We start from the raw sequence: 72089 nt of genomic DNA, 5'->3' as shown, positions 1-72089 counted from the left end.
ACGGCGGCGAGGGGAAGGAGACCGACGAGAGTTGAAGGCGGCGCGACGAGAATACGAGTCCGAGGGATCAGGGATAGAACGATGCGAAGGCTCTTGGGGAAGGTAGCCGAGGTTCGGCACATCACGACGAAAATAAAGTCCACGGCGGCGACAGAAACGCGCAACATGTCCCGGAATACCGCATGCGAAACAGATAGGGCGGTTGTCCGGAGTACGCCAAGGGTTAAGAGAAGGTCCGGAAGGCGATAAGGGCACGTGGACCGGGCGTACCGGAAGTGGCGACGAAGTAGAAACTAGCGGCGGGTCGGGAGGTAGTAGGCATCGGTCGCGGAGGAGGTCGGCTGAGAGCGGCAGCGTAAGTCAAGGGCGCAGTCACAGGCGGCGGTGTAGAGGGAGGTGGGAGCGCCTCAGAAACTTGTGCTTGGATGACACGACGGAGCGATGGTTCTAGCGTGGAAGCAGGCTCAGCAACACACGCTACAAGAGAAAGCTGGCGAGCCACTTCTTCCCGAATGTATTGTTGAATCTGCGGCAGCAAGCCAGAGTGATCAGCGCCAAGGCATCCAGGCTCCAAGGCCGAGAGGTCCGCGGACTGCACACTGGTGTGACGGGTGGAAAGGCGCTGCTTGCGCAGCTCGTCGAAGCTTTGACAGAGCTTTGACAATATATATATATATATATATATATATATATACAGGGTGTTCATTTATAAGTCTTGCGGAATTTTTAGAAATCGCCTGGGGCAGGTAGCATAATTCTTATCATTGAGCTGGGTTAATCGATGAGGAGGACATTAGTAGCACGAGCAATCGAAACATAGATTCAACTAATTCACAAGAAATCACTAATTAACCTATTTTATTACTTTACGACACATATCGCGATTTACGAATTTGAGCCGGCGATCTTGTCAGGCGTATCCACTTGGAATGAATGTCCAGAATGACACCAGTTTGGAGATATGCGCCATCAAACTCGCCGTAAAAATGCACTGTTGTTACACTTACTTTATTACCAAAATGATGTTTTATACATTGAAGCACAAAAGTAACTAAAACGCCCATGTATTTCGTCCCGCACTTTGGGCAATAATATCTCGAAACTGGTGTTATCCAGGAAATTCATTTTAGGTGGATGCGTCTTGCAAACTCACCCGCTACAATTCATATATTGCAATATGTGTCGTAAAATAATTAACTAAGAAGGTCATTAGCCAATTTTTGTTAATCATTAGAATATTAGTTTCAATTTCTTGTGTTACTAATGTCTGTTTATTCGAATAACCAAGCTAAGCGATAAGAATTATGCTACCTGCTACAAGCGATTTTTAAAAATTTTCGTAAAGCCTATAATTTTGAACACCCAGTATATAGAGTCCCAACTTTCTATCACCGAAACTTAAATATATGCAAATGCCACTTAGCTGGACAGAACCAAGGTAATGTTGTTTGCCGTCGCTTACAGATACTCAATTTTTTGCATTAGATAAATAATTAGATAATAGTTTTAACTATTAATTATTATTTATCTAATACTTATTAATTAAATAATTAATTAATTAATTAGATTTTCAGACAGTATATTCAGATGAAAAGTGTCAATCAGAAAATTATAGAGCAACAGGAAAAACTCCCGATACAGCTTTCTGTTGCCCAATACGTGGTACATAAAAGTGTTTTTCCGAGCGTGAAAGAAGCCCGCGGATACACGCAGAGTGCCTCGAGCTGCTAGTTGTGTGGCAATTTTGCGCGTATTCGCGAGCTTCTTTCACGCTCAGAAACACACTTTTATGTACCACGTATTGGGCAACCGAAAGCTGTATCGGGAGTTTTTAGTGGCAGGAGCGTCGAGTGTCATTTGTTCTTTGGACAGTACATCCGGCTCACATCCTGAGATGATTAGGAGGTGAAAATAGATCGAAAAAATAGTACAGTACAAAATTCACGAATTTCATTATAGATGTGATATCAGAGCATAAGTTTAGCTGTAAGTTTAGTTACTGAAGTGTCTGGAATAATTAGAATTAATTAGCTGAGACGACCGGGGACGCAATCCAAGTAAATCAGAAAAATAGAAAAAAATGGTTCAGTTCAGAGTTCATGACTTTCATTATAGATATGATGTCAAAGCATAATTTTTGGTGCAAGCTGACTTGCTGAATTGTCTGGGATAATTATAACTAATTAGCTGAGACGAGATTAAAAATAAATCAGGAAAAAAATAAAAAAAGTAGTACAGTGCAAAATCCAACGGTTTCTTTATAGACATGGGCTGTGTTCCAATACTCGCCTAAGACGGCAAAGTAGACGGCTAAGTAGACAGCGGCCATCTTGAGTCTCGTTCCAATTCTCACGAAGGCGTCAAAGTAGACAGCTTCGCGAAGACAGCATCGAAGTCAGAAACGATGCAGGCTACTTTCCTGTCCAAACAAGATGGCGGCTGAGCAGGATGCTTGGAAAGCCGACAGGAAGGTCGTCTGCGCACAAGAAAACGTAGACGTGCTCTTCTGCGCCCTTAATGTAAGTCACGTCGTGTTTTTCATAGGTTCGCAGGCGCAAGGACTTAAACTACAGAAATAATGTGTTTTTCTGAACGTTTTCTTGTCGCCGCGAGGTGGCGTCTCGTCGCAGACGCGTCTTCCATACGTCAGCCAGACGGTTCGAAACGCGCTCCATTACATGGCCTCGAAGCTGTCTTGGATGTCTCCTTAGCTGTCTACGTAGACAGTCTCTGATGCTGGCCAGAATTGGAACACACCCATGATATCAAAGCAAAAGCTTAGTTCAAGTTGAGTTACTGAAGTGTCTGGAGTAATTATAAATGATGAGAAATTACTTATTACTGCTTACCAAATCAAAGAACACCAACGCCGGATGCGAGTGCCAAAAAGAAACACCTAAGTCAAAGTTTAAGGTTGCCTACTCTTTTAAGCATGAAATGCTTTTAGCTCCCGTTGTCGGCGATCTTCAAGTGACCTTGAGCCAAAAGCCAAAGCTGTTATCCGGGCATTCAAAACGAGAACATGCCGGCAAGTTGAAAATGAAATTTTGTCACCCGTAGGCACGAGTACAACTGTGGCATGGATGTAGAGTGCAATATAACGCACCGTACATGCACTACATTGTACTTGATATAAACAAAACATATGAGCAAACAAAATAGTAAATGGTGTCTGCTTGACACTGGCTTTGCCACACATCAAAAAGCACTATGAGAAGGTGCGAGAACAAAACGAGATCATCCGAGCAACCAGTCAAACTTGAAAAAATGCGGTCTCTGGCACCAACCCTTTACTACACATGTTAGTTACTCTCCAAACAAATTACAAAAAAATAATGCTTGCGAGAACTTCCCAATGTTTCTTGACAATATCACTCAAGCTGTAACTTCTCTTACGCTAAAGTTTTATTTGTCATTTCCAATAGCGACGTTCCAAAGGCAGATAGATACAGGGGCAAATAAAGTGGGCCGATCCTAGAGGCAGTGCAGAAAGGGTCCAAGATCAATGGCACATATCCCCTGTGGGCACGGGGACCTGTGACGCTTCCTTGAACTGCCCTTGTCATACGTGGGACCCAAAGAGACAAAATCAACAGCCCTCCCTCTGTCTAGGAAATGGAGTACCCCTTATAAAAATGACTATTGATATGTTATTGGCATATTGTTGAGGAATTGTTGACACAATATCCTTTCAATAATGCCTCAATAGTTATTGAACGTACACAACAATACCTCAACAATAAAGTTGTTGAGCGCTTCACAACAGTAGAGTCATTGAGTAATTGTTGTTGACATATTGTTGAAAAATGTTGAGTATTATTGAGAATTGTTGAGCACCCAGTGCCTCAGAGTGCACCATGAGGTAACTATTACGAATTATTACAATATAGATCAAACTCCAAAGTATGACGATCAGGATGACGCGTTTTGTCTTTATCAAATGAGTTGATGGGTGCGTTCACGTAATATTCTTGTTTGCATTTATGTAATCATAGTCATTCTGATATGAAACAATATGAAAGGCTTGACAGTGAATTACTATCCAATGTTTTACGTTGTCGGAATTGTTCTTCACAATATTTTAAAAAAAACGTTTCATCTATCTGGGGGTGCTTATAACAATGTTACCAACATATTGCATCGCGCGAACTTCTAGCAAAAGTGCGGGTAGTCACTTATCACTAAGACACCCCCGGTAAGGCTGTTGCAGAAAATGTTGCACTCGGGCATGCCGCAATATATTATTTTTCCCTTCGCCTAAAGCCTGTAACTACACTTTCATATTGGGAAAGGAGATGCCACACGGGTGGGGAGAGCTGCACCAGACACAGAGGCTGCAACTTTTTTATGGCTGCCGCAGAGGGAGGTTGTTTTTAAGCCACGAAGCGCTCGAGGCTCGCGCGAGCCGCTTACGGAGACCACGTGGCTGCCGCTTGTGCGCTCTCCCCCAAAATCCTTGGCGACCACCGGGAAAAGCAAGAATGAGGCAGTGCAGGATGACATCGCTTGAGCTTCTTTTGAAGTCAGAGAAGCTCAGAGCAAGATTAGTGTTGAAGAAAGGCTAATGAACATGAGTGAAAATAAATGGCTGGATAAAGTTATTATTTCTACCTCAAAAGCATGGATACGGAATGGAGCAAGATGTCAAGAAAGTCGGCAGCCAAGTACACGGCAATTGAACGTGCAAATATACAACCAGTAGTCATAAAAAAGTGAGAGAAACAAACAGACTAAATTGGATTGAAATGATGGAAACCAAAAAGAACATTGAGAATTACAATAGTGGCAAAACAGACATCAAAAAGAAAAATATGTCCTTTCACGGAATCAACTGTATACGCTCCTTTCACGGAATCAACTACGCTCATAGCCTGACTCGGTGGCTGCCTTCACGAGGCAAGCTCTCGGTCTTTCTGTTGACTTCCCCTGATCGGGAGTTGCGGGTTCCGAGTCGGTCAACCAGCCAAATTAGTTCCTTCAAATCACTTTTTTGAGCCACAGTTACTGCGACGTGTTAGCGCGTAATCACGAATCACTTGTCGTATTTCGTGGGCTAGAACAAAACTACGATAAAATTCACTACGCGGGACATACTACGTTGAAAATGACAGAATTAAATTTTTTCGGCGCAATACCTTTCAACCAAAAATGCACACCTTTAATTTAAAAATGTCGCTGTTTCGCCCGAAAGGTTGAAGAAAGGCTAATGAACATGAGTGAAAATAAATGGCTGGATAAAGTTATTATTTCTACCTCAAAAGCATGGATACGGAATGGAGCAAGATGTCAAGAAAGTCGGCAGCCAAGTACACGGCAATTGAACGTGCAAATATACAACCAGTAGTCATAAAAAAGTGAGAGAAACAAACAGACTAAATTGGATTGAAATGATGGAAACCAAAAAGAACATTGAGAATTACAATAGTGGCAAAACAGACATCAAAAAGAAAAATATGTCCTTTCACGGAATCAACTGTATACGCTCCTTTCACGGAATCAACTACGCTCATAGCCTGACTCGGTGGCTGCCTTCACGAGGCAAGCTCTCGGTCTTTCTGTTGACTTCACCTGATCGGGAGTTGCGGGTTCCGAGTCGGTCAACCAGCCAAATTAGTTCCTTCAAATCACTTTTTTGAGCCACAGTTACTGCGACGTGTAACATCGATTGCGATAGCAAGCTAGTAGACAGCTATAGCTATACGAAGTCAGGATAGTAGTTTTATTGGCCGTATAAAGTTGTAAATATTCGCTTACTAACTCAATAATCAAGCACGGTGTCACGCGCGCACAGGTAAACATGAACAGATCTCGCTCCATCGCCGCGGAGACTCGTCAAAACGCTGGAGTGAGAAAGCGCGCCAGCGGTAGCGCTTTCTTGACTTTCGCTCTGGCTCTTGCTTCAACGCGAACTAAACGTCCAAAGCACAACACATACGAAGATACCGGCACTTGGCGCATGCACTTTGTACCCATCGCAGATCGCTTTGAAGATGAGGCACCCGCGGGCGCATACTTCGGCCACATCGCAGATCGCTTTCAAGATAGGCGCCCTCGCGGCAGCTCTGTGAGCAGCAGCCGCATGAGCTGAACGCACCCCCCACCCCCCACCATCTCCGTCGCCCCCTCCCCGTGAATCGCGCGTGACCGAAGACTGCGCGCGCTTCCGGCCACCTTCCTCTCTCGCATGCACGAGATTAAACTGCGGTTGCCGGCTCACCCTCACATGCTTTCAATCGCACGCACAGCGTACGGCGCGCGGCGACGGTTTTATCGCCGTTGGACTTTGTACGGAACCTCACGGCGACGACGACGGCGAAGAGACGGCGGAAATGTGCTTGGAGTGTCCTTATAATTGCTGTCGCAATAAAATAAAACTTCAATATTCTTCGCTAATTTGCCAAGGAATTAGTTCACATAATTTATTCTGATCATCCAAGAGAACTGATGACTCCACACCATTGTTCCCATCAGCGTGTATTGCGTAATGTAAGATAGAACGCCTTACATATTCATATGGCATCTTCGAATGGTTATTTTAGAGTGCTCTCAATAGCTCTATAAGGGCCGATCTTTCTCGGATGGCACAAAAGGCGAGCTCCAGCTAGATCCGGATTGTCATTTCAGATCGTGCTACTCTAGATCAGAGCCTTGAAATGAGCTCCCATCGAAGCAGCCAAGAAAGCTGGTCGGTTTCTAGACACGTGACCGTAACTGTTCCGGTGGTTGCGCTGGTATTCAACGCTTTAACACAGACAATGGTGGTGGCAGCGTTGGCCGCGTTATGAAACGTTGCCCTCAGCCACTTCGTTTGGTCTCACTGCTCAGAAAAGCAGCCGGTTCCTTGGTTGGCGAAACGTATCTCATTTATGGACCCAGAGTGCCTCCAGAATCGGTCCGCTAAGATTCGGATGATCACAACAACCATCCAACGACGCCAATATATCTCTCCATTTATCTCGTCGTGAATCGGAGTAATAGCTCCCAGCAGAATTTGCTCGTACGGTAGGTCCAACCTTCAACTCCTCGCAAGGTGAGTATTGACAGAGTTTCTTATGCCTACGCCCAGACCGCTCTACGAATAATGGGACCCACTTTATATGGGAAATATTTAACCATGTTTGAAGACCGGTGGTATACTCTAGTAACACAAGTTCATCATTGGACGTTGTTTATGTGAATTTTTATTTCAGGCAGTTATGCATGAAGGCGTAAATACTGGGTATGTTTGGCGTCTCAAGCAAAAGTATTTGTATTCTCTTTCACAGTTGTAGAAGTGATCCATCATTGCCTTAGTTTTCCAAACGTGAAGCTCGCATTGGAGAGTACCTTAAAATAAAAGAAATAGTTTCTATATAACATACCAGCAAATGTATAGTGGAGCATACTTTTACCTATTATTCCGGAATCCCATACCTCGACCTTTTACTCCAATGAGACATTCCTGGTATATGACGCTTAATCCTCATCAACTGCATTTTTAATGAGATCCCAAACTCAGATAATTTTTCCTAGCACTAACAAAAAGTGTCATTTGAGCCAGTGACGTACAACCAGAAAATAAACGCGAAATTACGAACTGTGTTATGAAATCATTATCTACGGCTAATCTATAAACAAGATTCACATTTATTTTCGCTCTTTTGATATTCGCTGATTATGTTAGTTTTTTTTTCTTCATGCAAAGCTTCTAACGCTAGCCTGCACCGGCGATGTAACGCTAAAGAAATCAGCAGCCCTTCCCCTGCCGAGGAAATGGGGGTATGCGAAGCTTGTCTTTTGTTTCTTCGGTGTTCCTCCGAACGAATTGCACTGACGAGTACCACATTGTGCTCGAACTATAACCGGTCACACGCACCGCAGCTGGCTCCGAAGTGCCGGCTGAGAAACTCGCGTTGAAACCTGGCCATCACACCGGGGAAGATGGCTCCAGCGTTGCCGAGGCGTGCACCAGCGTTGTCGGGTTCCTGGATGGCTAGACGACGCTGACGTTCGGCCTCAACATTGCGCTCGCGCAACTCGGGGTCAGCGGCTCTTAGCTACGCAAGTGAGAGCTTGCGCGGACAGGGAACGCGCGGATAATTCAGGCCTCCGAGAGCAAGCGTGACGTGACGTCGCGGCGATGCCCTCTCACCTTACGCAACACCTGGCGTGATATCGGGGCAGCAGGTGAACCCTTTCGTCAGCTCTGATCCGTTGAGGCGCGCCCGCGACGTAGCGTAGCTGCCAATGGGAATATCGGTGCTGTTTCGCCGCTACAAACACAGGCTTTTCGGCTCAATGCGCCATTTAGTGCTTTCGTAACAATATATTGTGACCCAAGGATTAAAGTAACAGTGAAATGTATTTACAACTGATATACAAAAGACAGGCAGCGCAGGCAAGTCCCTAACGTCGTTGTCTTCCGACACCAGCTCGTGCCCTTCTTCCACCTTGTTCCCACCGTTGTAAAATATTATGAAATCCGTGTCGTTCTCACTGACGCACCAGAATTGAGGTATTGGCACAAATTTAAAAATAACCAGCTTTTACGTTTATTTGCTTTTAAGATGAGAAAACTGTCAGTGCGAAGTTACAAGCATATGTCGTTTTCACAAAATATTCAACAAACAATACTCATTTAGTGTTTCTATTTAAAATCATTTTATTGTATGTTGTCTAGTCAGAGATATTCCGGGTATTACAAAGGGTAACAGCAAGGACATTCAATTTAGCCATGGTAACAAAAATAGACGCGTCCCATCGGGTTGGATAACCTCCAGCACTTTAGTCTAAAGTTTCGTCATGTGATTACTTAGGCGGTGAGGCAGACATTCTCTTGGTAATGTTGAATTACATCGCCATACATGCCACCATAGCAGCTACATGAAATGTATGAGCAGATTGCTGGGTGGAACAGAAAAAATGTGTTATCTTTTGTTTAAACTTAAAAGCTATATGGCCCTATTCAAAAGAAAGTTGCGGTATAGAAACTGTGTGTATCTTTTCACAGGCGCTCTTGTAAGTGCCACGTTTCCGGCAGAACGGTTTTCAGAGGCATTCTCAATATTAGGCCGAAAACTGTAAGTGCCCAATTCTCTTTCCCTAGATCAAATTTCTTGCTAAAGAAATTGCCCAGGGTAAGTATACTTATCTCGTATATGTAATATTGTTACCGCGAGAATATATATATACAATGTATGTATTTACAAGGTAAGGCGCACAACGCTACAGCAATCGTTCAGGAGTGCGCGTGCACACCAGAAAGCCACGCCGTCGTCGTCGTCATCGTCCAAGCACCGACCACAGGATCGCCGCTCGTGACATTACCCGCCGGCGGCAGAAGCACCGTCCCGGTGCAATTAGGGCCCGGGCCGAGAGTGGTACGGTTTAAGGCGCGAGACATGGACTATGTCACTCGCGATTCTTCCAGAGGCCGACTTAGGATTTATCGGAGCGATTTCATAGGTCCCATTAGTGACTTTGCGTACGACGCGGTAAGAGCCAGCGTAACGGGAGAGTAGTTTTTCACATAGGTCAACGAGACGTGACGGGAACCACAGCAAGACGAGCGATCCTGGAGGGAAGTTCACCTCCCGGTGTCGGCGGTCATAGAGACATTTTTGATTGACCTGTGAAGCCGACAAGCGATCGCGGGCAAACTGACTGGCGATGTCAGCACGGGCAAGAGCATCACGAGCATAGGCAGATGGTGTGTCTGCGTGAGGATGAAGTATGGTGTCCATAGGCAATGGTGGGTCGTAGCCAAACAGTAGATAAAAAGGTGAATAGACAGCTGTGTCGTGACGAGAAGAGTTGTAGACGAAGGTCACAAAAGGCAAGTTAATGTCCCAGTCTCGGTGGTCCTCAGACACGTACATAGCAAGCATATCTGTGAGAATACGGTTGAGGTGTTCAGTGAGGCCGTTTGTCTGTGGATGGTACGCAGTGGTGAACTTGTGATTGGTCGAGCAAGAACGAAGAATGTCGTCGACTACTTTAGACAGGAAGCAGCAGCCGCGGTCCGTGATTAACTGACGAGGAGCACCGTGGCGCAGGATGACGTCGTGAAGAAGGAAATCGGCTACATCAGTAGCACAGCTGGTGGGAAGTGCTCGTGTAACAGCGTACCGCGTTGCGTAGTCAGTAGCGACTGCAACCCATCTATTGCCAGTGGTTGACATGGGAAAAGGCCCTAGAAGATCGAGTCCCACCCGGAATAAGGGTTCATCAGGGATATCAAGGGGCTGAAGGCTGCCAGCAGGCAGTAGGGCAGGAGTCTCACGTCGCTGGCAGAGGTCACAAGCTGCAACGTACTGTTGCACAGAACGGTAGAGACCAGGCCAAAAGAAGCGCTTACGGATGCGATCATATGTGCGTGACACGCCTAGGTGTCCGGCCGTCGGTGCATCGTGAAGCTGGCGCGAAAGAGTAGAGCGAAGATGCGCGGGAACAACAAGCAAGAGCTCAGTGCCGTCAGGCCGGGCGTTGTAGCGGTGTAAGGTGTCGTTGTGGAGCACAAACATCCGTAGGGAAGGGTCAGGGTGTGGTGAGTTGAGACCGTCTATAATAGGCCGCAAAGATGAGTCGCGGCGCTGTTCGTCAGCTATGTGGACGAAGTCTGTAATGGCCGGAACAAAGGTGTCAGGTTCATGTTCCAGTGTATCAGGGGTATCGACCGGGTAACGTGACAAGCAGTCAGCGTCTTGGTGAAGCTGTCCAGATTTGTAGAAAACAGAAAATGAGTACTCTTGCAAGCGTAGTGTCCAACGGCCAAGGCGACTAGTGGGGTCCTTGAGCGAGGAAAGCAAACAAAGCGCATGGTGGTCTGTAATAACTGAAAACTGCCAGCAATACAGGTACGGGCGGAATTTTGCGATGGCCCAGACGAGAGCTAAGCACTCCCGTTCTGTGATCAAGTAATTTTGCTCCGACGGCGACAGAAGTCGGCTTGCATAGGCGACCACGCGGTGGAGGCCGTGCTGCTGTTGTACAAGGACGGCGCCTATACCGTGGCCACTGGCGTCTGTACGAACATCCTTGCTGGCTGACGGGTCGAAATGTGCTAGAACAGGTGGGTTCGTTAGGATGGCAACGAGCGATATGAAAAGGCGTCCGCTTGGTCACGACCCCAAGTGAAAACGACGTCCTTCTTGAGTAGGCCAGTTGACTAACCGCGCGGACTTAGTCACGGTTTGGCTGCACGCCTGCAGCGTCAACAAGGTGGCCGAGTACGCAGATTTGACGATGCCCAAAGCGACATTTCGACGTGTTAAGCTGAAGACGAGCACGGCGAAAAACATCAAGGACGGTGGACAGGCGAGTGAGATGGTTTTCAAATTTAGTAAATAACATCGTCCAGACAGCAAAGGCATATGGACCACTTGATGCCTTGAAGAGATTCCATCATGCGCTCGAAAGTAGCAGGGGTATTATATAGGCCAAGAGGCATCACTTTAAATTGGTAGATGCCATCAGCAGTCACGAAGGCGGTCTTCTCGTGGTCTTGGTCGTCTACAGCGATTTGCCAGTATCCTGAGCGCAGGTCGATGGAAGAGAAATATCTGGCGCCGTGCTAGCAGTCTAGTGCGTGATCAATACGCGGGAGAGGATACACATCTTGGTAATCTGGTTGAGGTGGCGGTAGTCTACACAGAATCTCCATCTATTGTCCTTCTTTTTCACAAGTACGACGGGAGAGGCCCAAGGACTGCATGAGGGTTCAATTATGCCTTTGCCCAGCATTTTCTTCACTTCCTGTTGGATGACAGCACGCTCCGGAGCTGACACACGGTAAGGCCGTCGATGAATAGGAGTCGCATCGACGGTATGAATGCGATGGGTGACGACGGAAGTCTAGCCCAAAGGACGGTCGCCAAAGTCAGATATCCTGGTAGGAAACCAGCATGCGGCGAAGGGTAGCGGACTGTGCCGGAGCGAGGTCTCCTGATATCATGCGGGCGAAGTGGTCGCAGGACGAACCTGACTGCGATGACGGCGGTGAAAAATCCTGGTGGAGGTTCTTTGGTCAGGGCAGAAACCGTGTGGCCGGTCAATGGGGTCAGACGAGCGAGTGATATGCCGCGAGGAAGAACTTACGTCGAGTAGCCAAAATTGAGGATGGGAAAGGAGGTGCCGTTGTTTGTAACTGTCACCACCGTATAGGGTAGCGCGACTTTGCGTGCCATGGCGACCTCAGGAATAGGGCAGGCAACGTAGTCGCCGTCAGGTAGGGGCGGAAAGGCTGAAAGCTGGACGTATATTGCGGCTTGCGGAGGCAGTCGAAGAAACTCGACGGAGCCTAGGCGGGGTGGGCCGGCATCGACGTTGTCGGAGCACGAAGGAAGTTCTAGCCGGAGAAGGCCCGCGGAGCAGTCGATAAGGGCAGCGTGTGTGGACAGAAAGTCGATTCCCAAGATGAGGTCATTGGGGCACTGTTCTAGAACAGCAAAAAGAGCAGATGTGTGGCGACCAGAAATGGTGATGCGTGCAGTGCACATTCTAAGTACAGCAGGTGTACTCCCGTCGGCTACTCGGACGGTAGGTGAAGTCGCGGGCGTCAAGACTTTCTGGAGGCGGCGCCGGAGGCTCGCGCTCATTAGAGAAATTTGTGCGCCGGTATCAACAAGAGCGGTAACTGCCACACCATCAACCAGAACTTCAAGAAGGTGGCATCGGGTATGAGGGACACTCAGAGGATTTTCAGGCCGAGTCGTCAATGCAGCGTCACCTCCGGGGGCTGCACTGGCTAGTTCTCCGAGAGGCGGTCAAAGGGAGACCGAGAGCGGCGAGGTTGGGGCGAGCGGGACTGACAGCGCTGGGGCGATGGTGAGCGGCTGATCCGGTTTTCCCTAGGAGGACGTGCAGCACTTGAGGCCTCAGCACGGAACGACGGGGCATATGGTGCATGGTCCGGGCGATTGTAAGTGTTTGGTCGATAGGACGTAAGCCAGCGGCTGCGGCAATGGCGGGCGATGTGTCCAATCCTAGAGCACGTGAAGCAGATGGGCCAGTCATCAGGTGTGCGCCAATCAGCTGGATTTCGATAACGTGGCCTGAAGGTCGTGTTCGGTCTTGCAGCAGCGACGACAGGGGCGACCGTATTGATAGCAGCATGACCCTTATCAAAGGTGGCTAAAATGCCCATATTCGCGACCTCTTGGCGAACCACGGCCTGAATTAGCGAAATTGGAGCCAGGTTGTTGCTTTGCATACCGTCATGAGGGGTAACGGGTGCCATGGCCTCGAGTTCTCGACGGACAATCCTGGTGACGTTTTCTGGAGCTTGCACTTGCCGAAACGTGGCTAAATCTTCGCATGAGGACGTGGCAGCCGTATTGGGAAGTCGGTCGAAGTGGTCAGTGATACGTTGACTTTTGGCCAGCTCAAAACGACGGCATTCACCGATGACCGACTCCACTGTAGAGCAGTTCTTACACAGTAGCAGATTGAATGCGTCATCGGCTATGCATTTCAGTACGTGGTCCACATTGTCCGCTTCGGGCATGTCCTTGTCGACCTTGTGGCACAGAGACAACACGTCCGCGGGATCTAATCCCGGCCACGGCGGCCGCATTTCGATGGGGGCGAAATGCGAAAACACCCGTGTACTTAGATTTAGGTGCACGTTAAAGAACCCCAGGTGGTCTAAATTTCCGGAGTCCTCCACTACGGCGTGCCTCATAATCAGAACTGGTTTTGGCACGTAAAACCCAATAATTTAATTTTAGAGACAACACGTCCTGAATATACGACATGTACGGCTCTGTGGACGTCTGAGCACGAATTGCGAGCTCCTGCTTGGCCGCTAGTTGTCGTCCGATAGGTCTCCCAAATAAATCGCGTAATTTCTCCTTGCAGACGTCCCAACTTGTCAGATCTGCCTCATGGGTCTCGAACCAGAGTAGCGAAGTGCCCCGCAAATAGAAGATGAGATTCGCAAGCATTATCGTCGAGTCCCACTTGTTAGTGCGGCTGACGCGCTCGTACATTGCCAGCCATTCATCGACGTCCACGCCGCGTGTGCCGTTGAAAATGCCGGGGTCACGAGGGTGCAAGAGAATGACCGGTGACGGGCCTTGCTCACACTGAGTCGCTTGGTCGGTCATTGTGGTGGCAGCAACGCGCCGTCCGCTGCGAAGATCCAGTTGCCGGTGTTGTAGCGAGCGTACCCCACACCTCCACCAAAGATGTTACGGGGAGAATATATATACAATGGATATATTTACAAGGTAAGGCGCACAACGCTACAGCAATCGTTCAAGAGAGCGCGTGCACACCAGAAAGCCACGCCGTCGTCGTCGTCGTCCAAGCACCGACCACAGGATCGCCGCTCGTGACAATATCAACTAAACATACTTAAACGACTCAATTGACGGCTCTGAAGGAAAGTGACTGAAACAGTCGTCTTTCCAATATCATGCAGCAATTTCTATAAATTTAGTTTATTCTCTCATGTATGGCGAGCACTCTTTGATTGAAAGGCTAACTTCATTTTAAAAATCAATCAATATCTTGAAACTTAAAATTATGAGTAGTAGTCGAACAAATCGTGGTCGCTTTAAGCCAACCATTCTGCAAATGGACTGGCCTTCGTCAGAGCAGCAACTGATTCCCCTAGCAGCGTTTTTATGTACGCGTAGCTCAGTCTCCCCCAACCTAAATTAGGGTGGAGGAGGACAGTCGACTGGGGCGTGGTGTGGTCTGGAATCGCTAACATAAAAATAGAGGTAGCAGATAGACCGTAAATGACAGGGTAAGGGACAAAGGGAAGTTTTGAGTATGAGAGCAGAGGTGCACAATCGGGGATCAGAACTGGTTTTGGCACGTAAAACTCCACAAAGAAAAATAAAAAAATTACACAATCTTCCCGTGGGGGAACCCTGAGTAGTATGCGAAGCAGCCATGGGGTCGACCACGGCGCTGACACTGGCGTTGACGCTGTCCGTGGCACTCATCGCCGCGTTGCGTACCAGCCATGCGCAGAACTGTTGTCGACGCCGTGGGCTTTTGCCCGCATTCGCACCGAACGCTCGCGGCGTTGGTGAATGTTTCCGGTGCCTCTGCGGCGCCTATCGTCGCGCCTCTAACCTAAGCTGCTTCGCATTATCGCGCGCAGAGCCGCAGGTGTTGCCACTCGTTGCGCAATGCGGAGAGGAGCGTCGGAGAGGAGAGGAGGAATGCCGAGAGGAGAGATGAGACAAAAAGAGGAGAGGATGGGGAGGAGGATGCGCATGCGCAGTAGGGGTGTGGACACACGGCGGTTGGATGGATGGAGGGAGGGAGGGAGTGACATAGCCCCGAGCATTAGATGCTTCGCATCTAAAAGGTTTTGTGTTCGACCAAGGAGAGCAAATAACAGCCGGAACCAGGAAACACTTTATGGACGTTGATAGGTACGGCCAATCCAGTGTTTCTGGTGTGTTAAAGAAAGCTGGAGGTATTCAACTTACCTACTAGAATACCTGTAAACTTAAAGAAGAATACCTGTAAAGAAGAATACCTGTAAACCACTTGTGCTCTGTCGGACCCCTTTTTTATTTCAATGAAAATAAAATGAAAGATGTAGTCACGCTATAATGATGACGGCTTCTCCTTTTCGCATAAAAGAAGCAACAATATAAAAAAATTCAGAGCTTTTTCTCTCTCAAGAAAGGCAGGGGGGGTAGTGGGGGGTAAGCAAAGCTTGTGGCAAGACGACGCTGTCGCAGGTGTTCCGCTTCGTTCGCCCTAAACTCTGGGTAGGTGGCTCTCCGCATGACGTTTCGCTAGGCGTTCGGAAGCCCTCACTTTATAGGATCGGCACGTCGACGACGAGCCCTTTCCCGAGTGAATAAATTCGGGAAAGGGCTAATAATAACAGCGCTAATAATTACAAATAACAGAAAGGAGTCGTTACACTATGCAGCTATTCAGTGCAACATTCAGTCATTTTAAGGGTGTCTGTGTCATCGACAAACGTGTGGAGCACGTTCAATGTTTTTCGCTGAGCAATTTTTGCTGGCCATGGACCCAGCAATTTTGCGAGCGAGAAAGGGCGGTGAGGATCAATGGAGTGTAGCTCGTGTTCCAGTTGCCGTCTTTGCGTCGCATATGTGGGACATTCAAGGAATAGATGGCAACCATCCTAATCGTCGTTGCCGTGGGAGCAAGCCGGGGAAGATGCCCGTTTTACGTGGTATAGAAAATATTTGGTGTATGCTGTCCCAAGAAACAGTCGACGAATTCAATAGCTTCATTGCGGTATCTCCGGCAACGACATCGCCGACGAAGCTGCTAGGAAAGCACACGGAGGAGCAAACCTTCTTTCTGTGCCTTTATCGAGGACTGACGCAGCCCAACACCTAAGCAAGCTAGCGCACAGTATGACATTGGGGAAGTGGCATACAACTGAATTCACTCAGCATCGGTTGCATTCTATCGACCCATCTATGCAGCTGCGGCTGTTGCCTGGATTTCCGCGGAGTGAGGAAACAATGCTGGGCCGCTTACGCTTGGGTGTTGCATCACCAATGCTTACACGTGTTTGATTGGAATGGCTGATAGCGCCGAGTGTAATGCCTGCGTGTCGATGAGACTATATAACACCTACTGTACTACTGCCCATCTTTTCAAAACTAAAGAAATGACCTCTGCAACATTCTGAATAGGCTGGATAGAAGACCGTTCACCTTGAGCACGATCTTGGGAACATGGCCTCGAATATCGCAGCTGCAAAAGGCCACAAAAGCGCTGCGGCGATTTTTGAAAACTCCAGGACTGAGTGACCGTCTATGATCCGGACTGATTGATCGTCAATGATAGAGCAGAGATCTGTTGCTACATTGGCGATATTCACAGCGGACTTTCTATTCTCTTAATCTCTCTCTCCCCTTTTCCGCCTCCAGCAGTGTAGGGTAGCCAACCGGGCTCAGTTCTCGTTAACCTCCCTGCCTGTCATTAAATCATTTTCTATATATATCTCTCTCTCAATAGCTTCAATAGAACGAGGTATTGGGGACTCCGGTTCGGATAAGAGTGCCAATCAAACATGGAGGACCATGCGTACATATACCTCTGAAAAAAAATTCACAGCCCTTCCACTACTGCGAAGATGGAAGCCAGTGAAACTGTGACTATGGTGGTTATGCTGTAGTGAATTTATATATTTCCATTGTTGACTATATTGACCGTCTTCGGCATATTCGTCAAAGAGAAAGGACACCGGCGCCTTGTTTTCGGACGGCGCGATGGCCAAGTAGTGCGTTCGCTGAGCCAAGCCCGCGCCATTGCTACAGACTAGCGTATGAGCGACAACGTTCTTAGCCGCGGCACACTGCACGGCATCGTCAGGATCCTGGCGTCAGGATCCTGGAAGATGTGGTTAGATGAGCGTCCGTCCTATGGCGAGTACAAAGGGCAACTGCTCATAACAGTGCTAGCGCGATCTCTACGTCACGAGACAAAGTGGCACAACGATTCGTGGGACGTGCCGCCGCCGAGTAGCGCGACACTTGTGAAAGAGGCATCGGCGCTGGCGAGGCTATAACAATGGGCCATCCATCATCCGGTTTGACACCTGTGCTACGCACAACTGGCGGGAAACCACCATGCACTGAGAGCCAAAGCAAATGCTGATAGAGTTTTTTCTACACGCGGACATGATCCTGGGTAGCCTAGTCTTTAACAGCTTCGTTGTAAATTGATAACTGAGGGCTACTGAGTATATTGTGTGATTAGTATATGGAATGAATTCAACAGTTCGTTTTTTAGCATTTATGCCTGTTGGTTGTAGTGGAATAAACTTGTGAATGAGCTGTGACTAAATTTTCTATCTCGGTAACACCGGATGTATGAAGGTAGGATATAATGTTTAATTTCATTGAAACCTTGACCTGACCGAGTAAAGTGATATGGCTCTGCTTGAGCACGTTTCATGGCCGGGTCCGCGCGCGGCCCGTTTAGTCTAACATTATCTGGCTGTTCTGCATCGCCAAGTTAGTGTTTGTGGCACAGTCAACATTCAAACATGCAGATAACATTTCAACTAGTGCAGGTAAAACTGAAATTGATTCGGTGTATTTATTCGCTTTGAAGTGCTTTTAACTTATATGTTATTTTAAAGGTGTTTGTATTTATCAAGCCTGGGGCGAACACAGGCTCCCATGTTGATGCTGCACTGGGGGTTTACTTTTGTGTGTACTGACATGTCTTTAGAATTTCTATTGTGGCAATATTGTAACTCTTGGTAACTCTGGGAATGATTTTTAAGGCACTCATTTCTCTATGATATTAAAAAGTATTTCAGTAGAACATAGTTTATATTTGAGAGTGCACTGGAATACTTTGGTATGAATCCTATGTGCCTGCATGGTTCGACTGTGTTGTACACTCTTTTCTAGCTGATGGCTGAGCTCCTCTTCAATATGCACGCGTCCATGTAAGCCTGTTTTAGGGTGATCTGTGGGTAATTTTCTCAATAGGTCGTGCCCTTTCATTATCCGAATAGTGAGCTTCATCTCCACCTTCGCTGAGATACGTGTTATGCGTTGTGCCTGCTCAACAAATATTCCTGGCGTACTATAATTTAAATAATTCGGTCTATCCGTAGGATGTCTGTAGTGGCTGGGTTGAATTTTCATTTCTTTAATGCAGAATGTCTTGTCAAGAAAGTTAATTTGAGTTGTAGAGTGGTACACAGTGAATTTAAAACTTGGTTGAAAGTGGTTGAAATGACTAATGAATGTGTAGTTACATAAAAATACAGGAGTAATCACTTTCCAGCTTTCAGCTTCTGCTCGTGTACCGAATACTCCCGCTAATAATTCATTCAGGCAACAAACACTCGATAGCCAAATCATCAAGTTAAGCATCGGAAATTCAGCAACATTTATGGTTTATGCACTTATCCAAATGTAACCTATTTCCTCCCACCTGTTGCGGCGTATGTTGAGCGCTGGCCATCCCAGCCACAATCTAGGTAATCTGTAAATCAGCAATATATATATATATATATATATATATATATATATATATATATGTGTGTGTGTGTGTGTGTGTGTGTGTGTGTGTGTGTGTGTGTGTGTGTGTGTGTGTGTGTTTCTGTGTGTGTGTGTGTGCATTACTGCCCTACGCCGTTAAATTCATGATTTGCTCGACCATTGTAACGTTAAAACCATCACCAGTGGATTGCTGCGAGCCGGTCTGCAGCGGCTGGCCCAGTTTCGTTTCTGAATAAATGTTATTGCGATGTTTTCAAATTGCAGTTATCCATCTGACGAAAATTATGGGTTCATCCTGAAGGCCCTGCATTTTAACATGGCGTCGCAGTTCTCTAGCTGTTACGAGAGTATTATAAAAACTGGCACGTGACGCACACGCTAGACATTTGAAAGAGAGCAACTCGAAGAATGATGAGTATACGCGAGCACATGACAGTGCCCATAAAATTGTGTTGGTAAGAGACACGAGCTATAGAAACGTCACTGAGAGTTGACAGTTTGCAAGGTCACCCGGAACGCACGTGTGAGCAGCTGTCGAGCAGCTGTCGAGCAGCTGTCTATGTGTATGCAGTAGCATCCTCAGAGAGCGGTGCGGTATTCTGGCCTATTTTCTTGCATATCAATTTCTGGCCACAAGTTCAGAGCGAGTGGACGGGCACGGAAGAGATTGGAGCAGACTAGCACGAAAAATATAGCGTTTGCGGTGTTGGCATGACGCAGAGGAGTCAATATCTAGGCGACAGTGGCTCAAAGTCCAGGCAACAATCAGCGAGTCTTGATTGCTGTCGTACGCCTTGCTGCTGTCCAACTTGAAGACGAAGTGAGCGAGGGCCGCCAGGACCCAGCGGTTACCAGTAGGCTGCAAAATATGCCGGTATAATGCGCCGTCTGGAAGTGTAAAGAATTAAAGTTGTCACCGTAAGCAGCTGTTAGGAGGCCGTATGAGAGAGAGAAAGAGAGCAGATCGATGAGCATGTGGCAGGAACGATCTGCATGTTCTATTTGTAGAAGAAGATGAGAAGGCAGAAGAAAATTTACTGAGGAGACAGGCTGTTCCGCTCAACTGTGCGTATGGTTTATCACTTGTTGAGAAGGTGGCCAGGAGATCGAAGCTGCAACAGCTAAATGCGATGACAGTGGGCACCGCCACAAAGCATTGGCATCTCGATAGTGTTTGCCGGGTCGATGCATAACAATGGAAGACTCTTGCAAACGCATGGCCCAAAGGCTGAGACGTCCTGTTAAGTATTTCAGAGATGACGAGCAACAGAGATCATGACGGTCAGTCACAGTTGTGAAATGGCGGCCGCACAAATAGGAGAAAAATCTTTGACCTGACCGCACAATAGCTCTTCGGACACTTTTCGGACGCACGATTTCGCTGGAGAATGATAGCGCCGATTCCACGCCCACTGACATTTCTGTGTAGGTGAGTGGAGGCGGCCAGATAAAAATAGCATAGGGCGTAATGTGATGCATTGGTTGAGGTGTTGGAATGCAACTTCACAGTCGCCTGTCCAGGCAAAAGCCTTACACGAGGTGAGTAGCTTCTAAAGAGGAGCTGCTATGGTAGCAATGTTACAGACAAATTGACGCCAGTAGGACGCTATTTCAAAATAACTATGGTCTTTAGAGTGGTTCGCTGGGGAAATTAAAGTACTGCAACAACTTCGGATTCGGCTGAAATTAATGGCGACGTGTCCGAATATTTTTATGCTTTGGCTGGAAAATCAGCACCTAATATTCAGCCGGAGCCAAGCCTTAGAAAGGCAAGTGAGAACTTCGTGGTAATGCTGAAGGTTTTCAGCAACACTTTACGAAAACATAAAAATGTCCTGCCGGTAACATTATCTTTTAGACCACGAAGTACAGTATCTATTGTTCGTTCAAATGTTGCTGATGCATTGCATTGTGCAAAAGGCATTACTTAAAACTGGAGAAGACCATCAGATTAACAAATGCCTATAGCAGGCTTATACATGAGAATTAACCAATGTCCTGAACACAAGTTGGCACTGAAAAGTTCTCGGCTCCTTGTATCCAGGGTGTCGTCTGTGCGAGGCATAGCACGCACCTCCTTACGAGTTGTCTTGTTCAGGGTACAATAATCACTGCAACAGCCGAAAAAACAATCCTTTTAATAAATGAAAAGAAGTGAAATGACGAAGGTCTTGCGCAAGGCCATATGATGTTATGTGTAAACATTTGATTAATTGGCTCAGCGAAGACATTTCATACACAACATGTCACGCGGAAGTGTGACGACGAATGATGCGAGAGATGTCTATTTCTACACAGTGGGTGAACACAGTGGTTTGTTCAATGCCATGGGAACAAACGTCCGAGCATGCTTCATGGATCATCAGAAGGGCCGCAAAAGCGTCGGTCTGCACTGAATTTAAATCTGGACTCACGGTTTCCTTGAAAGCACACGAAGAGCCTTCCGAAAGCGTGCAATGTGTGAAGCACCAACGAGGAGGAGCATTGACGACATATAACGGTGCTGCGATAGCGAGGCTAGCCACAGTAGACCCCCTCGGAAGCAGAAGGTGTATTAGGGCGGTGCTGAAGGTAGTGAGTTTGGCATAACACTTTATGAAGCGGGCCAGACAGGAAGCTATGGCGATTTCACGAGAAATGTAGTGACTAAAAGGAAGATCCACGCATTTCAGCCTGCTGACGTCTTCGGTAGTTGCGCGGAGAATAACCACGGATGCCTTAGTAAATCGAACAAGCCGCAAAGGCCGCCAAGGAGGGTAAAATAGCGGCCTATGTGCTTCTCCTGCCATCAAAGCCATATGTACGTAGTGGGGCGTTGGAGACAATTGATGGAACTGTTAGAGGAGCCCCATGAATGAGATCTGCATAGGTACAGTAGATCCACTCCGAATAAGTAGGTACCCTCCAAACGCTACAGTAGACTGGTTAGGCTCGGGAAATGTTATAGATGTCAGTTAGTCTTCGTTATTGCCCGTATTCCAGAATCAGCAGGTTGTACGAAGAAAACATCTGATAGTTTCTCATGAAGCCCTTGCCTGCTGAGAATTCGTGTAAGAGCTCACAGGTCAGCATCTAGGGTCAGTCGAGTGTCACAAGCGACGTTTGGCAGACAACTGGCCTGTAGCGTGTCGAGGTATTTGCATGTCGCAATAATTTTTCGAAGGGCGTTGAGGTTTTTTTTTTTTACAACCAGCGCATGAAAGGCGACGGAGATCATCCAATTCAATGCGTGGTGAATGCGATCTGCATTTGTTATGTAGGGCGTTTCCGAAGTGGTGACGATGGATAAACGACAGGCTGACGACGACGGCTCCACGACAGTGATATGACGACTACTGTGCATCGACAATAGCATGATAATGACGATATGAAGACAGTCCGATGACAAAGTTTGAACAACGGCTAATGATGACGGCGGCATTATCACCGGGAACACATATATAGTGGTCCTAACTATTAAACAGCTAGGCACACTCAGCCGGCGTAGAAGGTGTGATGACGACAGCGAAACGAGCGGCATATGACGGAGATTCAGTGAGCACGATGGAACGACCACAACGGCATCACGAGTGGCTCAAGCTATTAGACAACTTGGGCTATTAGATGTGTGTAAGCGGATAGATAGTTAGATAAATAGATAGATAGATAGATAGATAGATAGATAGGCTCAAAACCCATGAAATAGGCTAATCGAATTAAAATCTGGCGCAGCTGTTGCATGACTGTAGACCGGTCAAAAATGTGACATTCATTGTTTAGGAATCACGTCTTGGCGGCGTCAGTGAGGTAAAAAAAGCGATGGTGAGCAGCTGGTGCATGTCCTCCCAACGCTTGAACGAGCTGACTTTGTTGTCTTTGTATAGCCAGTCTCTGACATCGTCAACTGGGAGGCCAGCAAATGCTTTCGGATTGCGCCGATATCGAGATTTTTGTCGACTACGAGGTGCTTGCCAGAGGTGGCAGATGTGGTCGGCAGGGGTGGTTCGTTGTTTTTTTTGTTTTTTTTTTGACATCACCGTGGTTGGTGGGAAGAAGCGATGACCTAGTGAATGGAGCTCCAGGGGTGACGGGAGAGCTTGAAGACGAGGGAATCAAGGCCAAGCTCCACCACGTGTGAGAATTTGGCTTACCCAATGTCTTAATCAATTGAAAGCTGCGCAAGCCAATACCGAAGAAGGCGATGAGGTATTTAGATGAGTATATATAAAAAAGAGAACAATGAAGCTCACACATAGCGCTAACACTATATATATAATTCTTCAATTACCATTACATATTTATGCAAAGGAACATCGATGGGTTTTATACTGAAAAAGATGAGCGCATAACTTTGAAGCATTGTAAGAAGAAAATACCTTGCTAATATACTAAAGGAATCAAACACTCTAATAGCTGTTCTTCAGGGTCTGGTGGTCTGTCTAGAATTATGTTCACTATAGCGGTTATCGAAGTTTGACATCGGTGTGAAACATTTATTTGATTGTAACGTTAATAATTACATGGTTGTGTACACTTACAGTGGTTGGTCGAGGAACGTTAAAACAGCACACTTCTCTTCGTCATCATAGTACACGAAGCTATACTGTCGTACCTTCCCTGTTACAAACCAAGTTGGTGGTTAGTTTATGTACGGTGTTTTGGGTCGCTCCAGTCTAACAAATGAACTTCATTGAATTCACTTATGAAACAGACCATCTCCTTAAATAGAGAAGAGACATTTGCAGATCGGCGACTGTTCTCTGTCGGATATCAAGTGGCACTAATTACACCTAGTAGGAGATCGAAATAATTGAGAGATTGTGGTTCTAGTCATACACGTTTGTTTTCTTTCCGATCAAGGTAGGTTTCTACTGAGACTTCGCAGCTGCAACTAAAAATAAATATGCATTTGAAGACGAAATATTGTGAAACCGTCTGTGCACTATGGTATATTATGTTAGGTGAAAATCCTATTTTAAATGAATATGGTAAACAATAGACTTTATTGTGAAATTCGCAGAAGATTTTCATGTTGCAACTGAAAGAGAAAAACGCGATAGCAATTTAGATTTTCGCAGGATTCTCCTCACACGTCAATAACTAACGCTTACTGTGAAACGCGTTTGTGAACGTCCCATGTTGCCGACGCTCTCTTCACAGCTGCGCGAGCTCCACAGCGCGAGACGTTCCATTATCAGGTCTTCTCTATGCGACTACGTTTCACCGCCATTTCTTCTTGCGAACGGACTTTTACTCTTCATAAAAAGTGCAACCGATTACAATTAGTACGTCCTTCAAAAGTGCTATTTATTATGGTTACCAATTACTGCCCCGTGAATGTAATTGAACAATTAGTAAAATGGAATCAGTTACCTTAACCTTACTTTCCTGCCTGCCTTTTTTTTAACATTGCACAATTACATTATATGGAACGAGCTGGCCTGGCACCTGTAATGCGTCCTCTGCAGCCCTTCACATGTTCTTTACCTTCAGTAACAATTGTTCTTAAAACTCAAAAACACCTGTGTACCGCGCATTAGGTGCGGTACACGGGTGTACCACACCCAATACCGCCTCAGCCTTAAGCAACGATATGCGCAGCTGTCAACCGCTGGCACGTCCCCTTTTGGCGCCAAAGGCAGGGGCCAATAACGCGGCAATTCTATCACTCGGCTGCCCGCTTACGAGCAAATTGCATCACGCAATTTCCAAAGGAAGGCAGACGCTTGCTTGCCGCGAACTTCAGCACAAAACGTGTTAACCTAAATGTATTTGTGCATACTGGTGCACGACGTCTTTTCTACTGTTTAATTCTGTTAGTTGCGTTTTATGCTGCTTCCCAAGTGAGCTGTTAAGATTGTGTAGTTTGCAGTTTGATCAGTTTAGGCAGATATCTTCTCGCAGTGAATATAAAAGCAAGCCAATCTGTACCAAAGTATAATAGATAAATATTTAAAATTTTTGTGGCACTGCTCTAAGGAGCCCGTTCCTGCGTTGAGCGTCAGCGTGCCTCGGCGCAACAGAGCGAGCGAGCACAGCGAAAGAAGAAAGAGCGAACGCGTAGCTCAGCGGGGGCTGAAAAAAGGGGAGAGTGAGGAGAGCGCGAGGAGAGAAGCGGAGGAGGTGGGTAGCGCGAAAGGGTGAGGAGGAAACCCGAGTGTCGCAGGAGACATGTACAACGGCGGCGACCAGACATGCGGCGAGCGCGTCCACCAGTGTCATATATGGAAACAAAGCGCTGGCGTGGGCTTCGGACCCACTGCGCATGTGCTAATTCACCTCCGCCGCCGCCACTAAAGAACGCGATCCGCGTGAGCCACGCCTTCTCGTGTTCACGCATTCTTTATGAACAATTGGTGACGCAACCGGTAGAAATACTACGTCTGCCGCTTCTGCTAAACGAGCTGCGTGAGCAGAGGCTCTGCGCCGCCACCAAGAGGGCGCCGTAGTTCAGAATGAAATTCTTTGCCACAATATATCGCGAATTCAAAACACCTTAGTGCTGCGCTCAAAATCCGAATTGTGCAGTACCTGAATCGTCTGTGAATACTTGCCACGTTCTGACAACCAAACGTACTCTTTAGAGAGCGGTTGCGGTGTCGCTTCTTACCATTTCTCGTCGCGGTCATCACAGGTGCGTCCTCGGTATGAGGTCCTCGTGAAAGTTCTAGATTTACAAGGTAGACGGTGCTGCAATATAGTTCGCAAATTATTCTGGGATTCAGGTTGCGAAATTTTACATAATTAAAAAAATGCAAATATTGTTTTGCTTTGACGTATATAAGGCAACATTCTGACTTGTCCATATTGTAAGTGAAAGTGCCGAATGCATCTTCACTCTTTGTTTAAAATAAGACACAATTAGGTCGTGGAGGGATAACCACACACAATTGAAATGAATCACACAGACTCCGCTGACCTGAATCAGTGACGCTGCTAATCAACTGTGCTCATGCACTGATCCGCACTGATCCGCAATGTCTGCATGTTGGTGTTTTCTTGAACAAAAGCATGTGCCACTCAGTAACTCCTGTAGCTTCGTGCCTCTACAAGCGGGCAAATTCGTATGCCAAGACACTGTACGGGTTACCGATGTCGTGAGAACATTTTAAGCATAGGGCTCGGTCAAATACATGCCATGAACAAGCATTCCAATGCTGTACATTGTACAAGTAAACATAAATAAGACTCAGTGGAGGCTTTTATGGTTGAATACCTTTTAAACTCCATATCACAATATGTTTACTCCATCATCATGGAGTAAAAAAAGCATAAAACCACGATTTTACCTCCTTTACCAAATGAGGGAGTAAAAAACGGAATGACCTGATATCACCCCATTTACAAATTGGTGTTCATTAGTGTGCAAACCTCATGCCGTGAAATGGAGAGAAAATGTATTTTCTCCGTGTACTGTAAACACAAGTTATAGCCGGTATAGGTGCGAGATACGACGCAAACCTTTTTAAACTCCTCGGGTCCAAATTGTATTTCATCAGCTGGAACGTATTCAATATAAAAACATGAATTCATTCTCAACACTCACAGATGTACTAAAATTGGTCGTAAACAGCAGTTTTCTCCCCCACGAGAAATCTCATATGTAAATGGAGTGAAATAGAGGCTAGTGCGGCAGTCGCATAATCTAGGCGTGCACAGTCGGGTCCGTTACTGCTCCGCAATCGTTTCTTCTTTCGTGCATTTCAACTCATGGATACTACTTTGGATATTCAGCGGCCGTTTCTTCAAGCCTTTGGCGTCACTATGGCAGCAACGACATTTCGCTGTCTTCTTTAGCACGCCACACATGACGAAGATTCCAATCGCCTCGTCGATGACGGCGTGAAGAAGTGATTTTATGCCTAACATTCATCGACACCTCCTCTAGGCCGGGCAGCAGCAATGTCAATCATGCCCGCCCGACAAGCCTCGTCCGGCGGAGCCAACCTAGCATCTGTCACCTCAAGTGAAACGTGGTGAAATAATTTTTCGTGCGCGAAGACTATAGCTAGTGACACCGGTATTCGGCGTTGTGGCGTTTACTTGTACTCTTATGGACGCCTTGGTCCGAGCGTGCAAGAATAATATTGTTCGAGAATGGCGCGCGATGCTGCGTGAACCAGGTGAGCCTGAACGTTTCGGCCGTCGCGTTACATGTTGCACGGAGCGGAGCAGGTGCCTTTAATGTGGTGCTACCGCTTTCTTTAGCAACTCGATTCAAATTGAGATTGCCATGAGATATCTACAAAGAGGGCTAATTTTATGACGAAAAAATAGCGTGTCTCTGCTTGGGTGTGGGTGCGGGAGGAAGGAGTGCGTACGCATGTTGCTTGAGTGTATGAGCGCGTGCGTTTTTACTACGTGTGTGTACGTCGGTGCTTTTTCGTGGAAGCTTACGCTAGAAAGCTTTCATGTGCGTGTCCGTGTGCATATAGTTTCGTTGCAACAGCGCTTGCATGCACTTGCTTATGGGGTTTTGACATCGGTCAGCGTGCAGGAAGGCACAAACCCGCTACTAATTCCAAGGACACGCGAAGCACGGGGATTACAAGCAAGTTGCGGAGGCGAGAACAATCATCACCTCTTGTCACTCAGACACGCGCTTGCAGGTTTTGTGGACACTGACCCCACCGGAATGCGGCGTGTCGATTGGCGCTAGCGTACCTGCATGTTCTCCCTTTCCCTACGAGGAGGAGCCCGTGCAGGAATCCTAAACGTGGTATGGTCAATGGGTGCGATGCACAACTTGAACGTCGGTCAGGCTGTTAAGTTTTTTGTACGCGTCGTTTGAGCGTGTTCACTTGCTGACTTTTGTCGTCAATGATTTAGTAAGACACCAGCTCCATCAAATTTTGAAATACGGGATGATCTACGGACTTCTCACAATGCCACAAATGGAGTAAACGCCATTTGCAATAGTTTGTAGGTCTGCTGCCATGCTAGGCTGTTTTTCTTAGGAAATACTCTCGTAAATAGATTACATTTCTTGTTTTAAATGTGCGCCCCCCTCCCATGTTAAGGAGAGCTATACTTTATGTGGTTCACTCATGTAAATAAACTGTTAGAGTTGGCTACGCATAGTTCTGTCATTCAATGCAGTCCGCGCCTCCTTTTATCAGAACATCTGCATTGTGTTGTTTTCGTGTGCGCTTGTTTATTCAAAGTGCGATATGTTGCACTCTTGGCGTTGCTGATGTATGGTATATATTTTATATTATTGCTAATATATATGTATCATTTCAAATAGCATGCTCTTATTACGCATAATTTTCCTCGAATGTTGTGTTATCCTGTGTGCTTTGTCTCCGGGTGACGTTGTAATGCCTACAGATAATAAAATACACTTTATACAGCTATCCGAACAACCATCAGCCTTATTTTCTTCATTGAATCATAACGTGCGTTGAAATGCTAACAAGAAATACATAGGCGAGAATGTACCCCTGTCAAGGATTCCACTCGCTAATGGTTTAATGGTATTAAGAAAAAATCGTCGTGCAAACTTGAATCTTGTCAATGTCACATACCCTCGCGAACGTGAAGGCAAAAATGCGGGGGTTTCATTTGTGCTGAATTCGCGTTTCGATTTATGTTATTGAACAGAGTTGACTAGCAGAGAAAGGGTGGTTAACTAGATGGGGAGAGAAGTGCTCTTACTATAATTGAATTCTATATTAATCTACGGTGAAGTATTACAAATAAATTCAAAATCTAACTAAAAAGTGGCAAATAAATTAAGTTACGGTAAAGGTTGTTACCGCACAGAACATTGAACCTGCAGTATATCTTCGGTCATTAATACGTGTCATAAAGTCACGTCACGAAAGCTGCGGCTTCAATTCAGTACAGGAAAAAAAGTATAAATAATGCAGCACGATCTCGAGAAACTCTCTTCAGAAATGAATTATTATTCACTCCATTTGTAACACCTGAGGAACTCCTTCCACAAATGAAGTAATATTTGCTCCATAGTCAAATTCAAATTCTTTATTTTCCGAAACAAATTTGGTGGTAGACAGGGCTAAAAGCTGCGGTCTGCAGCTTGACAGATGCCCGGACACCATATTCAAAGCAAGGCTTGACTTCGACGTGCATGTGCAACCGTTAAACAAAAACATACGAAACAAAAAATAACAGTTCATCAGAATAAGAATACACAATGCTATATATATTGCTATAAATGAAGAAAAATGCTTTACATACAGAAGAAAGAAATATATAAAAATGTCGAATATAATGAAAAATAAAGGGTAAAATAACAAACTGTTACGATGGGGTGCGTGTATTTATCAGATAAATTGATGAAAAGGGGCCACGCCGACACCGAGCCGCTACCAAGACAAGAGCACTTCGTTCTCCTCTTCCTCCGTCCTTGCCGGAGCTTTAGCGTAACACTCCTCCCTTCACAGACGAAGCCCGCTGGGCGAGTAACTGTTACGTCCACTCGGAGTCATGTGGATGACGGCGTTTCAGGCGAGCGACATGAACAAGCTGCGCCTTCTTAGACCGGTAGCCATTGGACACGAGGCGAGCAATCGAGTAGGTTACATCACTTAGGCGATCGGTGATGACGAAAGGCCCGGTGTAACGAGCCAGAAACTTCTGGCACAGGCCGTGCTTGCGAAGTGGTGTCCAAATCCATACAATGTCCCCTTTGTCGTATGACACATTCTTATGTATTGAATCGTAGCGGATCTTGGAGTGGTCCTGGGACGCCAACGTACGGAGTTGAGCTATGCGATGTGCTTCCTCAGCGCGGCAGAGAGTCTGGGCAATAGAAGAGTCCACATGAGGAGTGAAAGGTAGAATGGTGTCACGGAAGCTGCGGGGTGATCTAACATCAAAAGATAGAAAGGAATGTATCCTGTAGTTTCATGCTTTGTGGTGTTGTAGGCGTATGTGATAAAAGCAAAATGTCATCCCAATTTTTGTGCCGCGAATCCACGTACATCGAAAGCATGTTGGTCAAAGTTCTGTTGGTGCGCTCGACGAGACCATTTGTCTGTGGGTGATATGGGGTCGCGTGGCGAAACTGACAAGCACAGAGACGCAACAGCTCTTCGACTACGTCGGCCACAAACTGGCGACTGCGGCCGCTCACAATAACACGAGGGGGTCCATGACAGAGTATAACGGAGGACAGGAGGAAGCTCGAAACATCAAGAGCCGTGGCCGTTGGCATCGCTGCGGTTTCAGCATAACGCGTCAGATGGTCGACGCAGATTATGATCCAACGGTTTTCGTTTGTTGAACGCGGGAATGGGCCGAGAAGATCCACTCCAACCATTTCGAAAGGAGATGATGGTGGCGCTACAGGGTGAAGGAGTCCGACCGCAGCAGTATTCGGGCGCTTGAATTGCTTGAATGGCCACAGACTTCTCTATATTCCGTCGCATACTGGTCTAGTAGGATCGGCCCTGAATGCGGTGGTGTCTTCTGGTGAAACCGAGGTGCCCAGCGGTCGAGTAGTCGTGCATAGCACGGAGCACGTGGGTTCTTGAATTTTTAGAGACCACTAAGAGGAGGCGGGCACAATCAGCCGCATAATTCTTGCTGTAGAGCAGGCCATCTTGGATGACAAAGCCATTGTTTCCTGTTGGCTGAGCAGCTGAGGCGAAGAGGGCATCCAGGCTGCGGTCGTCACGCTGCTCTTCCCGGAAGCTGGCCAGGTCGGGAAAAAGAATGTCGTCGATGGCGGCCAGAAACTCAGCGAAATTATCGGCGTCACATTAGCTTGTTGGTAGAGGGAGCCTCGAACGACAATCGGCGTCCGCATGATGTCGGCCACTCTTGTAACGGACTGCAAAGTCAAATTCCTGTAGACGTAGCGCCCATCGAGCAAGGCGGCCAGACAGGTCGCGAAGACCAACCAACCAACAAAGTGAAGGGTGGTCAGTAACGATGGTGAAGCGGCGCCCGTAGAGATATGGCCGGAACTTCTGGAATGCAAAGACGACGGCGAGACACTCTTGCTCAGTGACGGTGCAATTTTGTTAGGCCTTGCTCAACGAATGGCTGGCGTAGGCAATGGCATGCTCGGCGTCACCAAGGCGCTGCACGAGGATGGCGCCGAGGCCGATTCCACTCGCGTCGGTGTGCAATTCTGTTGAGGCAGAGGGGTCAAAATGACGAAGTATGGGTCCGAAAGAGATCAGGAACTTCAGTTGACGAAACGAGGAATCGCAATCTGCTGTCCAGATGAAAGGGTTATCCTTGGGCAGCAATGAAGTCAGGGGGTAGGCAGTATCGGCAAAGTTGGGCACAAAACGTCGAAAGTACGAGCAGCGACCCAAAAGCTCCTCAGCTCGCCTTGTGACTGCGGTTGTTTAAAGCCGCTAACTGCAGCGACCTTCTGTGGGTCTGGTCGCACCCCATGCTTGTCCACTAGATGTCCAAGTACTAGCGCCTCTCGTTGGCCAAAGTGACATTTGTTTGAGTTGAGGGTAAGGGCAGCTTGTTCAAGGCACGTCAGAACAACGTCCAGTCGATGGTTGTGCGCTGCAAAAGTGCGGCCAAAAATGACGACATAACACAAACAAATCTCCCATTTCATGCCGCGCAGTACCGTGCCCATAAACCTTTCGAATGTTGCAGGCGCGTTGCACAAACCAAAAGGCATGACGTTGAATTCAAACAAGCCGTCGGAGGTCACAAAAGCGGTTTTCTCTTTGTCAGCTGAATGCATGGGCATCTGCCAATAGCCCGATCCGAGGTCCAGAGATGAAACGTACGATGCGGAATGAAGGCAGTCGATAACGTCATCGATCCAGGGAAGTGGATACAAATGCTTTTTTCGTCACAGAATTGAGACGCCGATTGAGTCGACGCAAAACCTCCAGGATCCGTTTTCTTTTTCACGAGGATGACCGGCGAAAGAGCTAGAGAAATCTTGAATGACGCCCTTGGCTAGCATGTCGTCGACCTGTTCAGCGATTATCTTGCGCTCTGACGCGGACATGCTATAAGGCTTCTGCCTTAGGGGATGCGCGTACCCCGTGTCCATCCTGTGGCACGCCCGCGTAGTTGGAACGCGAACTTTGTTAGTGTTCTGCGCGAAATCAAATAATGACACATGTTTGCTAAGGACGCTGACAAGGGCTTGACTCTTCTCTGAAGACAGTGACTTGTTGATCATATTGAGAAAAGGGAACGAGTCTTTAGGGACACCGGGGCCAGCCCCGTGCTCTCGGGATTCATATGACGTGTCATCAGTTGAAGCGCCTATGCTGAGACTGGTATCCACTTCAAAAGAGGCAAGTTGCATACCGCTGGGTAGCACAACAGACTGGGAGGCTAAATTTGACAGCCACAATGTAGTCGTTCCGCAGGCCACAGAGAGGACGCATCGAGGTACGAGCACACTTTTCTTCACCACCATCGAAGACACAGGCTCAACAATTGCATCAAATGTATCGGCGTCGACACCGCAAGCAGCAACCCGAACTCTGGATAAGGAACGTGCCGGTAAGACTGCATCTTCAATGACTGCGAGAGTGCATGAACAGGTAGCAGGTTGCTAGGCAAGAGGAGAGAGGAAAAGCTCGCCCGTACCGCAGTAAACAGTGGCACCGCACTGTAGTAAGAAATCGAGAGGTATTGGGATCGATACCCAGCACCTCTACCAAAACTGTTAAGATGGGGTGCGTTTATTTAACAGATGATTTGATGAAAAGGGGCCGCGCCGACACCGAGCCGCTACCAAGACAAGCGCACTTCGTTCTCCTCTTCCTCCGTCCTTGCCGTAGCTTTAGCGTAAAAATATGTATATATATATATATATATATATATATATATGTATACATACATATATGAATTCACATATGCGTACACACATAAACATATAATATATCATTAAAAGAGATTACATTCGAAAACACGACAACGTGAAATATAAGCAGACACAGGAGGATTTAGCTTCTGTTAAAAAAGAAAAAAAGAATTATTAACGTATTTAGCTTCACGACAGTAGCGGAATGTATGATTTAAAGAAAGAGCTGACGTAGTAGTGCTAGTGTGGGCTTCACTATATGTTTGTGTTTATTGAGTATTAACGGAAGATTATATTTCAAAGACTGCAGTTTGTAAAAAGTACGGAAACGTGGTATTAGCCAAAAGTCAGGACAACGTGTGCGAACATTGGTATATTGCTGAAGCAGTGCTATTGTGTAATAAAGCTTTTAAAAGTGGGTGAAGACACATAGAATGAACGCAGAACACGAAATTCATACATATGTTGTATTTTCATAATGTTGTATAACTTAAAATATTTTTCTGTGGAAGCTAAATAATCAATATTTGCGATATTGCGAACAACTTTCTTTTGTAATAAACAAATCCTCGTAATATTCCTTTGTGTAATGGTCAACCATACGAGACTACAGTAATTAATATGGGAAGCGAACAGTGCAGACAAAATTTGTTTTTTTTTTTTGCTTCCACTGGAAGAATTGCACGGCAACGCGATAGAGCTCCTGTGGTCATTGAAAGTTCTTGCATAAGTTGTCAACATACGAATCCCATACGAGATTTGAGCTAAATGTTACTCCACAAATTTCATTTTCATTGACGATTTCTATCCTGTGCCCGTCGCAGTATATATCCTGTTCTAAATTATTTACTTTATTTTTTATACGGAAGAAAAGTACCTTGCTTTTAGCTGGGTAAATATTGAGGCAATTAGAATGTGCACCAAAATACGAGCTTCTCAAGGACGTGATTACATCTTGACGCTAGATCGGCTTCATCAGCTCCGGAGAGTAGGATAGTGCTATCATCGGCATATATGATAAATTTTGACCTTGCCTCAATACCGACAATATCGTTTATAATAAGTTAAACAAAAGAGGACCTAAAATACTGCCTTGGAGCACACAACATATTATATGGAGGGGAGATGAATGGTAATTGCCAATGTACACACACTCAGTGCTGTTGGCTAAGTACGAATGGAATAGTTCGGGCTGCTTACTACGAACCCCGTAGTCCGAGAGTTTTAGTATAAGTATGGTATAGTTAAGTGAATCGAATGCCCTACTGTAATCTACGAAGGGCCGAGAGTTATATGTTTATTTTCAATGTTTTTTAGCACAGTTTCTTTAGGAGTTAATAAAGCTGTTTCAGTAGAGCGTCCTTTTCTAAAACCAAACTGCGCGTCGGAAAGATTTATTTTGTCAAAGAAGTTAGTCAGTCGAGAAAACAATATCATTTCTAAGCCTTTAGAAAAAAACTGGTACCACAGGTATTGGCCTATAATTTCTTGTCTCATTTTTATTGCCCCCTTTGTGATTGACTGTTACCTTGGATCGTTTCAGTGCTTCAGGACTTTGACCTGATTGGATAGCGAGGTTGAATATTTGAGAGAGCGCAGGCGCAATGCATTCGATAACATATTTTATAGGCTTTATTTGTAGGTTATCTATATCTAAAGCCTTGCTGTTCTTTAGACCTAGAAATGTTCGACAAACTTCAGCTTCACTTATGTGATGCAGAGCAAAGCTCTCAGCAGGGCAGTTGCTTGACGGTCTGATAACCTGTAGTTTAATATCTGGAAGAGCGTGTTCTAGAAACGCTTGGTTAAAATGATCAGCAAGCGCCTGACCAAGTATTTCACGGTTATTGTGCGCCAACTTTTAGGGTGTTTCCGTTTTACAATCGCGACCGAGAACCCTATGTAGCACTTTCCATGCGGCCTCAGGTTGATGTTTCTTTATATCAGAAAACGACCGCTGATAATATCCTAACTTTGCCGACCTAAGCTGGGCGTTCAGTTTATTTCTGAAAGTTTTAAATCTTAAAAGTCAGACGGTGCTCTTGTACGTAAAAAGGTGTGAAATAACCGATTTTTCTTATTAATAGCTTTCCTGTGGGCAGCAGTGGCCCAAGGTTTTCTTATTCTTTTTGATGGTTTGAAAGTTGTAAAAGGAAAATGTATAGCGTATATTCTCTGAAAAATTTCAATGAACTTGGAATATGCATTATTCACGTTTTTTATAGCGAATATAAAAGACCAATCCTGAACACTGATGTCACGTTTAATAAGAGTAAAGCATCGTCTGATACATGCTGCACTGTAATTGCGTCCCTTCGATTATTTTATGAACTTTGAGGGGAAGAAAATGATGAAGATTCGGCCGTTGTCACTTATGTCAGAGGCTATGGTTCCTGTATCAGTGACTCTACTTTCCGCGTTGGTAATAAACAAATCAAGTGTCGACGAAGTTAGTACAGTGAAGCGTGTCGGCATAGTGATTATATTCACAAAGCCTGTGGAAGAAATCGTGTTGTTGAAATCTTGAACGCAGGTGCTGATGATGATGTATGGGGTTTTTTCGCACGATATGGCCAAAGAGCGCCATGCAGATGGTGATGGGTTTCCAATCAATTATTTATGAAAGAAAGAAATGTACTGTGGATGGTGGATGTTAAATGGCTGTAAATATGCCTAAAATCACTCGCTGTAACTTGCGTAAAATATATAACTATTAAATGAAGACAATGACCGGAGATGTGAGCAATGACCACGGATGGTTTATTCTGAAGTGATAATGTCATAAAATGTGCACGTGAAAGTAGCACCGGTGCCTCAACAGGGCCCTTCAGCGCAATGGCTGAGAGGCACGTGCTCAACAATAATGCTGTCGCAGCAGCAGCCTCTGAAGAGAGGATGATGTGCTACCAATGTAGGGGGATGATGACTTGCAATGTACCTGCATCTTCAAGAAACTTTAAAACTAACCTGTGATCAAAAAACGGTTCCATGCCCAGAAACATTAATGGGTGTAGAGGAATGCGTTGTTTGTATGCTAAGTGGAAGTAGTTCTTTCTTTGTGGCTCTAATTCCTTGCACTCTACTAAACACTACTCTACACTGTACTCTACAAACCTAACAATTAACAAAACGACCATGAGAGCATCAAGACGTAGGCGACTAGATAGATAGATAGATAGATAGATAGATAGATAGATAGATAGATAGATAGATACTGTCAAAGTGGCATATGTTCGCCAAGAAATGCTCCGCATTTAAAGACGGAGCTGGGCAGACCATGTAATGCGTAGGATGGATAACCGGTGCAGCATTATAGTTACAGAATGGATACCAAGAGAAGGACGGCAGAAAACTAGGTAGGGTGATGAAGTTAGAAAATTTGGAGGCGCAAGTGGGTATCAGCTAGCGCAAGACAGGTGTAATTTGATATATCAGGGAGAGGCCTTCATACTGCAGTGGACATAAATATAGGCTGATGATGATGATGATGAATGTAGCCAATTACCGAATAGCCGAAGTCACATTATTCTAATGTGTGTAATGGTAATTCTGAGAATTTATTCTGCTTTATACGATATACACTGTCTCCGGTATTGGAGTCCCCAGTTAGCATGACGGCGTAAGGACGACTGTCTGGCGATGCAGGGCGTACGATAGAAAGGCGAAAACAGAACGACGTCGATGGAACGGCAATAACGGTACGACGATGATGACATGAGACAATGGGATGACGACGAATGTGTGGCGACAATGGCGTTACCACGACGGTATGACGACGACCAGATGACAAAGCTGGAATGACAATGACGGTAAAAGCATGACGGAATGAAGAGAGTACCACAGTACCACAAATGATGCATGAGAGGCACTGTCTGAGGTCAACGCAATCACGACGATGGCATGACAACAGTAGCATAGTTACGATTAAATAACGACAGCATGATTACGATAGAATTGCGCAAACGAAATTACGTCAACGGTGGTAGTGTAATGGCGATGGCATGATGACAGTAGGATTACATTTCTGAAATGATGAGGCTGGTGAAGCCACAGTGTGACAACGACAGCATGAGGATAACAATATTGATACGGAACAGCTGCCACAGTGTGGCTGCACTGAAGAGGAGGAAGACGATTGGTTCCCGCTCGATATAGTGCCGCCATCTTGGCCCCCATTGGCTTCCGTGTAAATAAATTGTAAATAGCCTTGGGCATCAGGTACACGCAACATTATTTGGTGGAGGTGGATGTTCCCCGTGCCCGCCATGGAGCTTCGCAGCAGTCGCAGCGCCGACATTGTTTATAACTTCGGCTCCTGCTGGCGGCACTTCAGCTACGCAAGCCTCTACAGCTGCAGCCACTAACCTATGTCACTATCGTCGCCCCCCCCCCCCTCGGGATTCTGGTGTTTTCACCGGAGTCGGCAGTCCTGATGTTGACGACTGGCTCCACTTGTACAAATGTGTCAGCACCAGTCACAGGTGGGATCCGACCATAATGCTTGCCAACGTTCTTTTTTACCTCGACGGCACTCCACTGGCATGGTTCCAGACTCACGAAGCGGAGATGTCGAGCTAGGATCTCATCAAAGAGCAGCTCGGCAATTTATTGGCCATCCGTTCGGTCGCCAGCTTAATACCAAGCAGCCCCTTGGCACACGTGTACAGACGTCGACCGAGTTCTACGTGTCGTACATTCTCGACGTCTTGGCCATTTGTACCAAGGCCGACCCGAAAATGTCGGAGGACGATAAGGTTAATCACGTCCTTAAAGGCATTGCTGACGACGCCTTCAATTGACGGGTGTTTACCAACATCACCAGCATCAATACGATCCTCAAGGAGTGCCGCCGACTCGAGCATGCTAAAAGCGCCGGGCATTCCAACACATCACGCGACTTCCCAACACAGCTGCTACCTCATATTGTGATGACCTCTTCCACTAGCCTTCGCGATGTGACAACTTAACCCGCATCATTCGTCGAGAGGTCGAAGCAGGACAACTGGCGACCCCATCATTCCCGTCATCTGATCAGTCTCAAGGCGACGATCTCCTTGATACAGGCCGTCGTCCGTCAAGAGTTGTCAAACGTCGACCCGCACTCCGGTCGTCCCGTGCGCTCGGAACCTCTTTCTCCACGCACGTTCCCACCTCTCTCCTCTTACTCCTCTTATGGACAGCGCAACCCGTTCGAATGGAGCACCGTGGAAGACAAGCCGATCTGTTTTAATGCGGACGCATTAGGCATATCGCTCCCCACTGCCGCAGCCGCTGGACTTCTCCAACGCGCTATTCTTCTGACTACCACCCTCGTCCCTCTAGTTCCTCCTTTTCATTCTCTCCCATGCCCGACCCATCATCTGGCACTGCGACACCTCTGACACGACCCCGCTAAGCCCGCTCACCTTCTTCCTCCCGCCGTCAATCTCATTCGCCCCCGTCACGCCGTGCTCCTACTCCGACCTATTCGCAGCACCCCCGACCGGTAAACTAGCCAGTGCAGCGTTTGGAGTTGGAGCAGCATTTATGACATTGGCACGAAATCTTCGCTTGACCTTAGCCACGAACCAGAATCTCTTGGACGTTCTCGTTGACAATGTTTCTGTGCGCGCGTTGATAGACATCGGGGTGCATGTGGCCATTATGAGTGCTGCTTTCGCCGTTAGCTTAAGAAAATTCTCACGCCTGCCCCGAACCGAGCTCTTATGGAGGGACTGTCTCTATTGTTGGCATGTGCTCTGCCTGAAGAGCACGCACCGTCGTGCTCTTCACCGTCATCGAGCATTGCCCTCACGAACTCATTCTTGGTCTGGATTTTCTCGCCAGTCATTGTGCCCTCATTAACTCTTTGGTGGGCTCACTTCGCTTTGACTTGCCTCCTTTTGCCGACCATTTGTATCCGCATCAAAGCCGTTTACGCAGCATGGATTATATTCGCCTTCCGCTAAATCTCTCACACACATCGACTTGTTTTCCACACCAGCTCTACCTGACGGCAATTACATGGTCGCACCAATTCCGGCCGTTATGCTTACACATGGTGTTACCGTTCCGCACACTCTGCTGACAATTACTGGCAACCGCACCTGCCTTCCGCTTGTCAATTGCGTGCTCACCGCTCAAGTCCTCCCACAAGAAATCTCACTGGCTGAAATTAGCGCTCTGCAGGATAATCAGGCCGAGCCCTTCATAGTCGAAGATTGTTGCAGCTCAGCCAATACGTGATCCCACGGAGGTGACGTTGACATCGCATTGAGAAGATGGTTTCCCCTGCCCTTACACCTGCTCAAGCTGAAGCTATCCACCGCGTCCGCTATCGCGCCATTTTTAACTTTGACAATTGATCCTTAGGTCAAACTTCCGTCGTGACCCATCGCATAAATACTGGCGATGCGAACCCCTATTCACCGATGTCCTATATCGTGTTTCTGCGTCGGAACGAGCAGTTATCCAACAGGAAGTAAAAAGGATGCTTGAAAAGGACATTATCGAGCCTTCCTGCAGTCCCTGGGCTTCTCCTGTCGTACTTGTCACAGAGAAGAATGGAACGTGGCGGTCTTGTATAGATTATCACCACCTGAACAAGATCACAAAAAACTACGTTTGCCCTTTGCTAAGTATTGATGACGCTCTAGATAGCCTGTACGGAGCCACCTATTTTTCTTCTATCGACTTACCGTCGATTGCCGTCGACGGCATGGACCGAGAGAAGACCGCATTTGTAACCCCTGATGGTCTTTATAACTTCAAAGTGGTGCCTTTCGGTCTCCTTAACGCGCCGGTCACTTTCGAACGAATAATGGACTCCTTTGCTTCATGGGTTCACGTGGTCCAACTGTTCGTGCTATATGGACGACGTCAGCATTTTCTCGCCCACATTCGACACGCATCTGCATCGTCTTTCAACGATTGTTGACGTATTGCGCCGGGCCGGTCTCCAGCTGAACTTTTTAAAATGCCGCTTCGCTCGCCGCCAAATCACCGTCCTTGGACACCTCGTGGGTGCCAGAGGCATGCGACCTCATCTGGACAAAATCGGTGCCGTTACGAACTTTGCCGTTCCGAAGTCTACAAAGGCCGTTCGCAGTTTTGAAAGGCTGTGCTCCTATTTCTGGTGCTTTGTAAAGGATTTAGCGACCATTGCACGTCCTCTTACCGACCGCTCGAATAAAGAAGTCCCGTTTTCATGGGTCGTGATCATGCCGAATATTTTGTCATATCTCTACTCTACTTACCACGACTCCAATCGTCGCCCACTTTGACCCGCCTGCCTCAACAGAAGTTTGAACTGATGGCAGTGGTCACGGCATAGGAGCAGTGTTAGTACAACTCCAGCGTGGACATGATCGCGTTATAGCTTATGCCAGCCGACCCCCGCAGGGGCGTCTGCGTCAGCAGGCGTTTGGTGTGTTACGACACCACGGACCCGAGCACATGGGGGTTGGACCCTCCCGCGTCTAATCGTGCGCGGCTTAGCCGTGTCCGAGGAAAAAGGGATCCTGAAGGTTGAGCCGAAGCCGGGAGTTTGGACCTTTATGGCCCCCCGGCGGAAGCAACACACCTCTTTGGACTCGGCTTCACGTAGACGGCACCCCCGGACTGACCCACTCGCGGGAAATCGGTAGTTGCCTTTTCCTGTCTCTCTCTCTCTCCAACCTTCGTCTTTCTGCCTCTCTTTGCATCTCTCCTGTCTTCTTTTCACTTCCTGTTACTTCCAATTTTCCAGGCAGCAAGGGTTAACCTGGTGTAATTTATCCAACCTTGGGTATTAGGTTATAGTGGCTATGTACAGCTGGCGTCTGCGTCTCCTTCGGGTCTCGTAGCGTCCCCTTGTTGGGCTCGGTGGTGGGTGGCTGGCATAGCTGCCGAAATCAGTGTTACCTTTATGGCTTTTTCGTCATTTCCCCGACTCCTTGATCGCCCTCATAAACGAGGGCGCACCAAAGAAGTTTTCACGTTTTTTGGCCACCAAGTAGATAACTTTCCACGATTTCACGTGATACACTCTGAGAAAACTGAAAAGTCAGCAAGAATCATCTCACCTTTCCTGGTTGCGAAATCACTGATTGAAACTTTTGGCCCAGGTTACAAAGTCTCCAAGTTCGCAAGCGGGGATCTACTTCTTGAACTCCGCGATAAAATGCAATATGAAAAGCTACCTAAACTTGCGTCTTTCGGGGCCATTCCTGTGAGTGTCACCCCCCACCGTTCTATGAACACCATTCGTGGTGTCATCTCCGATGATGATCTAATGGAGCTTACTGAGACTGAACTTTCGGAGGGAAGGAGTGACCAGAATGTCATCAATGTGAAAAGAATTAAGATGAGGCGTGATGGTAAAGAGATTCAAACAAAGCATCTAATCCTAACATTTGGCTCAAGTGTGCTTTCCGAGATTATCGAGACAGGCTATGTAAAGATCCGAGTCAGGCCCTATATCCCGAATCCCCTCCGCTGCTTCAAATACCAGAGGTTTGGCCACAGTTCTCAGAACTGCCGAGGCCGAATAACCTATGCCAAATGTGCTGATGAACATCCGTCTGAATCTTGTGAGAACGCGCCACACTGTGTAAACTGTGATGGGGAGCACGCCGCGTACTCGCGGTCCTGTCCATCTTGGAAGAAGGAGAAGGAGATCGTAACGATCAAAGTCAAAGAGAACATATCATTCAGAGAAGCACGAAGGCGGGTTTCCTACCTGCCGAAGAATAGCTTTGCCGAAGTGGCGCGTCAGGGGGCAGCGCCACAACGGCCTCTGGCGGCTGCCCAGCCCGCGCACAGTGAGCCGGCGGGGACGCCGTCCGCCCCCTCGGCGGCTGCAGCTAGCGCTGCGCCGCCATCCCAGAAAAAGGGGCCATCGACCTCCGGGCTGGTGGCCTCAAGGGTCTCGTCTCTTGAGACGAGGCCTCCACGTCCAACACAGCGCTTGCAAGAGCGCGTGTCCAGCGCCCTGCAAGAGGCGATGGACACAACAACCAGCCAGACGGCGCCATCAGCGCCTAGTGAGCGGCGAGATTCTCGCGATCGCTCCAGAAAAGAAACATCCCGCATCACAGGGCCCGTACAAAGGCTCTGTGAACTGATTTGCATTCCCTGAACACACAGCACAAACTCCTCTTTCATTATGAACACGCAAACATTACAATGGAACGTTAGGGGTCTCCTTTGTAACCTTGATGATGTCAAAGAGCTCCTTCTTAAATACAGTCCGAGGGTGCTGTGTGTCCAGGAGACGCATCTCAAAGCAGACAACACAAACTTTTTAAGGCACTATGCCAGTTTTCGGAAGGACCGCGACGACGCTACCGCCTCGTCGGGCGGTGTCGCTATAATAGTAGATAAAGGTGTTGCCTGTCGGCAATTGAACCTCCGAACTTCCCTTGAGGCAGTTGCTGTCCGAGCAATACTGTTCGGTAAGCTAGTCACAATTAGTTCTATTTACGTCCCTCCTTGCTATCAACTTTCCAAGACACAGTTTCAAAGCTTCATTGATGAACTTCCTCGGCCATACACTAGTTGTCGGTAATGTGAACGCTCATAGCCCCTTATGGGGCGACTCTCGTTTAGATGCGCGAGGACGCCTTATAGAAAATTTTCTGTTTTCTTCAGGTGCATCTATACTTAACAAGAAAGAGCCAACTTATTACAGCGTTACACATAACACACACTCAGCCATTGATTTAAGTATAGTATCGAGTACTCTAATTCCGTATCTGGAGTGGTCTGTTCTCAGGAACCCCTTTGGGAGCGACCATTTCCCAGTTATGCTAAACTTAACAAAACAAGATACATGCTTGCCACATTTTCCTCGATGGAACATGGACTCGGCCAACTGGGAAATGTTCCGAGAGCTTACGTATTTAGGCAGAGATGAAATTGCTGTTTTTAATGTAGAAGACGCTGTTGCATACCTAACAGGTTTCATTATTAGCGCTGCAGCTAAATGTATTAAGCAAGCTAGCGGATTACCTAATAAGCGTCGCATCCCATGGTGGAACGACGAATGTCGAAAAGCGCGCAAAAATCAAAACAAAGCTGCTGAAAAACCTCATTAATTTCAAACAGATCAAATCACAAGGTAGGAGAACACGTAGACGTGCAAAGAGGGAAAGTTGGGATAGGTACATCACCAGTATAAATTCGTACACCGATGAAAGAAAAGTCTGGAATCGGGTAAATAAACTAACAGGTCGGGAGTCGCATCCCCTACCCTTAGTAAGTACACAAGGTGATAGCCTGGAAGATCAGGCGGATTGTCTAGGCGAACATTTTGAGTATGTGTCAAGTGCATGGCACTATACCGAAACATTCCTGAGAATCAAAGAACGCGAAGAGCGGCGACCCCTAAATCGCAAAGGCTCATCGAGTGAGGCCTACAATTCCCCATTTACTTTAGCTGAGCTTAAAGCATCTCTCGCTTGTTGCAACAACTCAGCGCCAGGTGGGGATCGTATCATGTACGAAATGATTAGGTACTTACACCCCGAAACACTGAAAACACTCTTGTCTCTTTTTAATGCCATGTGGGCGGCTGGCTGTATTCCGTCTTCATGGAAAGAAGCCATAGTCATCCCCATACTTAAACAAGGCAAAGACCCGTCCTTGGCCAGCAGCTACAGGCCAATAGCTCTAACAAGCTGCCTGTGCAAGCTGTATGAAAAAATTATAAACCAGCGCCTAATATGCTTCCTAGAAAATAAAAAAATTCTGGACACCTTCCAGTGTGGTTTTCGAGAAGGTATGTCTACAACAGACCACCTTGTCCGCATTGAGGCATATATTAGAGATGCTTTCATAAATAAGCAGTTCTGTCTGTCTGTATTTCTAGACCTAGAGAAAGCTTACGACACCACATGGCGCTTTGGAATTTTCCGAGATCTTTCGGCGATGGGTGTTCGTGGCAATATGCTTACCACAATCGAAAGTTACCTCACTAACCGCACATTTCGCGTAAGGGTGGACAGAGCTTTGTCTAGGCCATTCACACAAGAAACTGGTGTGCCGCAGGGCGGTGTGCTTAGCTGCACACTATTTATTGTAAAAATGAATTCCCTGCGTACAGTCATCCCACGCACAATGTTTTATTCGGTTTATGTCGACGATGTGCAGATAGCCTTTAAGTCATGTAATATTGCCATCTGCGAACGACAGGTACAGCTGGGAATGAACAGATTGTCCAAATGGGCGGAGGAGAATGGTTTTAAAGTTAACGCTCAGAAAAGCACTTGCATACTCTTTACAAACAAGAGAGGCGTAACGCCTGTCCCAAGTATACAAATCAAAGGAGATGCGCTCTCTGTGAGCAGCGAGCATAAGTTTCTAGGAATCATTTTAGATTCCAAGCTTACATTTATTCCTCATATTAAGTATCTGAGGGCAAAATGCCTGAAGACAATGAACGTTCTAAAACTTCTGTCCCGCACAACATGGGGCAGTGATCGAAAGTGTTTGCTTAACTTGTATAGCAGTCTTGTCCTCTGACAGCTTGATTACGGGTCTATAATTTATAATTCTGCAACGCCTAGTGCATTAAAAATACTAGACCCCGTTCACCATCTGGGTATCCGCATCGCGACCGGTGCTTTCCGAACAAGTCCGATCCAAAAGCCTCTATGTAGAGTCTAACCAGTGGTCACTCCATCTGCAGCGTTCATATAGCAGTTTCACATATTTTCTGAAAGTACAAGCAAACAATGAACATTCTTCTTATTCAACCATAAATGACGTTACCGCTGCCACACTCTTCCATAATCGACCTGCAGTGAGAAAGCCATTCGCCTTGCGTGTGAGGCACCTCAGTGAGGAAATGGGTGTTTCGCTGCTTGATCATCGTCTTATGGCTCCAGTGAAACTGTTACCGCCGTGGCAGTGGCAACTCATAGATTGCGATACATCGTTTGTAGAGGTAACTAAACACGCGCCAGAGGCACACATTAAAATGCATTTCTTAGAGCTTCAATACAAGTACTCGTGTACAGAGCTTTACACTGACGCTTCCAAGTCACATGCCGGGGTGTCTTATGCAGCCGTTGGCCCATCCTTCTCGGAATCCGGTGTACTCCACCCGGAAACGAGTATTTTTACAGCTGAGGCCCATGCACTGTTGTCGGCTGTGAAGCATATAAGGAAATCAAAACTTCAAAAGGAAATTATATTTACGGACTCCCTAAGCGTCGTAAAAGCATTGATGTCACTAGGTAAACACAAAAATCCTGTACTTACTGAGCTCTATTCCGTCCTCTGTCAAGCGTATTTATGTAACCAGCATGCCATTATATGATGGGTGCCTGGCCATAGAAACATTGAGGGTAATGTGCTAGCTGACCGAATGGCTACGTAAATAACATCACACGCTATTAACCCTACAGCTACTGTCCCTGTAACAGATCTGAAACCTTTCTTGCGAAAGAAACTGCGAAGCCACTGGCAACGCTTGTGGGATGCTGAAACAAGTAATAAGCTTCACTTGATTAAACCACAGTTAGGTTTCTGGTCCCCCTTAACGAAAGCACGGCGAACTGACGTCTTATTCAGTCGGCTGAGAATAGGACACACGTACGGAACCCACAGTTTTTTGTTGACAGGTGATGAACCACCAACCTGTGGTAGATGTGGTGAGAGGCTGACCGTCCTCCATGTCCTCCTGGAGTGTCGGGAAGCCGAAGTAGAGAGAAGGAAACATTTCCCTGTAGCATACCACTATAATATCCCTCTTCATCCTATGATCTTTATTGGTGAAGAACCGGTGTTTAACACCAAAGCAGTCCTCGGTTTTTTAAACGAAGTGGTCCTGCATGTTATAAGCCCAACAAATTCGTAGCGCATCCTCTCTTCAGAGATGCCACTGTGATAGTTTTGTATAAGCACATGCCTCCAGCCCCTTGTCTTTCAAGGGCTCTGTTTAGGCAGTAGTGTTGTTTGACAATTTTTATATCTGACATATCTTGTATATCATGTCATTGTTTAGCAATGCATCTTTTACCTTCATAGTACACGTCACTAGTCATTGCCATTATCGTATTCCATGTAGATTTTACGCACTTTACAGCGATTATTTTAGGCCCCTTTACAGCCACGTCACATCTACTTCTCTCAATTCATCACTTCACTGCGAACTAATACTGTCATGGCGCTCTTTTGCCATACCTGGCCCTTGCGCCACTAAAGCCCAACAATCATCATGCCAGCCGATTTCTATCACCTGCGGAGTATTAAAGCGAAGCTTTCCAAGTCTCACTGATTTGTCCGTGAGCGCTGAAAACAGGCTGCAGGAAAGCCAACTTACACAATGAAACTATATGCGCATCAGAGAACACAATATAACAATCTGGGCATCTGCGCACACAATCGTACAACACTACAGTTTACATCCGCAGTTGTAGCGATAAGAACAATGCGAGCTGCAACGCCATGCTGCCCAGACGGACTGTATATATCTTCATTGCATTACGCGCATCACGCAATGCATTCCCGGCCGTCACCATAGGTAGGCCGTTGATTCAGCGCACGGCAGAAGAGGCTGCCATGCGCGAACGTAAGCGCGAGCGTAATTGTGCCCGTAAGGCCGATCCCGTGTACCGGCAACGGCATGTAGTCCGTGAAAGTGTGTGTGTGCGTGTTATAAATGGCTAAATGGTCTAAAGTAAAGGCTATGCAACTTAACTAAATGTGTCTTCATCCAACTTCAACGTTCAACAAAATACAATCCTAAGCAATCAATCAAATTCTATACGCATTGCATCGGGTCGATCGGCATTTCTTGGGATCGTTGCGTGGTCGTTGGCTTTGGACTTCGACTTTGATTCAGTGTGCATGGTTGAAAGCTTTGCGTTCAACCATCTTTCTTTGAAAAGGGGGCTTTGATTTTCAATCACCACGCACGTGTGCCTTGCTCTTGTGTGGGCAGTTGCCAAGTTTCGTCTATACTTGTAAGGACGCCCATTCTGTGTCATCACTGATCACCACGCTCTCTGCTGGCTATCCTTGCTCAAGGACCACACGGGACGACTCCCTCGCTGGGCTTTACGCCTGCAATAATATAACTTCTCCGTCGTATATAAGGCAGGGCGCTTGCACGAAGATGCAGAGTGTGTGTCCCGCTACCCTGTGGAAGAACCGGCAGATGCGGCCTCCATCACTTCCATTATCTCTGTGTCACAGTTGCTTTAAATCGGCAACGAGCAACGCCCCGATCCTTCATTACGAGCCCTCAACGACCGGCTAGTGTCAACGCCAGGTGACGCCTCCCTCCGGATGTTTCTATCTCTGCGGATAGAAAGACGGCGGGAAAACAGCCAATTAGGTTTTGATTTATCCTACATGCTTAATGGACAAATGATACAACAGAAGGTCCCTGGGCTGATGTACGCAGACGACATTGTGCTACTAGTGGACAATACAAAAGATTTCCAGATACTTGCGAATATCTGTGGGAACGCAGCGACAAATCTAGGCCTTAAGTTTAGCACAGAGAAATCAGGAATTATGCTTAACAGCAAGTAATACCCATAGTGAAGCAATATAAGTACCTCGGCGTACACATAAACGAAGGAAAGAATTACTCAAGCAACCACCAAGATAATCTGAAAATAAAGGGAAAGCGGAATGGGGCAGAAATAATGAAACACAGAGCACTGTGGTGCCACAATAAATATGAGGTGGTGCGTGGAATGGTGCCAGCGCTAACGTTCGCAAATGTTATTCTAAGCCTAAAATCGGATATCTTGTCGGGCTTGGAAGTTAACCAAAGATCAGTAGGCCGGTTGGCTTTGGGAGCCCACGATAAACCCACAGAGGCACTGCAGGGTGACATGGGTTGCTCCTCTTTTGAAGTCAGAGAAGCACAGAGCAAAATTAGTTTTCAAGAAAGGCTCACGAATATGGATGACAATAAATGGGCGGCTAAAGTGCACAAGTATCCGTACATGGAAAGAGTGGACACAGAATGGAGGAAGAGGTCAAGTTAGTTGGCAAACAAGTACAGGATAATCGAAACTGTAAATAGACAACCAGGAGTCATCAGAAAAAAAGTGAGAGAAATAGAGACAGTGAATTGGTTGCATAGAATGGAAACAAAAAGGACCATGAAGATTTGCACAAATGAGAAGTAAGAAATTTGAAGGGAAAATCTGTACGATAACACAAAGGGCAGTGCCTTGCTATTTGAGGCTCGAGCCGGTTGCCCAAGGACCAAAACGTACTGGAACAAATATTCGGAACTAGATGAGGCTAGTGTATGCTGCAGTAAAGATCCGGAGACCACTCAGCACATCCTAATGGAATGTGAAGGGATTCACCCAGCGAGAACCGTAGGTAACGTACAACTTCCAGAAGCGCTTGGCTTTAAAGTTGAAGGAAACATCAACCAATCAGCCATAGAGATAAGCAAGAGATGATTAGAGTATTGGTGGAAAAAAGGCAGGGAAGAGATTGATACGACCGGATCTCTTAAACTCATAGGTAGCGATACGAGGTAGATTTTCAAAAAAAAAAAAAAAGATTAATGAGAAATATACTAAAATGAGAGATCAAGAACATGTATAGTATACCTGATTAAAGCAAGCAGGCTAGGTGACCATTTGTCACCGCCCCGTTTCAAAGGGGACGCCATTAAATCATCATCACCATCGAAGCGCGAAGGAGAGCACCGCTGCTGTACACTGATCATACATAACTCGTTTCGACGGTGGAAATATGTTGTGACGGTTAGTTGATTCAATGCCAACGCATTACCCTCGACATACCTGGTGAGATATTTTATGCCGCAGTTTTTTTTTTCGTTCGAAATACACGTGGAGTACTTCAGTGAGCATTTTTTTGGCCAAATCACTCCGGCAGAATCCCTCAAGGTGGCAGAAAGTTCATAAACTGGGATACTAGAAAGTTATCTGATGCATGACGTGTCGATAGTGCTTCATATGTTTTACGATTCGCTTATTTTTAAAACATTTTTGAAACACGTACTCGTACGAAATATTCAAAGAGGGAGAAAGCAAAGAGAGGAAAGGCAGGGATGTCAACCAGACGAACGTCCGGTTTGCTACCCTGCACTGGGGGTAAGGAAAAGGGGGAATAAAAAGAGGAAGAGAGTGAGCAATGTGTGTGCAAGGAAGCACCATAACACCAAAGTCAAGTCCCATAACTGGTGATGTGCGTTGAAGACATCTGACATGAACCAAGGGCCAGTGGTCGTTGCGTGCATAAGAGGCTGCGGCTGAGCCATGGGGCTTACTCGAGACTTGCAAGCACCGGATTAAGAGCATCCAGTATTTGCATTGCACTTCGCGCTGACGCAGTACGCAGCTTGCTTAAGAGTATACTAAGGGCATTTATGAGGGACCGAAGCATCACAACCACTTGCCGGTCTTCTTCGGGCAATTTATCGGGAGTAGGCACTGTGGACTCTACCGCTGTCAACTGTATGCTTTGATGTGACTTTGGTTCCGGCTGCGGCGTCGGCTGTGGCATGGGTTGTGGCTCCGGCTGTGGCCTCGGCTGCGGCTTGAACTGTGGAGTCAGCTGTGGCCTTGGCTGTGGCTTCGGCTGTGGCTTCTGCTGCGGCGGCGGCTGTAGCTTTGGTAGCCCGGGCCAGGCTTCAGTATTGGTGTTCTCCGGCACGACCTTGTCAGAGTTCGACACAACTCTGCCAGGCCTAGGGGGCAGAGGAGGAGGAGTTGTCGGATGAGCCGCGCTCTTCATAGAGGAATCGGCGTTCTGTGAAGTCCGACGGCGTCAGGAGCGTCGCCTTCTAATGGCCGCAACAGCTTCCCGACTAGACGAACGGTCTCTTGCCATCTGCTTCAAGACCGCCATTTCTTTCCTCATTTCGGGTTAGTCCTTTGAGGTAGCATCATGGAACCCAATGCAGTTGGGGCATTTGAGAACCGTGGCTACACAAGAGTCTGCAGCTTGGGGCTGTGCGAAGCGCGAGCAAACTCTCGTGTTCTCGCACACAGGGATCAGGTGTCCCAGCCTCAGGCAGTTGTGACATTGGAGTGATCTTTGGATAAATGGACGCACGGTGTGTCTAAAGTGGCCCACCTTGACGTGTGAGGGAAGAGATTCGCCCTTTAAAACTACCTTGACACAGCGGGATGTGCCCAGTCAAGACACATGAGTGATGGCAAATCCATCAATTGCTGGCCTAAATAGGCAAGTCGGCGCTGGAGATGGAGACTTCCACGTCGTTGATGACACGAGCAGTGCTGTCACTGTCCACAGTAATGTACGAGGGGACCTTAATACCTCCAAGTTCCATAAATTTGCTCAAAGTTATCCGCGCCGTCTCATGAACGATCAATAGCCAAGACATTTTTTCGTGCGTTGACTCTGACATCCGTGACTTGATTTTGCGTCGCCGCTTCGAGACACACCGAGATATACTGTCTGTTGAGTCGCCTCAGGTTGTCGGTAGCGAGTTCTGGTATAAATAGAATTGTACTGACTGGGATATTCTGAGTTGGTCTTACAGTCGCCGTGCTTGAAGACAGGTAAGCCCTGGTGTTTCTTCGTTTCCCCTTGGGGCGCCTCAGAAGCTGAAAGTCGTCATCGGAGAACTCTTCACTGCTGACCGAGTAGACACTGGTATCGTCGCGGTCGGTGTCGGTCTGGAGGTCGGTCCACTTCTTAGACGCAGCCGCCGAGGATTTCACCATCCCCAGCATAGGCGCATGGTCGTCAACTTGCATCGGTGCACTAATCCATGACGGCTACCCGGAGATGTACACAGAAATCAGGCGAAAACAGCAAAGCTAGAGAAGTAGCGTTCTGGCTCGCAGAAACTCAATCTGATATGGTCTCTGCACGCACACTATTCATCACTTCGTTCCTTCTTCCAGCTAACCTAACTTTTTTAAAAGAATTTTCATCTCCAGAACTGACCGTCACTGATCAAGTTGTAGCTGTGCCGTTTTTCTATATTGAGGCCATGACAGTAACTAGTACGTATTTAGTAAATAGTATGTGTTCCATTAATGAAGTTATGTGTTGCAGGTGGATATTATTGAAAGTAACGACGTTGAAATAATTGCTACTTTGTGAGACTCAGACGCGATAATTAAATCTCATTTGTTCATAGTTTCAGTGCATCGGAAAGCATCTTAATCAGCAGAATACATTATACTTGCCTGATGTGTCCACCTCACTTTCCGTCGACTGCGGAACAGCCGTAGAGCGCCTACCGATGATGCTGCAACTCGGTACCAGCAATATGTCATCCCTCCTGTTAGATGCGCAGCCTAGTGCTTCTTTTGTTATCATTACCTCCAATGATCTCCGCCATTAGGGTTTAAGCATTAGACAACGTGGCACTTGCCTTAGCATGTCACCCGACACTCTCCGCAGCTGTAGCATGAATTTTAATCCACATACTAAACAAGTTGTACACCAAGGTTAAGAACAGTGAGATTATCACTGGGAGACCGCAAATAAGCTCATGGACAGCGCTACAAAAGACAATACAATTTTTCTTAATTGAATTTCACTAGTGGTAACGAACCTTATTCTGGAGCATTATATATTATTGAAATTCATTCGTAGTTTTCTTTTTCACCTATAATTCGACATTCATAAAAGGTGGGGTCCGGATTAGTATAGGAATTTCCTCCTGACAAGCAGTTTAGGTATACTTACAGCACAGCGCTGGGAATGTCATTGAAAAAACACTCACCTTTTAATATTACCGAGAAAGTAGCTCTGCGTAATATTTGGTACATTAGCGACACACGTAGGTGTAATACCGTCAATGCGATGTGTGTAGCTTCTCGTGTGTAAATATATTTTTTCAGTAGTAGAGAAAAACTGGAAGAAAGCGGCAGAGAGATTATTATTGGTTTTCACGGGGAACATATTCAGGTAAATGGAGCGTATTTGTATTCCTGCGTGCAGTGAAAGAGAGAAAAAAACTGTCCGTATCCCACGCACTGGGGGTATCGGTGTAAACGAAGCTTTCTGAGCTGTTTGCTTTGTTAAACGATAACTAGCAGTGATGCTGACATCGAGTGTTTAATTTCTTCAGTTTTAAGCGCAATACGATGGTGGCGAGTTGATCTTAAACGTTACCTTGCATGCACCACTGATGCTTGTCTGCGTATTACGCAGAAAACACATCGACAAGTGCTTGCTTGAGGTTGTTGTGCACCTTTGTTGATAACCTCCGAGAAGGTTAGCATTGTCATTTCCTCACATCGCGCATCGCCTCGTGGCAGATGTGTTGGACTTAATTTCATTGATTGGGCTGTATGTGGCCAAAACCACAATCGGAGTATGAGGCACACCGAAGTGTCGGACTGCGGATTAATTTTGATCCCGTGGGGTTCATTACAAGGCACGTAAATCAACGTACACGTGCTCTTTTGTATTTCGGTCCCATAGAAATATGGCTACCGCAGTTGGGTTCCTCGAGCAACGGAAAAGCCGCAGAGGTACCGCGGCGAGCACAGAAGTGTTGATTTGATGCGGTACCGCTTGCGTAGTGCCGCTTAGACGCTATACGGTGCTTTAATGCGGCTTTGCGTGTGCAGGCCTTGCATCATGTGTGCGCGTTACAAGTTTTAACGGTATATATTTTTGAGAAATGGCAAAAACGTATCGAATCACAACTTCAACTTAAGTTTGTCCAGTTCGCAACTGCTGTCGTGTCTACAATATTAGCGTTTCCTTGCCTTCTTACGTCGCCTTTTCGCTATCTCAACGTCCCCCCATAAGCGAGCTGCGAAGGAGTGGGGCGCTTCTTGGGGCGGGCGGTATTTCCGCTCGACAGGGAAGGCCTCCTTGCTCTTCTCCCCCCTGCAGTACGGTTGGGGTGTCCTCTCACAGCAAGAGACCGCAATGCTGCGAGTATTTTCTCTTCAATTTTCGTCCTTTAAATGTGTAATAGTAAAGAAAGCGGGAAGGCTGTTATTCACTCGTTTCGTGACAGAGTCCGTTCTACCAATTCTATGCCTCGTCTCCCTAACTCCTCTCTACCATTCTACCTACCTCCTCTCTGTATTGTTGCACGTTAGTACAAAGGTTAGCGCTGCAGTTTTCGCAATGCTTTTACGGGGCGTCACGGATAAACACGAACGTCGGGAGTTTACTGCGCCGACGCCCAGGCGCCGACACAGCACATTGAGAAGACCGTCGCTGGAAAAGTCCAAGCGACTTTCTCGCGTCGCCTTTCCTCTATTCCAGGTTCCTTCAATGTATATTGTGGGGATGCGCGACTCTCACGCGTCCCCTGATGTTGTTTTCCCCGCATGTCTCCTGTAGTCCGGCTTCTCTGCGTGGTTAAGCCCGGCGGTGGTTGCGGCGCGTTGCGAGAGATGGCGCTAGTGTCGCGATGCTAACGCGGGGTCACTTGGGAGAAAAAGGTCGGAGGCGCTCTCTCTTTGGCTGGGGATCGGCGACCAACACGCACGAACGCTTCGCGCGTGCGCCGGCCCGCTTCGCGCGACCGTCGCGCGAGGCTTAGAGCGGGACACCGGTATGGACGAACAGGGATCGTTCGAGCGCGCCACCGTTCGCGTGACTGTACACGTGAACGACTAGGCGATGGTGTCATAGCATGGGGCGAACGTATTCGCTCGCTATCGGGTCGCGGTGAGTCGGACTTCCTTGATTTGTCGCGCGCCCGTGTGAATGTTCTATTGGTAGTAATTCGGCTAGTGTGCATTAGTGTATGAGAGGTGCAATAAATGCCCTTTTGATTGTTTGCACTACTGTGTTGTCGTTCCTTTGTCCCAAGAGCACATGTGAGACCCCACAATATACATGCTCTAAGCGACCCCAGACGCAGCCACAGCAGTCGAAAAGTTGAAGGAAGAAACAAGAAGCTTCGCTTTATAAAGTTTCAACGGAACCCATCTCACAATGGTATTGCGATTAGCATTAAAAACAATGCAGCTCCACACCGCATTGCCGCCGCCGAAGAGCGTCATGTCGACCTGTGAGACAGGAGCAAAGTTCCTCTCTCACGTTCCCTCGTTCCATGCGTGCTTACGCTGGGAATTTGTCCCTCACTGCCCACAAGGTTACGTTCCGCTGCTAGCAATAAAGAAAACTGGTTGGTCCCTCTTTCAGAGTAATTAGGTATAACACGAATGTTGGCCTGTATTTTAAGAAGCAGTAGTAGCTTTGTTGCACATTCACAAATAAAAGTTCACAAACGTGCACAGCCTTTCATTATTTACAATTTCCCTCGAAGAGCGCGTGAGTGACAGTGAGAACAAGCACACGGGCACGCGTTTGCTGCTGCGCAGTATAAACAGCGCTACGGAGTAGCTTCATCTAATCACTACTATAGGTGAGCTCCCCAACGGTGAGTGTGTCTGTGGCAAAACTGCGTCATTAGACCTCCGGCAGCATCGCGTGCGAGCAGTCATACAAATGTTCAATGGTGAGCAGATGCACGAACACGGCATCAGCCGCTGGAGCCCCACCGACCGGAGAAGGTTATCAGGGATCCCCTTCGGGAAGCACCGGGTACATCGTCGCCCGTACACGCAGACTTAGTTTGACAGATGAACCGCAGACATTTCCAAGCACTGCCATATTTACTACCATCATAGGTGTACATGCTGCCGCCGATGATGGCTACGAAATGAGTAATAAAAATTATCGCTAAAAAACATTTCATTGCAAGAAATACACGTCACGAAGAGCACACTTCCTTGAATAAAACTAACCTTCCTAATCTTGCTTTGCCTACCAGCCTAACCTTTAGGTAGGAACAAAACGCAAAATATCGCCATGTCAGGGATTTCTAATATGTTGATTGCGTGACGTACTATCGGCCAAGAAAGTAAAGGGACCACGGCTCTGGCGGCCGCAGCGGCTGCCTGGCCACAACGGGGCGCTGCTGTCTCGCTCCGCGCGCTTGGGTCAAGAGTGCCGTGGGTGACGTTAAGTTTCTCCCTCACTCTCGCGCTGTGTCTTGTCGCGCTTGATAAAATGCCTAGTGCGTCGTACGGTTGCTCTGCTGCTGGCGGTTGCGGTGAAAGGGACCGTGCATAGCCGGCATTCAACACATGACGCTGTCACGCAGCAGCCGACGGCCGCAGGGAATGACACCCCCGCACTGTGGAAGAACGAAGACCCGCTATGTTTGTTTGTTTTTTCTTGCCTATATTGACCTTATATTTCATACTAGTGTCTGTCGCCTATGTCCCTTGCTGCTCGAGTTTAGGCAACAATGCGCAAGGCGCCGCAGCGGCTGCTGACGCGCGCTCTTTCACGCCTTCGGGAAAAATGCACGTTCACGCGTACGTTAGCGGCGCAGCGGCTTGACGTGCACCCTTTGACATTCTCAGACTGACATGCGCGGGTGGTTGTGTTCGCGCCCGTCAAGGTTTTCTTGCCGTGCAGAGAATGGATGCAAGAACCATTTTTGCGATGTTCTCCGGCTGCCGCAAGCCGACGTGACGAATCAGCGACGCAGGAATGGTGGCCGTAGCTACGTCGGCTTACCCCCGGCTTGACTCCCGCGGCGACTGCGGCTTGCGCAATGCTGCCTAAGCTCCAGCAGCAAGGGACGTAGGCGACCGACACTAGTAGGAAGGATAAGGTCAACATAGTGAAGAAAAAAAAAGCAGAGCAGGTCTTCGTTCTTTCACAGTGCCAGGGTTTCATTCCCTGCGGCCGTCGGCTGCTGCGTGACAGCGTCATGTGTTGAATACTAAAGCCCCTATAATAAAAAGTAGCGCCATTCTTAGATGATGCCGCCACCGCGCTCACCCCGGCGGTTCCTCCTCGCCGCCTCCTGTCGCCCCAACCTTCTCCGCTCCCCCATTGGCCAATTCGTGTTACGTGGAAGCACGCGTTGCGCTTCTGTATATTTTTTTTTTCTTTCCAGCGCGCTCCGACCGCCATTCTCGGGCCTGTGCGACGAAAGTGCTGTACGCACAAAGGGATCAAACGTGTTAGAGACAAGAACTTCGTTGTGATGGCATGCTGCTGCGCCTGAAGTTGCCGTAACCGACATGGCGCGGGCTAAATGCTTTTTTGTTTACCATCCGGCGAGCGCAAATGCTTGCTGCACACTTGGTATTTGCGCCGTCTCGCATCGTCGCATTGCCGCTTCCAAAAGGGCATTATTAAGGCCAGTTACTGACTGACGAAGCAAAATCGCACCTCAATAACTGCTCCACAGGGCGCGATCCAAGTTTATCGCAGATTTCCTCTGGTAGCGCGTTAGCGGTCGTCTGCCACGGCAGGCCCGACGTACGCGGCGCCACTGTCGATATCGCGCCTCGATCTCGCTGGCCGCGCCGAGCGCGACAGTGGAACGGAGGAGGAGGGAAGCGGATGGCGCTACTTTTAAGTGCGAATGCACTTCTTAAGCGACCGCGAAAACTCCGCCGGCATCCGCGCTCCTCCTCCTCTCCCCTAGCAACGGCGCGAGGAGCGGAGAGGAGCGTCTGTAGCAACGGCGCAGCGACGTCACGCCCCACGTGACTGCGCGCGCTCCGCCCTCCGCTCCGTGGCTGCGCGTGCCCCGCGCCGGCTCCGCACCGCTCTCCGCGCCGTGACGTCACGGCGCGTTGTGCAGCTGGCGCCTCCGCGCCGTGGCTGCGCGCGCCGCGGCCAGACCTCCGTGGGTCGGCTGGCGCGTGCTCTCTCGCTGCCGTCTCCTTCGCTCGGCTCTGCAGTTTAGTCGCGCGCGCCCCCTCATAGCATCACCCCGTGCTTCGCACTTCCTCATACTCCCCTTCGGGGAAATGCGGGTTTTTTTTATATATAGGGGCTTTATTGAATACCGGCTATGCACGGCCCCTTTCATCGCGACCGCCAGCAGCACAGCAACCGTACGACGCACTAGACATTGTATCAAGCGTAACAAGATACAGCGCGAGAATGAGGGAGAAGCTTAACATCGCACACGGCACTCTCGACCCAAGCGCATGGAGCGAGACAGCAGCGCCCCGTTGTGGCCAGGCAGCCGCTCCGGCCACCGGAGCCGTGGTCCGTTTACTTCCTTGGCTGATAGTACGTACACAGACAGATTTTAGGTGGATCCCGGCATAAAACACGGTTGTGCAAAAACATCGAGAGGCGGTTTAGTTGTAAATGCGAGAGAAATACTTTAGCATTCCCTCGCACCTATTTGAGGTCCCGGAACCATGATTTAAAGCGTGTTCACCTCTTTGCAAATTGTTGTTCAGAAGCTCACTCGACACACGACCTACCTCTTCGAGGAGCAAAGTGCAACTGACGGTGGTCCGGAGCAGACCACCGTCACTACTAATGCTAACGTATTAAAAAGTGCTCACGCCGCAAATTATCGCTGCCCGCCTGTCTGTCTGTCTGTCGTCTGAAACGTGAAAACATGGCTAGCGTTCCAGCGCGTCCGTGGCTTGATGGACCTGTGTGACGCATGTTCGATTTGGCTTAGGACTATAATTTTTAACAGCGGAGCTGTTTATGCCGAGCGTAATCTGTCTGTAGTAGACAGAAAAAACTCCGCAGATTCATGACGTCACCTCGCGTTGCCTAGTAACCGCTGGCGCATGTGCGCGCTCGCTTCACCCGACACAGACACGGCTCCGCTGAGCTTCCGCCAGCTGCGCGCTACTGCGCATGTGCCGTGACGTCCTCCCGGCGCGTCTGCGCTCGCCACCCGTACACTGTGCATAGATTTCGCCCCACTTCCCCTACGACTTCGCCACCAGCTGCGCAATACTACGCAGGTGCCGCGAGTCAGACATGACGTCACGGCCAACTGTGCATACGCTCCTTCGTTCCGTATGAAAGCCGGTGCATGGCGGCGGCGCGCCAGACGTAGACATGGGGAGACCTAGGAAGGTTCGCAATGCCGAGGAAGAAGGCGCTTACCAAGAATAGTGGCGCGCTGCTAAGCCTAAGCGAGAATGCCAGCGTCGACGCCGATTGAACCTGAAGAAACGCCGCTTGCCTCCAGAGGGTACGGACGCGCTCCACATCGGCGCCGTCATTTTTCACTCTTCGTGGTGGATAATGGACTGGGAATGGCCCAAATTCTACCAGAATCGGTCAGTGCAGGTGCCCGGCACCGGCCTACTCCATTTTTGAATAATGTCCGTCCAGATTTTAGTATGTTCCGTCGATTTTCCTCTGATGCCGGGCTGGCTCGCTAGGCCTAACGAACGCCGCCGGCTACTCATCGCCCCGTCTCACCTCCGGGTGTGCGTCCCAAGATGCTGCATCACGTCGAGGGAGAAGAGCTTTCGCCCCAAGAATTTGAGGATGACCCATGCTGGTCCCGAGCTATTCGGGCCCGAAACAAGATCTACGCCGCCCTGAAGCAAGCACCGGCGAGTGTCACGTCAGCGCTATCCGGATTCCCGGCAGGTCCAGAAAAGCCCCCCCCCCCCACCTCAAGGCAAGTCTACTTCACCGAAGTTGCCACATCCTCCTCTACCCCGGCTGCAACACTACATTTGCTAGTAGGTACAGCGTTTGACCGCTGGCGCCACGCTGCGCCGCTCGCGCGTACCGCGTTTCTAGGTGGTTTCTTTCGCCGAGGGCGCTCGAACGCAATCATATGGTTCGCATGAATTCAACCTTTCGAAGCGTGGCTGTATGGCTAAGTGGCTACGGCGCTCGCTTTGGGATCGCGCGTTCTCTGGTTCGAATCCCACCCGGGCTAGAATTTTTTTTCTTAATATCACGTTTTTCTTTTTCTTTTTTTCCTCTCTGTTTGCCAGCGTGGTCGTTTGAACCCCGGTGCCACGGCGGCAGCCGTGGTACCGGGCGCCGACGCGAAGCGGCGGTCGTTGGGGTGTTGCGGAGCGCAGCGTAGCAACACCCCAAATAAAAAATACTGCTCCAGTCAGGTAGACTGCTCCCTCCCTGATAGTGAGATTATATTTGGATCATCAAAACAGTGATGCGTTTATAATACCACCGATCCCAACAGCAGGCTAGTCACCACCAGCCCAGCGTTTTCTCCGTCAACGCCTTCTCCGTTCCAACGGCGGCGGCTACAAACATGGTACGCGCGAGCGGCGCAGCGTGGCGCCAGCGGTCAAACGCTGTACCTACTAGCAATAGTAAATACGCACCCCGGCTACCGGCCACGAACTTTAAGATTGTTTTCCGGCCGGGAGGGAGCCTCGATCTTCGACCCATCAACGGAAGTGCTCTCCTCCCAATCCTCTGCGCTGGAGCAGAGATTGACTACAATTAAGCGAGGAGCCAAGAAAAGCTCCGGATTAACCCACACAGCAACTCTCTCAATGTGAGTATGCCTTCCGAACCTCACATGAAGCGATACGTTCGGCTCCAAGACCTAAAACTCAACGACCAACAGTACTGGGCGAAGGCGTATGTCGCTGCCCCCGACAGCGCAATCAAGGGAATCCTGTACAATCCAGTCCCATGAAGAGATGTTCCAAGATCTTGTGGCTCTTAAACCAAGCCGCACCTTCACCATAGCCGACGCACGCCAGATCAGGCCGCAAAGAGTCCATCTTGGTGACTTTCAGCAACACTACTGAAGTCCCACGGCAGCTGAACTTCTACGGCGCCGTCTACTCCTGCCACCGTTTCAAGGATAAAGCACGGTGTAAGAATAATAAGGATAGGTGCTGACACTTTCCCCACAACGCGTGCGAAAGCGCCGCACGCTCGGGTCCAGATTATGATCGGCTCGGTTACACCTTGGTCGGCGCCGTCGTAGAGGTCACTGCGGAATGCGGTCCCAGCCTCGGCGGCAAGGCGCGTGCTGCCGCTGCTGCGTCCTCCTGCTTGCATGTGCGGCCGCGCTGTTTTGAAGGCACGCTTTTTGTTCGTGTGCGTTTCATGAGCTTGTGCTTGGCCACGGGCCCTCGACAAAGGTGCAGCGATCTTCTGAGGGGCGTTTGAAATTGGTAGAAAGTGCTTCGATTCGCACTTCAGTTCTAGATACCGGACTTGTACGGAGCGTTTGCCTCTATTCAAAGCGCTGTCCGACAGCGGTCGTCTAGAGCAGTCGCGCCGTGCAACTCTGAGGGTAGACCAAACACTAACGCCAACCGACCCCGTCTGCACCAAGCATTTTTCAGAGGATATGATTTCGATGGTATATTACGCGGAGCTCGATAAAAAGGTGCTACTTGACGCGCCAAAGAGCCTTGTTCTGTCTGCAAATGCAGTTCCCATCTTATTTCCGAACTGTGCAAAGAACCTCACATGGTCAAATAAACCTCGAAAGCCGCTGCGGACGAGAGAACCACCTCTGTGCCAAAAACCTGCTGTGCGCCGCAGCAGTTTGTGCAAATTTTGCTACATGTACAAGATATATACTGGGTGTCCTAACTATCATGCACTAAGATTAAAAAATATTAAAATGTCTCGTAGCTGGACAGAACCAAGGTAATGTTGCCTGCCATCGCTTGGAGATACCTATATTTTTCTCTAGCATTCCGCCTAATTACATAATTATTTTCATAATTGATTAATCAACTTTTCTAATGCTATAATGAGATAAAAAGTGTGAACGAGTGAATGCCACAGCAACACGGAAAACTCCCGATACAGCTTTCTGCTGCTGAATACGTTATACATAAAAGTGTTTTCCGAGCGTGAAAGAAACCCGCGAATACACGCAAAATTGCCGCGCGACTGGCCACTCGAGGCACTTTGCGTGTATTCGTGGGCTTCTTTCATGCTCGGAAAAACACGTCTACGTAGCGCGTATTGAGCAATAGAAAGCTGCATCGGGAGTCTTTCATGTTGCTCTGCAATTTTCTCATTGACACCTCTAATTTATTATAATATTTGACAAGGTTAATAAATAATTAAGACAAATTATTCTCAGTATCTCAGCAAAAATATTCTCAGTATCTCCAAGGGACGGCAAACAACATTACTGTGGTTCTGTTCAGCTACGTGACATTTGCATATTTAAAAATTTTTGGGCACACTTTATAATACTGCTGTGCCGATGTGTGCCTGATTTTCTAATTTGTTTTATCCTGGCTACTGTACTTTTTTTTGCAATGCGCGTACGGTGTATATTACACGCTTGCATGCTTTTGTTCAACATTTTTTGCATTGTGGGAGTGCATGAGAGCGTAAGCTTCTGGGATGGTTATCTCCTATTAAATTATCGAGCTGCTTCATGCAAAATTTTTTTCGTATTGTGTCTTTGCATAATAGAAAATAAAAAGTCTATGAGATTATTGTGTGGTAGGTGCAAATGTATTTGTGGACAGGCTGTGGGCATGCAGTGTCAAACACGCTTACATTGGCACATTCTCATACGCAATTCAAGAAAAAAGAAAGTCGCCTCTTTTTTTAGATCTCGCAAGAGCCACTCAGTCTTCAATGGACGAAAGCCAAATTAATAATATACATGGTCTATGTTATGTGGAATTGGAATAAAAAAGACATTTGCTCAGGTTTTCACCAGTAAACTGCATTAGTGATGCTGTAATCCAAGATAAGACGCCTGCCTTCGTCCCGCCTAATAAATTCCCATTTAAAAGAGATTTTACATAGCTGATGTGCATTCTCATCATAAGTGCTCGCCATGAACAGCCACTTTGCTCTAGTGCGTTGCATATCGAAAGCTTGCACCGTTTCATTTCTCAATTTATATCGCGGCCACACTGAATTCGCGCAACGATGCTTGAACGGTTTTCTGAGTGTGAATGGAAGCAGCGATGAGCCTGAAATACAACATTTTCCGGTGCAGTCACTATTTTCTTCGGATCGAGGGGTAGTACGTGAGCTAACGCTTTCATTTTGTTATTTGTTGATAAAGGGCTAGACCGGACGAAACAATTTGTGCACGCAAGCGTAACTTGAGTGGGCTTTGAGTGCTGCCCGATCGATCCGTGTTCACCTCATTTACGTCCTGCACAAGGAACCTTCATGTTAGCGAAGCATTAAGCCTGGTACACTTATCACTTTGATCTGAAATAACGAATTTCCTTCGCGCTTTGAGTTCTACTCATTCCACTTTAAACAAAAATTTAGGGCAGGCAGAACAATGTCAAGCCGCACGCGCCGCTAAGCTAGGACCGCTGACCGCAGCGCCATCTATCAGCGCGCACTAGAGCTACTCGGTGCGTCCGCGCGCTGCCGAACATAATCTGGACGCTCGCGCGCGTGCACTGTCAACACTAATTGTTCTCACACCGTTGGCTGAAGTTAATGCCTGCTTCAAATGTCGCAAGCCAGGACATCGTGCCGACGTGCTGGCACGATGTCCTGGGAGGATGGCCCAAAAGAGCGCACCGGTCATGGTTCACGCTGCGGCATAGCCAATCCAGTAAAGCCAACGCCGGACTGCATCCCCAAGTGCATACTTTGCGTTGGAGCACACATCATGGGGACCAGGCGCTGCAAGTCGCGCTTCGACTGCTCCGGCAACTGAAGCAACAACACTGCCAACTCCACCCCCAGGACAACACCACCAGCGAGTCCACGCCCTGTGTCTCAGTAAATCATGCACACCTAGATTTATAATGCTAAAACGTGCTCTTGGAGAAAGGAGGTAGAACGTTAGGAAGACAGGCAGGTTCACCAGCGTAAATACAAGTGAGTGTGCTGAGGAAGGAGTATAAAGAGAATGAAAGGCAACAGGAGAGCCGAGATTTAAAATAGAAAGGAAGAGAATGTGTGCACATCAATGCAATGCCGTGCACTACAGCAACAACCCACATGTCAAGTAGCAGGGCAATGCAAGGGTGTCGAACACAGTCTGAACAATTGTTCTCTCCCCCAACAAGGTGCAATTAAGCGCAGTCAAGTGTGGTTTTTTAGCCACACCAAAATGAGGGAAGTCAAATAAAAGACCTGGGATCGTTATCTCGCAGTCTCAGAAGTTTATGGTTGACATTGAGATCTGTTTCTTGCAAGATCACTACTATATTGGCCTCGAACAACTCTTGACCAAACATAGCCCTAAGAGGGGCAAGGTGAAGCAATTTTTGGAATCGTGTAACATTAAGTGGCATTCCTTTTTCCTGCCAGATACGACGGTCACCTGGAGGCCCAGGAGTCATCAGGACAAATAAATCTGAATATATATGAATGATATCTAGTGTGTTTGTGATGACGGAGCAATTATCTTAAAATGAAACACATATTTAAAAATGCTTTTTTTCTCTTGTTAACAATGTAAACATAAAAAACTTCACTTTGGATTTCTCTGCATTCACTGCGGCATGTATACAGAGTGTGCTCCGCAAGACAAAATATTTTTTATGTTGCTTGGCTCCCAAAAGAGTTCTTCAATTCAAATACATGCAAGGTGTGTTCAAAAAGAAACCAAACTTTTGCTTTAACATCTTTATTGCTCATTGTACAGCATTTTATGCATGTCCGCTTCAAAGTAGTCCCCTCTTCTGGCAATACATTGTTCCTATCACCTCATCCATTTTTGGAAAGCCTCCTAGAACGCTTTATTGGGATGCCGCGTAGGTCTCGTGTCGCAATGTCTTGAAATTGCGTTTATGGGTTGCAAACGACATCCTTTCTCCTTTCAGCGTGATTTTAAATTCAGGAAACGGGAAAAAGGCTTCTTGGGCTAGGTCTGGAAGTACGTACGGTGGATGGGGCACGAGAGTGCGATGTTTTGCTAGATAGGCGCAGACAAAGAGTGACGCGTGAACTAGCTCATTGTCATGTTGCAACAATTAAGTCTGGGTTTCCCATAATTCAGGCTTCCTACTGCACACAGCATCCCGCAAACGCGCTAAAATTCCAAGGTAGACTGCGTTGTTTACCATCTGACCACGTGGTACAAATTCCTGATGGACTATGTCTTTCCAGTCAGAAAACACCACCATTACCTTGATTTTTTGCTGACTAATGCGTGCTTTCTTGGACCCGAATACTGTTCGCCCACCCACTGCGACGACTGCACTTTTGTTTCAATATCAGAGCTATAGCCCCCCGTTTCATTGCCTGTTGTGATGTTACAGAATTTTCATTACCGTTGCCAGTGGCATGCAGTTCCTGGCTCATTTCAACACAGGGGTTTCTGATCGCCACTCAACAAACCCGGCACGAATTTTGCACTGACACGACTCAACTCAAGTTTGTCATTCACAATACGATGCCATGATCTTATGCTGATGCCGACTTCGTCAGCTAGTTCTCGAACAGTTAAACGACGATTTCCACGAATCACAGCACGCACTCTCTTGACATGGTCACTATCTGTTGATGTGGATCGTCGTCCAGGCTTGGGTTGTCACCAACCAACATTCTGCGTTGTTCAAAATGCTTAAACTACTCGTAGCACTGAGTGCGACTCATACAGTTTTCCCCGTATACTTGGTTAAGCAATTGAAATGTCTCTGTGAAAGTTTTGCCAAGTTGACAACACGTGCGTTCCTCATGTCACCGTTACGTGCGGTTTGCGGCAAGAAAAATGTCGCAGTTTTGCCCGAAAGCCGAACCATCAATTGGGACAGCAAATTAGTAGAGAGCTATTCGGAGTAGGGATAGTAGTTTTATTGGCTGCATAAACTTGGACACATTCTGTTACTAACTGAATTAACAATCGTGGTGCCAGTGCGCACAAGCACACATGAATAGGTCAGACTCTATGACCGCAGACAACCACTGTCAAAACGCTGGCAGCAAGTGCAGCCGCCGCAGCGAGCGGAGGTTCTTGCGGTCTATTGCTTCAACGGAAACTGAGCGGCCGAATGCACAGTGCATACAAAGGTCAGAGCCGTGTGGAGATCGCTTGCAAGATACGGCGCGCCGGACAACACCGGCAGCCCGTACCGTCGCAAACATAACGCTAGAGAACGAGGACGAAGAAGTGGTGTTGGCTGCTGCGGCCAAAAACAGTAAACAGCCGTTCGCTCGGAATTGACTGCCTGCCTTTTCCTCTCGCGACAAACTGGTGGAGGTGCTGGGTACACATACGCTCTATGCCTGCTGGTCCTGAACCAGAAGCTACCAACGCCACTACCTCAGAGACTGCAGAAATCCATCGAAGCAGCCGTCGCCTCCAAGGTCTTCCACCGCAGTACAGTCCCCTGGCAAACTCTGCGAGGAAGATGGCAGCAACAACCGCAAGCCAAACCGAGGAGATCCCAAATGCTGCTGTACCTTGCATTGTCAACGCGCCTCGAACCCGTTCCACGGCGACGCCTTTGAGGACGTAGAAGACTGGTTAGACCATTTCGACCGGGTCGCCACCTTTAATGACTGGGATGATCGCCGTAAGTTGAAGAACGTCTACTTTTCCATTTTAGACGCGGCAAGGGTATGGTACGAGAACCACGAAGCTTCGTTTACCAGCTGGCAGGAGTTTTACCGCCTGCTTCGTGACGCCTTCAGTACCCCCGAAAGGAAAGAAAGAGCCGAACAGGCACTATCTTCCAGGTTCCAAATGCGGAACGAAACCGTCGCCATGTTCGTAGAAGACATGACACGATTGTTCCGTCGGGCCGACCCACTAATGCCAGAAGACAAGAAGGTGCGCATGTTAATGCGAGGCGTAAAAGAACAGCTTTTCGCGGGCCTCGTGCGCAATCCTCCTACAACGGTGTCTCAGTTCGTCCGTGAGGCAACAGTCATGGAGCGCATGCTTCGGCAGCGGCTATCGCAGTATGAACGCCAGACCACCATGACTGCGGCATGCTCGCTTGTACCTGCAACGGGATGACAGGGAGTCCCTTAGCCGAACTAATACGGCAGGTTGTTCGAGAAGAACTCCAGAGGCATTATGGATCGGCACGTCCGAGTGCCGCGGCTCTTACGGACGTCATTCGGGAGGAAATCAGGCAGGTGGTTCATCCCTCTCCACCAACGCGAACCGAACCTCCCACGCTCTCGTACGCCGATGCTCTTCGGGTTTCTACGCCGTCGACGGCCCGTTTCCCGCATCCACCTACAGGGCCTCCTCGACGCTTCCCAAGCCCAAGCCACCGCACGACTCTCCAATCAGACTTTCGTCCTGGTCCGCGGAAGTCAACGGTATGGCGCGCCCCCGACAACAGTCCGTTGTGTTATCACTGTGGGGAGGCTGGACACTTCTATCGCGACTGCCATTACCGACGGATTGTTTTGCGGGGATACCATCCGGACGCCCGTTGCCCGCGCTATGGCGAACACCCACAGGAAATCGAGGAGTACTTGGAAAGCAACCGTCTGCCTCCTGTCCCTCAGCGAAGACAGTCGCGGTCGCCGTCACCTCGTCGGCACACATCACCAAACCGCGCTCGACCCGCCTTTGATTCCACTGGAGTCACCGGCGGAATCCCGCGCCGGGGAAACTGAAAACGGCGACCTCCGGGGGTGAGGCCGCTGTCATGCGAACCGTGAAATATCCTCCGCCGACGCCACCCCCTCGCGACGTACCGCTGACGCCTTCCTTCGAAACCTCCAAAAGAGCTTCTGCTGTTATTACTGTTTCCGTCGACTGTTATCCGGTGACTGCACTTGTCGATACGGGAGCTGATTACTCGGTTATGTGTGCCTCGCTGGCCAATCGGTTACGCAAAGTGCTGACAGCGTGGGACGGCCCACATCTGGTCACGGCTGGAGGACACATCGTAAAGCACCAAGCGCAAAGTACATGAACGAATTTGTAGGCAGAGCAGAAGCTGCCTACCCCTCCCTCCTGCGCTGCCTTCCCGCTTCGCTCCTTACGCGTGGGAGATAGCGTCGCCAGTTCCCCTTGCGCCCGGTAGCAAGATACGCATTTGGTGCGCAGCAAAGCGTCGCCCCCCCCCCCCCCCCCCCGCTCCCTCCCTCCCTCCCATACCACCATGGCGTTCCGCGCCACGGAAGTCGCGTTTGCTTTCCGCCGTGCGTTCGCTCTCCGTGATAGCGCGCGTCCCACGCGTGCTTTCACTCGCATCATACGGCGCGCGGCGACGATCTTATCGCCCTTGGACTTTATACGAAACCTCACGGCGACGACGACGGCTAACTTCATCACCTCACCTAGTTTTCTGCCGTTCTCGACTGCGCTTCCTTCCTCTTGGTACCCATTCTGTAACTCTAATGGTCCACCGGTTATCCATCCTACGCATTACGTGGCCTGCCCAGTTCCATTTTTTCCTCTTAATGTCAACTAGAATATCGGTTATCCGAGTTTGCTCTCTGATGCACACCGCTCTCTTTCTGTCTCTTAACGTTAGACCTAACATTTTTCGTTCCATCGCTCTTTGTGCTGTCCTTAACTTGTTCTCGAGCTTCTTTGTTAACCTCCAAGTTTCTGCCCCATATGTTAGCACCGGTAGAATGCAATGATTGTGTACTTTTCTTTTCAATGACAGTGGTAAGCTCCCAGTTAGGATTTGGTAATGCCTGCCGTATGCACTCCAGCCCAATTTTATTCTTCTGTGAATTTCTTTTTCATGATCAGGGTCCCCTTTGAGTTACTGACCTTGATAAACGTACCCCTTTACAGACTCTAGAGGCTGACTGGTGATCCTGAATTCTTGTTCCCCTGCCAACTTTTGAACATTAACTCTGTCTTTGATCCTAATGATTAGTTATGACCACCCTCATCTCCAGTGAAAATTACTGTAAAAATGTATATTTTGTCAGACGCGACGACCACAAGTGAAGTATAATGCAAATCCACCGGCGAGCACATTGACGTAAAGATATTGCTGTGTGAGTCAGGCAGCCAGTTCCCAGTGAAATATCGCAGCACACGCGTGCACATTCAACGTAGTGGGGAAATGGTTTACGACTGCCTATATTCACTCATTGCAGCAGGGATTATGATACGATGTGTGCACAGCTATGCGTCGACGACAGCGAGTGCTTCCGTGTTATTTAGAGCCGCTTTGTTAAGGTTCAAAAGCATATATATATATATATTGTAAAGGCGTTTATTAGGCACCAGCCTTTTGGCCCGACCGTTAGTTCAAGGCCCGAGATCTGAGCACGAGCGGCGTTTCTCGAGGAGAGTGCAGGAGGGATGACCCACTAGACAGGGCTGGAGAGCATGACCCACTATGGCTTTCGTATCCTTCGCTACAATCACCCCCGGGAGCGAAAAGGGAGCCGTCGGGCGACCTAACAGCTGGTCACTATGAGTGGGTCATAGTAGGTCTTGAGGCGCTCGACGTTGACAATGTCACTTCCACGACGGCGCATGTCCGTAGAAGGTTCAACTGGTTCGGTCACGTAGTTGACGGGAGATGCGCGTTCGACGATACGGTATGGGCCTTCATACTTGGGCACTAGTTTGGATGAGAGACCAGGTGTAGCGGAAGGAACCGAGAGTCACACAAGCGCTCCAGGAAGGAATGTGGGTGCCGAAGTGGTGTCACCGCGTGTGCTCTTCTGGTGCTCTTGGTCACTGGATGTAAAGAGCCGTACGAGATCGCGGCACTCTTCGGCATGTCTTGCCGTGTCAGAAATGGGCGCACATTCCGATGCATCCGGCCGGTACGGTAGAATTGTGTCGATGGTGTGCGATGGGTGCCGACCGTACAGTAGGAAAAAAGGTGAAAAGCCAGTGGTGCTCTGAGTAGCGGTGTTATAGGCGTAAGTGACGAAGTGCAGAATGGCGTCCCAATTAGTATGGTCGTAGGCGACGTACATAGTAAGCATGTCCCCGAAGGTACGGTTGAAGCGTTCGGTAAGGCCATTTGTTTGGGGGTAGTACGCCGCAGTTGTGCGATGAACAACGTGGCATTCCTTGAGAATGGCTTCAACGACTTCGGATAGGAAGATACGTCCGCGATCACTAAGCAGTTCCTGGGGTGGCCCATGTCGCAGGATGAATCGTCGAAGCAAGAAGGAGGCAACATCGCGCGCTGTAGCTGCCGGTAGGGCGGCAGTTTCGGCGTATCGCGTCAGGTTGTCGACTGCCACAATGGCCCAGCGATTTCCAGCCGACGTCAGTGGAAGTGGCCGATAAAAATGGATGCCGACGCGTCCAAACGGCCGGGTAGCGCAAGGTAAAGGTTGCAGACCGGCTGGCGAGAGGCGGGGCGAAGATTTCCGGCGCTGGCAATCGGGACAAGAGCGAACAAACTTGAGAACGTAGCTGTACATCCCGCGCCAGTAATACCGCTGTTGAAGACGCTGGTAAGTCTTGAAAACGCCGCAGTGCGCACACTGTGGATCAGCGTGGAAAGCTGCCCATACTTCGGAACGCAGACTGCGTCGTACCACTAACAACCACTGGCGTCCGTCGGGGTTATAATTGCGTCGGTGAAGCAGGTTGTCGCGAAGGTTGAGGTGCTTGGCGACGCAACATGCGAGTGCTTGGTTGGGCCGACGAACCAGAAAGCAAGTCTAGAAGGGAGGCAATCCAATGGTCATTGCGCTGCTCAGAAGCGATGGTGTTAAGGTCGAGCGAGGAAACAATAATCTCGGATAGGGAAGAGCAGGTATTCTCAGATAACGGAGAGCGCGAGAGGGCGTCGGCGTCAGCATGCTGGCGGCCGTTGCGATACAGCACGCGGATATCGTAGTCCTGCAAGCGAAGTGCCCATCGAGCAAGACGGCCAGAAGGGTCCTTCAAGGACGACAGCCAACACAGTGCATGGTGGTCCGTGACGACGTCAAATGGACGGCAATATAAATAAGGTTGGAACGTAGTCAGAGCCCAGGTGATGGCTAAGCATTCTTTTTCTGTCACACTGTAATTTGTCTCAGCTTTCGTAAGCGTGCGACTTGCATAGTCGACGACATATTCAGGAAACTCTTGTTTGCGTTGGGCAAGAACAGCGCCGAGGCCAACCCCGCTGGCATCTGTATGCACCTCAGTAGGAGCTGTCGGATCGTAGTGGCGCAAAATTGGCGGGGAGGTAAGCAGATGACGCAGCTTTGTGAAGGCCTCGTCGCACTGGGACGACCACGAAGTGAGGGGCCCGTTGCGTGTAAGCAGTTTCGTCAGGGGTGAGATGATGGCGGCGAAATTGCGCATAAAGCGTCTGAAGTAAGAACATAGACCTATGAAACTGCGCAATTCTTTGACGGATGTTGGCTTAGGGAATTCGGCGACTGCCCGAAGCTTGGCTGGATCGGGGAGTATCCCATCTTTGGATACGACGTAACCAAGGATCGTCAGCTACCGAGCTGCAAATCGGCACTTCTTGAGGTTTAGTTGTAGGCCTGCGTTTGTTAAGCACCTCAAAACACACCGTAGGCGTTGAAGGTGCGTTGTGAAGTCCGGCGCAAAAACGACAACGTCATCAAGGTAGCACAAGCATGTGTGCCACTTCAAGCCACGCAGAACGGTGTCCATCATACGCTCAAATGTTGCGGGCGCATTACAAAGCCCAAAAGGCATTACGTTAAATTCGTATAAGCCGTCGGGTGTTACAAAAGCTGTCTTTGGCCGATTGGCGTCAGCTATGGGTACTTGCCAATACCCTGAGCGCAGATCGAAAGATGAAAATAATTCTGCGCCTTGTAGACTATCAATAGCGTCGTCTATGCGCGGGAGAGGGTAGACGTCCTTGTGTGGGATCTTGTTTAGGCGCCGGTAGTCGACACAGAACCGCACAGAACCATCTTCGTAACGAGGACCACAGGGGATGCCCATGGACTGTTGGAAGGTCGTATCACCTCGCGGCGAAGCATGTCGTCGACTTGTTCGTTGATTACACGACGCTCGGCGGGAGATACACGATACGGGCGTTGCCGCAATGGCGGTTGCGAGCCAGCGTCGATGCGGTGAGTAACAGTTGATGTCCGGCCTAGGGAAGATTGCCCGACATCGAAAGAAGAACGAACTTCTTCCAAGAGGCACACAAGTTGACATCGCTGGACCGGCGCAAGGCCATCGGCAATGGAAGAATCAAACACATCACTGGACAATCCCTCACAGGCAGAAATAGCGGTGAGCGCATTAGATCTAGCGCAGTAATTTTCACCGGGCACGTCCATAACTTGCACGTCTTCAATCGCTTCGACATTGCCTAGACATTCCCATTGGAGCTGCATGACAGGGTATGGGAACGGGTTGCAAACAAAAATGGTGCTGTAGCCCTGCTTGATGTCCACTGTCGCAAAAGGTAGCAGCAGGCCTGTCCGAGTAAGGAAGCGGTCAGATGGAGACAGCAGCGCAACAGCGTCTGAGATTCCGCTGCAGTACATGGGCACGACTGTTGACGCGCGGGGAGGAACGTGGGTGTCGTCGTGGACAATTAGCTTGCTCGACAGGGAAGTATGGTCGGTGATCGGCAAGTCTAACAGTGGCGAGAGTTCCATCTCGGCCCGTGCGCAATTGATGACGGCATTGTGGCGCGAGAGGAAATCCCAGCCGAGGATAACGTCGTGAGAAGACGAGGTGAAGATTATGAATTCTATGGCGTACAGAACGTCGTCTATAACAACACGAGCAGTGCAATCCACTAAGGGGTGGATATGCTGAGCACTGGCTGTGCGGAGGGACAGTCCAGAAAGGGGCGTCGTGACTTTCCGAAGTAGGCGGCAAAGCTTAGCGTCCATAACACATACGGCGGCTCCAGTGTCCACGAGTGCAGATGCGCGAACACCGTCAACAAACACTTTGATCACATTTGAAGGACTGCGTTGAGGACTTTCACGTTTCGACGGCGCCGCAGCCCTTGCCTCTTGGACTGCGACGATTAGTTTTCCTCGTCCCGAGTTACGGGACGGGGTCGCATCGGCGACACTGAGCGACGGCGTGGAGACGGTGAACGGCGGGTAGTTGGCGTCGGGCGCGAAGTCGGTGACATAGCCGAATGGGATTCGTAATATGAACGGTTGAACTGGCTTGTCACGGATGATGCGGCGCTAGGCGGCTGAGCGCGATAAGAATAACGAGGGACGTGACCGGCATAGCCGCACGCAAAGCATATCAGCCGGTTGTTGGAAGTACGCCATCGGTTCGCTGGGGCAGGTCCCATCCATGTAAGAGGTCACGTTGTACTGGGCGGATGCTGGTATGACGGCATGGCGGGCAGCGGTCGGGGCCTAGCCGCAGCGTTGCCATAACGGAGAGGCACACTCGGAGAGAGTGGTTGAGACCTCGCGACGACTTCAGCGTAACTGAGTGGTGCAGCCGTCGGAACATGTTGGGGCGTTGCGACGACATCGGCGTAGCTTAGTGGAGCGGCCTCAGGATGATGGTGATGCTGGTCTGGCAAGACCTCGGCGATTTCCTGCTCGATCGCGCGACGGAGCGTGGGTCATGCTCTCCAGCCCTGTCTAGTGCGTCGATCCCTCCTGCGCTCTCCACCACTTGTAAAGGCGTTTATTAGGCACCAGCCTTTTGGACCGACCGTTAGTTCAAGGCCCGAGATCTCAGCACGAGCGGCGTTTCTCGAGGAGAGCGCAGGAGGGATCGACCCACTAGACAGGGCTGGAGAGCATGACCCACTATGGCGTTCGTATCCTTCGCTACAATCTATATATATATATATATATATATATATATATATTGTGAGCGCTAACTGTGCAGTTCATCATCGTCTTCATGTGTATATCCCCATCCTTATAATGATCATTATTTTGTCGGGTTGGTGTTCGTGGGCTGT

The 72089-nt window shown here is 48.3% G+C and overlaps 1 long non-coding RNA gene across 1 annotated transcript; it reads right to left on the bottom strand.

Moving 5' to 3' along the window:
- Positions 1 to 23475: 23475 nt before the first annotated feature.
- LOC125940231 (uncharacterized) lies at positions 23476 to 51404 on the bottom strand. Its single transcript, XR_007463455.1, has 3 exons — positions 51371 to 51404; positions 25546 to 25625; positions 23476 to 23552 (listed from the first exon to the last, which is right to left on the bottom strand). It is a non-coding gene; the product is annotated as an uncharacterized LOC125940231 (long non-coding RNA).
- Positions 51405 to 72089: the final 20685 nt, after the last annotated feature.

Source organism: Dermacentor silvarum, chromosome 9, assembly GCF_013339745.2.
Source record: "Dermacentor silvarum isolate Dsil-2018 chromosome 9, BIME_Dsil_1.4, whole genome shotgun sequence".
In the NCBI taxonomy this organism is placed as follows: Eukaryota; Metazoa; Arthropoda; class Arachnida; order Ixodida; family Ixodidae; genus Dermacentor; species Dermacentor silvarum.
This window is presented reverse-complemented; position numbering and strand designations above follow the sequence as displayed.